Source organism: Panthera leo, chromosome D2 (genome assembly GCF_018350215.1).
Source record: "Panthera leo isolate Ple1 chromosome D2, P.leo_Ple1_pat1.1, whole genome shotgun sequence".
In the NCBI taxonomy this organism is placed as follows: Eukaryota; Metazoa; Chordata; class Mammalia; order Carnivora; family Felidae; genus Panthera; species Panthera leo.
The window spans coordinates 18625524-18697612 of NC_056689.1; the positions used below are offsets into that span (position 1 = coordinate 18625524).

At 44.6% G+C, this 72089-nt stretch overlaps 1 protein-coding gene and 1 long non-coding RNA gene across 2 annotated transcripts; one reads left to right on the plus strand and one right to left on the minus strand.

Moving 5' to 3' along the window:
- Positions 1–3654: 3654 nt before the first annotated feature.
- Positions 3655–49107, minus strand: RAB4A (RAB4A, member RAS oncogene family). Its single transcript, XM_042907752.1, has 8 exons — positions 48847–49107; positions 24403–24483; positions 22046–22160; positions 17156–17218; positions 15233–15387; positions 13907–14002; positions 9510–9646; positions 3655–5383 (listed from the first exon to the last, which is right to left on the minus strand). The coding sequence occupies exons 1-7, from the start codon at positions 48875–48877 to the stop codon at positions 9531–9533; spliced, it is 657 nt and encodes a 218-aa protein (XP_042763686.1). The 5' UTR covers positions 48878–49107; the 3' UTR covers positions 3655–5383; positions 9510–9530.
- LOC122201770 lies at positions 4555–11096 on the plus strand. The gene is made up of 4 exons (XR_006194329.1): positions 4555–4641; positions 6450–6530; positions 9406–9497; positions 11007–11096. It is a non-coding gene; the product is annotated as an uncharacterized LOC122201770 (long non-coding RNA).
- Positions 49108–72089: the final 22982 nt, after the last annotated feature.

Genomic DNA, 72089 nt, shown 5'->3' on the forward strand with positions numbered 1-72089 from the left:
GGGTCCATAAGCAAGCAGCTGGGGGTCCCTGGCTGTCGGTGTGCACTTCCATGGTGGTAGGATCGGCCAGTGATGAGAGGCTGGCAGTCTGCAAACGCACCGCTGGTGGGGCTAGCCACGAGGGTGCTCATGGCAGTGGGAGTCAGCTATGGCCGGTGGGGGGGGGGGGGTAGGGGATCCGGGCTGGCATCTTGCACTCTTAGGCCTGGGCAGGCTGCCAGTGCAGATCCGGGGCTCTGGTGGGGGCACTGGGAAGGAGCAGAGCGGGACTCAGGCATCTGGCCCCAGGGCAAAAAAGGACGAAATGTGTAGGGGCTCCGTGCAGGTGGGAGGGCTGTTTACTTCTTCAGTGGTGAAAGCCGCGGGGTCCTCCGTAAGAGCAGGTCACTGGCAACCGTGGTTACTCTTGCAGAGTGGCTGCTACTATAGCCCTTGTCCCCCTTCCTCGTTCTTAGCCATGGCCGTAGGTCTCAGTGTTGCTCGTGTCTGGGGGCGGGGGGACCCGAAGTGGGTCCTTTGTGTGGTGCCCCAAAAGGCTGGGGAGTTCTCTCGGTGCTGAGCCAGTGCTGGAGGCACTCATCCTTGGAGGATGAGGTGACAGAGGCCAAATGAAGTTCTTCCTTCCCTTTTTTTTGTAGTTATTCTCAGGTTGTTTGTCCCACTATGCTGGAGTTTTTCCGTGGACTCCTAAGATCGCTTGGAATGGATTTTGTGGACAGTTGTCTAATGTTGTCTAAGTCGGTCTTTGTTGGGGGACAGGGGCTGGGGACTTCTTCACTGTCTCAGTGCTCTCATCTGGAAAGGCGAGCTAGGAGTTATGAAACTCCCTCCCAGACAGAAAGGAATTCAAGCAGGATCGTATGACCACCTTTTGGAGAGTCTGAAAAAGGGGATCTTGCAGTGGACAGACTGGACATCCAAGTACTTTAGAAAGCCTTGGGGACAGAGCTGACTCATCATGTGTCCTTCCCACCAGCACTCCTATGTGCCAGGCAGCGGGCGCACAAATGCAGCGCTGTCCCGGGGAGGTCTTAGCCCAGGAGAGAAGACAAATAAGGATAATATATAGATAAATGAAAGGTTAGGACAGAAGAAAGGTTAGGACAGAGAATGACAGGAGCAGAGTGTGTTTGCAGGTGTCGGGGAGGTGGGAGGGGCTTAGAGAAAGCTCCCAGTGGAGAAGTTCTACGCTGCCCCCTATCGGGCAACAGGGCCACAACCTGACTTGGAGAGCCAGTGGGGTGCGTTCCCAGGGAGGGGAAACAGTCCATGCAAAGGCACCGCGGCAATGAGAAAGCAGGGGGCATTCAGAAAAACACGAGTGTCATATAAAAGCACCATTCTCCCCAGGAAATGGGCGTAACATGTACTATGGGGTATGTGATGTAGATTTATGGCCATGGAAACTACTACAATGACTTTTCTGGAAAAGAGAATAATGTGGGAGACTTACTCTGACTTACCAAAACAATTCAGTGTAAAATGATTTGAGGGCCCTCCACCCAACATAAATCAGCATTTCACTTTCATACATTGTTAGCTGGTCCTTAAATATTTAGTGAACGCAATTATTTCCATGTTTTGGATATTTTCCATATTTGGGGCTGCAAAATACTCAGAAACTTAGCAATGTGTGTGCTTCACACCAGCTTTCTTTAAAATGAAACTTACACATCACCCAGAAGTTACAGAAACGAGTAGTCAGAGCAGAGGCTTATCTACACAGAAGTTTAGGGATGATGTCCTCTAACACAAAGACGTTGACATTATTGCAAGTTTATGGTGTGGCTCAACCCACCTCATAGTTGGCTGGCGTAAGTCGAAGTCAAATGCATTCTTCATAATGGGATATAAGCACATTAGGATGATTTCAATGAAGTATTTCTCATGCTACTGCACCGGCAGAGGGGATACTGAAAATACTTAACCGATACGGCAAGGTCACCAACCACTCCGATGCTATGCTGGCCGTGGGGAGCAGGCCCGCTGCCCTGCTGTCCCTGCTGAGGGACAGAGCTTCTGGTACAATCAGCCACATGCTCTGATAATACTGTATGAAAGACGTGCATTTTGCTTTTTCCACACATGGCAGAAAACTTTACGTAAGTGCAAGGTAACAATAAACATAACCACTCTTGGCTTTGTTATCAATGTCTTTCGAGAAGTCCCCAGTGCTCTGGTGTTATATAAAATCACAAACTCTTTTCAGAGACGCACACTCAACTATTTTCGGGTGAAACGACAGATGCCTTGGGTGTTTCCAAATGCTACAGCATTAAAATGTGGGGCAAAGGTCGATAAAACAAAGGTGATCCCCTGATCACACTGTTCTTTTCCAACAAGAAGCAGTATTTTCTAACCTGAGAGGGCGATGGCCGTCATTTCCTCAGCCACGGGTCTTCCTGAGCCTGGTGAGTGTTCTCGGCTAAATCTAAAAGTCTACAAACAACTCCTTGAAGAATTTCATACAACTGGGAATTAACCAAGCAACGGCTAGCTGGGACAAATTGTGACTGTCCATGAACAGGCAGAATGATTAGTCTTTAAAGAGATTCACTCTACAAGTGGCACAGAAAAAAAATTATGAAAAAATTCACAGGTGTTTTAAAGTCCTTCTAATCCTCTCCTCAAAAAAACAAACAAAAAAACCCCCCAAAACCCCCCAAAAAACAAAAACGGATAAACTTCACAGAAAATTAAGAACCCCCTACTGGCTTGCAGTGTGAATTGCTAATCATTTAAGTTTTTTTTTTTTAATTTTATTTTAACATCAGATTCTTCACTCTGAGTAATACCACTGTTCCTTGAGACTTCAAAGACTCTTTTATAAGTCCCCAAAAATGTTTTTTATAAAAAAAAAACAAAACCATTACAGATTCCCACCCTGGGATGCTCTCATTTTCACTAAATGCTGGGCTTGTAAAATAAACAATTTCAAATCTAAATGGAGTTTAGAGTATTTTTCGAGGACGACTGAAAAAACGCTTCTCTAGAAACGTGAATTGAGAGCATCCTGAAAACGTAGTGAGTCGTGGAAAGCGTACACATAACATTTACCGGCGTATGATGTAACAACATGTATTTGGTCTTCGTCCTTGATTCCCAGCACAGAGCTCCTAAAACCCTTGGAATTTCCACGATGGGGGTGTCTGCTGTTAATCACCAAGTGTCACTTTTGAGCACATTGGAGTTTATGCTAATGAGGTGACTTAGGGTGGGGTCCCGTGCGCCTCAGGATGGGACTGGTCACCAGAAAGACCAAACGATTAGAGGGGCTGGAACTTCCAGGCCCACCACCTCAACTCGGGAAGGGTGGGGTGCAGGCTGGAGATTGAACTCTTGAACAACAAGATGTGATGAGGTTCCAGGTTGGGGAACAAGAACACATCCCTGTGCCAGTGGTATCTGAAGCGTGTGTGTGTGTGTGTGTGTGTGTGTGTATGCTGGGGTGGGGCAGACGAAGCCCGTAACCTGTGGGATCTGATGCTATCTCTAGGTATAGAATATTGGAACTGAATTGTAGGCCGCCCCCCTCACACCTCTGGAGAATCAGAGAACTGGTTGAGGGCGTTGGAAAACACTCCACTGACCAATATACTAAATTATCTCCCTTCTTCATTTTTCCTGAAAGGCCTTTATTAAGAACCACCATGGTTTGGTTCTCCAGCAACTTTTATTGGTCAAACGATGTGGAATTATATGCAGTACCTGTGGTTTAATTAATAGGCTCATTTGTAAACCAAGTTAACATCTTATTTTAAAAATTCTTGCTTTTGAATCAAGCGATGTGGCAGAACAGACATGCTCCTATCCCATGCAAAGAGCTGTTCAAAAATGAGCAGCCTGCAGAACTATCATAAATGAGATGCCGAATCGAACATTCTTCCAGCGAGGTCCATGTAGTAGTTCAGTCTGAAAACTTACTTCATTTTCTGACTTTTCAAAACAAAAATATTCCAGGCAATAATAAAAAAAAAAAAAAGCAAAATTAAGACGCCTAAAACAGATACATACTGATCTTTTTACCCAAGTCACCTCCCAGAGTTTCTAGTGCCACTGTGCTCTGTTGATTAAATAAAACAACAAAAGCAGTAGGCAGCTTCTAACTGAAAGGCAGTGAAACCCACCAATCAGTCTGCAGCGAAAAGTCACAGTGAAAGAACATATATAAGGTAAAGAATGCTTTTTAACCTTTTGGCCTTAAATAATACTGTATTTCAACTTTAAAGAAAAGTTCTATTATATGTTTTTTGCATCGACATTTTAAAATATTAGAACAAGTCTTTGTAATACAATATATTTTACACTTCGATATACCTTATGTGAATTAAAAACATGTCAACTTGATAACCGTAGTAAGGCATTTCAGTATTCAGCAAAAGCTATACAGAAATTTCTTGATGAGTGGTATTCCTTTAATATTAACTTGATTTAGTGGGTTTCCTTAAAACGAACACAAAACAATAAAAGACTTAAAAAAGAGGCAGTGACGTCATACACTGAATCCTAGGAAAAGCACAGTAACGAACAGTGTTTTCCAGCAGGGAGACCAGACAGAGCAGCAAACGGGGAACAGGTGAGCGGCCCCAGTTATACCGTCCGTCGCATTTACCAACAGCCGAAAGCAGAATCGATTTCCTGGTAAGCCTGGGTAAAGGTAACAGAATCCTTAGTGCTGATCACAGTGCCTAAAACACAGCAGGTACTCTGGCTACGCTTCCTGAATCGATCTGGACGAAGGTGCTGTAAAATCAACAGAGTGCTGGAAAGCGTCAAGTTCATGGAAAAACTCCCATTTCCCATTTTATTTCCGTGTCTGAGTAACTACTGGTCTAGTATTTCAAGTGTGGGTTACGTAAACACTTTGTGGACCGTGGCAAATGGGAAGTAAAGAAGCATCTCACTGGCCGTCAATGCCAGAGTCTTCGAATACCGGGTCATCAATATAACCAACTGTGCAATGTAGCTGACAGGATGATCAAAGTACACTCGCCATCGACAGGTTTTAGTTCAGACGATAAAGAAAAATAAAATTTTAGACTGCACTGGGAGCAACGTTCTAACAGATCCTACATCAGATACCATGCCGTGGAGACGTATTGAGTAAGAGTCTATATACAGCACACAGTGAGGATTTAAACCAAAGATGAAAGGGAAAATATGGACCAGAAAATTTTTACATACATGTATACCTCTAACGGTAACTGTCCATTTAATGAGATTTATTATATCATTTGCTGTGCCACATCTACTAGCTTGCATATCACCCCAAATGAATTCTTCTTCGCAGGAATATCTACTTCTGTATAAAGTAGAAAAAGACGGTGGTAAAAAACTTCTTCTTCAAGCTCCGACAACTGTGCCCCAAATAACACCTGAACACCTAAAAAATACGAAGAACAATTTAGAAATCCGCGTAACTATAAATGTGCAGGCAAATACAGCTTAAAGTCCCATAGGGACTTGGTGGACAGATCTTCCTACTCCACTTAAACGTCACGTACACCTGTTAGATGATGTTGCAGGTGCATAAAAAAGTCCACTGTGGCAAATGGGAAAAGGGAAGCTTTACGAAGCTACGATCTCTACTTGCAAATTTTATTAAAAAAAAAGCCTATTTTAGCAACAGACACATTTAGACTTCACTTAACCCAAAAAAGTCTCCGTATTGATACAAAGGCAGAAGAATTTCTATCTCAATTACTCCCATCAACGACCACCCTTCCTTTCTTTCTAAGAGCCTAAAGTTTACATTCTTTTAAGCAGAACATTTTTTTTTTTAATTTGTAGAGTTTAATCTACCATTTCCTATTTCTGTTTGTCTGATCTGTTCCTTACTCTCCCTTTCCTCTTTCTGCCTTCTTTTTGGTTATTTAGATTAATTATGTGTTTATTTCCTTCTCATTCCTATGTTGGTTAATGAGCCAAAACTCTTCGTCATGTTATTGTAGCGGTTGCTTTAGGACTTTCTTCTTACTAAGATTTTACTTTTTGGGAGCAGTTTGAGGTTCACGACAAAAGTGAGGGGAAAGTTCATAGATTTCCCAGTTTCCCAAATACCCGCTGCCCCTCATACATGCAGAGCCTCACCCGTGATCAGCATCCCAGACCAGAGTGGAACATTTGTTACCAGGGATGAAGCTGCACTGACACATCGTCATCCCCCCGAGTCCATTATTTACACTACGGTTAACTCGATGCTGTACATTGTATGGGTTTGGACAAATATATAATGAAACGTATCCATCGTTACAGTATCATAGAGAGTATTTTCACTGCCCCAAATATCCTCTAGGCCCTGCCTATTCATCCCTCCCAACCCCAACCCCTGATCTTTTAATTATCTTCATAGTTTTGCCTTTTCCAGAATGTCATCTTGTTGGAAGCATACAGTATATGTAGCCTTCTCATGGTTTGAGAGTTTTTGTTTTGTTTTGTTTTTTCTTTAGCGCTGAATTGTCCATTGCCTGGATGTACCATAGTTCAGTGATCCATTTGCTGAAGGACATCTCACTTGTTTCCAAGTTTTGGTAATTATGAATAAAGCTGCTTTAAGCGTTCACGTGCAGATTTTTGTGTTTTCAACTCCTCTGGGTAAATACCAAGAAGTGAGACTGCCGGATCACATCGTAGGAGAATGTTTAGTCTTCTAAGAGCTGCCGCGCTGTCTTCCAAAGCGGCTGGACCATTTTGCATCCCCAGTAGGGACGTATGACAGTTCTCCCGCTCCACGTCCTCGCTAGCATCTGGTGTTGTGCGCGTCTTTTATTTTGGCCATTCTAGTAAGTATGCTGTGGTGGTACCTCATCGTTGTTTTAATCTGCATTTCCCTGATGACATATGATGTGCACGATCTTGTCGTATACTGACATCTATGGTACGTCGTCTTTGGTGAGGTGTCTGCTAAGGTCTTTGGCCCATTTATAAACTGGGTTGTTTTCTGTTAAGTTTTAAGGGTTCTTTGTATTATTTGGATAACAATCCTTAACTAGATGTCTTTCAGAAATATTTTCTCCCAGTCTGTGGCTTGTCTTCTGACTCTCTTGGTGTCTTTCCTAGAGCACAAGTTTTGTAATGAAACCCAGCTTATTGACTGGTTCTTTCGTGGATGGTGCCTTTGGTGCTGTATCTACAAAGTCATCATTACACTGAAGATCACCTAGGTTTTTCCCCTACGTTATCCTGTAGGAGTTTTATAGTTTTATGTTTTACATTTAGGTTTGTAATCCATTTTGATTTAATCTTTGCGAAAAGGGGGGTAAGGGGTAGGAGTGTGTGTGTGTGTGTGTGTGTGTGTGTGTGTGTGTGTGGTGTCTAGAGTCTTTTTTTTTTTTTTTTTTGCACGTGGCTAGCCACTTGTTCTAGCACCGTCTGTTGAAAGGACCATCTTTGCTCCTTCATCAAAGATCAGCTGACTATATTGACGTGGGTGTATTTCTGAGCTCTCTGTTCTGGTCCACTGATCTCTTTGTTCATGCTTTCATCCATACCAAACTGTATGGACGACCATAGCTGAATAGTGTCTTGAAGTCCAGGATCTATGGTCGTCCAGCTTTGTTCTTCTCCTTCAATACAGTGCTGCTTGTTCTGGGTCTTCTGTCACTCCGTGTCAACTTTAGAATCACTTTGGTTTTTCCTAATATAGATCTTATACGTATTTTGTTAGAATTAGACCCGAATATTTCCTTTTCTTGAATGCTAATATACACAGTATTGTGTTTTTAATTTCAAACTGCACTTGTTCATTGCTGGTATATAGAGAAGTGATTGAGTTTTGTCTATTAACCTTGTATCTTGCCATATAGCCTTGCCGTATAACTGCTTGCGTAGGAGCTTGTGGATTCTTTTGGATTTTCCACATAGATAACCATGTTATCTGTGGACAAAGACATTAATTTCTTCCTTCCCTATCTGTGTACTTTTTATTTCCTTTTTTGTCTTACTGCATGAGCTAGAACTTCCAGGATGATGCTGAAAAGGAGCGGTGAGCGGAGACATCCTTCCTTGTGTCTTGTTATGAATTGGAAAACTTCAAGTTTAATGATGTTAGCAGTTTTCTGTAGATACTCTTCCCCACGTTGAGGAAATTCCCCTCTATTCATAGTTTACTGAGAATTTTCATCATGAATGGGTGTTGGATTTTGTCAAATGATTTTTCTCTTGATGTGATCGGGTGATTTTTCTTCTTTAGCCCATGGATATGAAGGATTACATTAACTGATTTTGGAATGTTGAACCAGCCTGGCATACCTGGGATAAATCCCACTTGGAAGTGGCATAGAATTCTTTTTGTACAGTGTTGGCTTTGATTTGCTAAAATTTTATTGAGGATTTTTGCATCTATATTCATGAGAGGTACTGGTCTGTAGCTTTCTTGTCATGTCTTTGTCTGGTTTTGGAATTAGGGTAACGCTGGTCTCGTAGAACGAGTAGCAAGTATTCCATCTGCTTCTGTCCTGTGGAAGAGATTGTAGAGAAATGGTGTAATTTCTTCCTTAAATGGTAGAACTCACCAGTGAACCCATCTGGGCCTGGTGTTTTCTATTTTCGAAGATTATTAATCATTGGTTCAGTTTCTTTAATAGATGTAGACTTAGTCAAATTGTCTATTTTTTTTCTTGGGTTTTGGCAAATAGGTCTTTCAAGGAATTGGTCTGTTTCATCTGTATTATCAAACTTGTGGGCATAGTGTTCTTTTACTATCCTTTTCATGTCCATAGGATCTGCAGTGATTCCCCTCTTTCATCTCTGATATTAGTAATTTATGTCTCTCTTTTTTCTTAATTAGCCTGGCTACAAGGTTATTGATTGTATTGATCTTTTTCAATAAATCAGCTTTGATTTTGTTCATTTTTCTCTATTGATTTCTTGGTTTGAATCTCATTGATTTCTGCTCTAGTTCTTATTATTTCTTCTGCCTACTTTGAATTTAATTTGCTCTTCTTTTTCCAGTTGCTGATGGTGGACACTTAGATGACGGATTTTTAGATCTTTCTTCTTTTCTAATTATCTATTCAATGCTATAAATTTCCCTCTAACAATGCTTACACCACATTCCACATTTTGATAAGCAGTTTTGATTTTCATTTAATTCCAAATGTGTTTAAGTTCCTCTTGAGATTTCTTCCTTGACCCACGAGTTATTTAAAACTATGCTGTTTAACCTCCACAGATTTTGGATTTTCCAGTTATCTCTCTGTTATTGATTTCTAGTTCAATTCCATTGTGGTCTAAGAGAAGACACTGTGTAATTTCTATTCTTTTAAATTTGTTAAGGTGTGTTTTATAGCTCCGAATGTTGTCTATCTTGGTGAATGTTCCATGTGAGCTTGAGAAGAATGTTTCAACGCTGTTGTTGAAAACACCTAATTTTAATGATACAATCACCTCTCCATTTCAACGTAGCTGCAAAAAGCGACAGCAACCTTTACAGCTAAGCATGTATAGAACGCCCAAGTAACGAAGAGTACAAGGTTGTGTCAGCCAAGATCCGTGATGTGAGTACCTACCTGTGCACTCCTGTGCTGCTTTTAACAACCACACTCCTGAGCACTTGGGGCCTGTGCGCGACGTGGTGACCTCAGCTGTCTCAAGGCAGCATCTCCGTACTGAATACCAGAGCCCATTCTTTCTGGGTCCAGCTCACCTAAGGACCAAGCAAGTCTTCTTTAAAAGAAGTTTTTATGTTTCTGTGGTGCCCCAAATATATTCAATGAAAAAAGCAAAGTGCAGAACACTGTGTGTAAACAGTGTTTTGAGGGGGGTCTGGGTGGCTCAGTCAGTTGACCATCTGACTCTTGATTTTGGCTCCAGTCATGATCTAACGGTTTATGAGTTTGAGCCCTGCACCGGGCTCTGCACTGACAGTGTGGAGCCTGCTTGGGATTCTCACTCCCTCTCTCCCTGTCCCTCCACCATTCACACGCTCTCAAAATAAATAAATAAACATTAAAAAAAAAACCCAATGTTCTGAATAAAGGAGTAAAACCATATACACGTTTTCTTGCATGGGCATAAAAATACCTTTGGAAGGATATATAAAGAAGTGATAATAACGGCTGGCTTTAAGGAGGAGTTTTAGGGGCGCTTGGGTGGCTCAGTCGGTTAAGTGGCCGACTTCGGCTCAGGTCATGATCTTGCGGTCCGTGAGTTCGAGCCCCGCCTCGGGCTCTGTGCTGATGGCTCAGAGCCTGGAGCCTGTTTCAGATTCTGTGTCTCCCTCTCTCTGACCCTCCCCATTCATGCTTTGTCTCTCTCTGTCTCAAAAATAAATAAACGTTAAAAAAAAAAAGAAGGAGTTTTAGATGGCTAGGGGCCACGAGAGGGGTGTGGAGGGAGACTTTCGCTGTATCCTCTTTTGTATTTTTTGAATTTGGAATTATGTGAACGCAGTATGTACACAAAACTAAATTAATTTCCAATTAAACTACAAGCAGACCACTGCCTACTTACCAGAATGGTACGAACCCAAGTGTGGTAATATCCCCCGTGGGCGTGGCTTTAGTGCAATAAGCACTTCTATTCATTAGAGTGGGGCTCCATTCCTCATATATAGCAGGAATGTGACAGCCTCAACCTAATATCCAAATGCTTAGGTTCTTTGACCTGGCAATTCCACTCCTGGGAACTTATCCTACACACACACTCCGCACATGCGAAACGAGAATATAAAAGGTTATTTACTGCAGTATTATCTGTGACAGCAAATGTCCAAAGTAGACTGGTTAAATACATTATGGCAACACAGACAACTGAATATTACATGTGCACACAAAATACGTACATGTGTACCTTAGCATATGTATGTATAGGGAAGTCTCTGTATGTTGATTTGTAATCATCCATAGATCTAGTTAAGTACAAAAAGCAAGATGCAGCAGAATTTATAGCAGGCTAACTTTTGTGTAAAAAAAGAAAAAAAAGAGGAGGAAATGATGGCTTTTGAACCATATTTTAAAAATACTGCTGAAAAATTTTAACTAATATCTTTATATTCTTTCACCTAGACATAATTATGATTTTGAGGATCTCAGAAGAAATAGACCTTGAAAGTTTTATATGAGTCAACTTATGTGTACTATATTCATGGATGCAGTATTAAGGCGGCAAGGTAATTAAATGAAACCTCAGGCTGAGCTTGGCAACACTCAACACCAAGTCAATTTTAATAACAATGTATGTTATAGAGTCTTTAAAAGTAACAGTTTTTGTGCCAAATTTCATAAAGAAAAAATATTCTGTTTTCAGATCAAGAAAACCCAGAAGGATGAAGTGTCCCTCTCTTGTATCTGGGCCCTCGACCCTCTCTCCCACTACCTCACCCAGTGCCCTACTTTCCCTGTCATGCCCTCTCCCTACCTCCTCTCCTTTACTTTCTACCTCATGTTCTCTCGGCACTTAGAAATGCTAAAATGTCTTCCATCACCGAAACCTCTTTACCCCTTTGTACCCTGCCATACCAGTACCTTCTTCCTCAAGAGAGGAATCAAAACTCACTCTGCTTTCTCACTTCCTCTTTGTTCCTCATTTGCTGTCTTCTATTTTCATAATTCTGCTGGAGCTGTTCTTGATGAAGATGATCAGTGACTTCCTATTACCCACCCCTGTGGCTATTTCTTAGCTTAGTTCTTAGCTTATCAGACTGGTCTCCATCTCACTCGATCGCGAACAAGTCTTTGACTCGCTTAGTGTTTGGGCTGAGATGATACCCGCTTTCCCCTGGTTCTTTCCAGACATCTCTGACCATTTCCTTCTCTTTTGTAGGTTCCTCCTCTTCTCTCTCGGTCTCCAAGGCTCTGCTTTTGATCACTGCTTTTCTCACTCTCAACTGCTCTCGGATGATCACGTTCCTTCCGTAGTTTCGACTACTCCTACGTACTGATGAATCCCAAATGGACACCGGCAGCCCAGACCTCTCCCCAGAGCTTGTAACTGCACGTGCTTGTTGTACCAGTGGCACTGCAAAGGGAACCCATCAGAAACGGACTCCCCTTCATTCCCTTGAGCCCGCTTATCCTCTGGCTTAATGACATCTCTTTACCGAGTTACCCAAGTGTGACATCTAGTTATCCTTGGCTCCTCATGCCTTCCCGACCCCACCGCCTCACCGCCCCCCTCACCCCAAAACCAACTGCCCTACTATTTAGCATTGGAGTCACATGACGCTGCTACCAAAATATTTCTTAGATTCATCTATATCTCCTTATCGTTACTTCCACATCCTCCTTAAAGCTTTAATCAGTCATATTTTACTTGGATTACTCAAAAATGCCTTAATTGCTCTCCCGGTCTCTAGTCCTGTTCTTTCACTCTGTCCTCGACGTGGCCGCCTACATGCATGATGTATCTCAGGTCCCGACCTGACCTTACCACTCGCTGCTCCCATCCCTGAATAGCTTCCCATCCCGTACAGCCGTGGTTCTCAATCCTGGAGGAGCGCTAGAGTCAATCACATACGAGGGCTTTTAGAATGCTGATGCCCAGACTATGCTTCAGCCCAATTAATCAGCATCTCAAGAGGTGGGGCCTGGGATCTAAATTTTCGTGTCCCAGGTGACTCTAGTGGACAGCCAGAGGTGAGACTCAGTAACCCACAGGACAAAGTTCCAGATCCTTGATGAGAATCACTGGCCTGGCGGGTGCCTGTCTCCAACCTTCTCCCCTGCCACCCTCCCACTGTAGTCTCTCTGTTCTAGTGATTTCAACTTTGCGGTCATTTTCTGCCAGTCTCAACTCCTGCTGTCCCTTCTGTTGGACTACCCTCCTCTCCACTCCCTAGGCTGGCTCATTCCTACATTTCGAAAAGACTGGGCTCGGTTATCACCTCCCCTTGGAGGGACACCACCTCCGTGACCTGGCTGGGCAGGTTCCCCTTCTCTGTGCGACCCCAGGATTCTATGCGCCTCCCAATTATTGTATCCTCCACACCATATTGTAATGATCTTTTGATGTGTCTCATGAAAGACAGTTTCTTGAGGGCAAGGGTTATGATTAATTCGTTTTTGTATCCTAGCACCTGACAAAGAACCAACCTTCAGATATTTGAGTGAATCAATTAAAAAGTGAACGTCTACATATAATTTCGGTACCTTAATAAAACTCAACTTTAATAATGACAACTACATACTATTTTGTCAGCTGCCTAAACTAGGGTTATTTTATTTTTTTATGTTTTTTTAAAAAACTTTATTTTAGAGAGAGAGAAAGAGAGTGTGTGCAAGCAGGCGAGGAGAGGGAGACAGAGGATCTGAAGCAGGCTCTGCACCGAGAGCAGAGAACGCAAGCGGGGCTCGAATTCACGAACCGTGAGACCATGACTTGAGCCAAAGTCGGACACTCAACTGGCAGAGCCACCCCGGAGCCCCAGGTTATTTTAAACTCATTTTTACTGAAGCGACAAATACAACAAAATAATGAGACGCGTTACTACCGAAGCACGCTCAGTTAGCTTCAGAAATAAACTATCCACGAGGTACAAGCTTCAAGTACCAACATCGTGCATGTACCCATAACTTCCTTAACCTCACGCAGGCGGTCCACCATCACGCCACATGACCGTGGCCCAGCAGGGCTAGTGAGCTGTGGTCAGAGAGCGAACAGAGCTCCAATCTTCCTCCTCGAAGCGATGGATCCCAAAAAGGCCGGGGTTCTGAAAGCCAACACCCACTGAGGCCCCGACTGCCCATCCTCTGTCACCAGTGGGCCATGGAAGCCACTACGAACAAGGGTGGGGTTTCACCTCAGCCATGTGCACAACGCCTTCAAAACCGTAAATGGCAATTTTAGGTTGGCGGATGTAGAGAGAACACTCCTGGACTAAATCACTCCTGGAAAACTAAAAGGTGATACTGCTGGGCTAGACAGTAAAATACGCTGAAGAAAAGTTTATTGATGGAAAACTTTTTACCTGATTCAATTTTGTTAAGTATTTTTCTTGCACATTGTACAAAGGCCTCTTCCACATTCTCCCCCGTTAGTGCACTTGTTTCCAAGAACATCAGCTCTAAAAGTGACATCAAACAAAACACGAAGCCATGTTTAGAGGACGATCACAATTCAATAACGGACAGCCTGTTCAGAATTCTCTTCGAACAGCAGGCAAAAAAGGAATTTATTACTTAGGAACCACATATTTCTGCAAATAAAATCAATAAATGTAAATACGGCTTTTTAAATGTTAGAAGACATCTATGCTTTCCTGAAAAGCGGGAGACACCTTGTGTTAGCACTCAAGTCTACTGGAGAGACTGTGCGAGCTCCAGCGTTTGGTAAGGAAGCAGGCTGCTAGAGAAGGCCCAGCTGTCGACACGAGATGGAGATCCTCCAAATATTCTTCATGTCACCATGGATACAACCGAAAGGTTTTTCATTTTGGAAGGGACTACACGGCAGCTTGTCATGCTGACGGCGAAGAGGCCTTCTATGAATTAATACTCTTCGTATCCACCGGGGCGCTTACTACCCCAGTGGGGAGGCCGGCTCGCCTTGCTTCTGTATTTCTAAATGGTTTCTTTCCAAACTCACGATGGCTTAGGTTCTTCTCCCATGCTTATTTTCTTAGCACAACACCAATCTGTAAGAGTGTAATTTGGTAGTCCTAGACTCCAAGGGACAATTGGCGCTAGGATATTTTAGTTCTTGACTGGTTCTAAAAATTATTTAAAATGTCTAAATTCTGATCGTTTTGTGATCTATAAGCAACCATTAATTTTATGTGTCGCTCTCTGGTGTTCTGTAGGGAAAATCATAGAGGTTTCAAGGGCATCTAGAACCAAATGACTTTAATTTAATGTAACTAAAATAAAGCCAATAAGCCTAGTATCTCTTCCACTGCTTCCTCTTCTATTTAGATCTAACATTTTACCAACTTAGCTCCAAATTACATTAGAGGGGAGGGAGAAAAAGGACAGGACATCACCTGATTAGGGCCTTTAAAAATTAATATTATAAATTTCACTTTAGACCAAAGCCTGGGCTGTTCAAAGACCTTGGACTGAAAGGTCATTACACAGTATTTGCACATTTGCTTTTATCCTCATCGTAACCTGGTGGGCAGAATACAGTGAAAATAGGTTAAGTAAGTCTAAATTTACTAAAAACCACAGGAGATCTCACATTTCTTAAGTACGGCTTAATCCTAAAATTTCAGTAGATACGGTAAACCCAAAGCAATGTTGTTACCCCCAGATCCGCCCATTTGAAAAGCGGTAGTATCAAGTAAAAGGTCACTTGCCATTTTCTTGAGCAAATCTGGAGGCTTCTAAGAAAGTAACTTCACGATCTGCGTCCAGGTCCTTCTTGTTCCCACAGAGGATGATCACAATGTTCTGACTCGCTAGCATTCTGGCATCTGTTAACCAATTAGTAAGCGCATTGTAGGTTTCTCGGCTGCATAATATAAGATTGTGAAAATAATACATGTTTTTTATAAAACTAGCAACTCTTTCCAATCATTCACACTACTCACACTGCTTTTAAACATGTCAGGGTAAGGTCAACAACCTTTAAGGTTACTCAGGTAACCTGAACGCTCAATTACACACCACGCCATAGGGTTTGTTTTTCTTCCAGAAAAATGGCGACAGCAAGTCAGATACTTTGCTATTTGTTTTTGCCCAATCGGTGCAAAAGGAAACAGAAGTTCCTTTATTCATTTTGCTAATATTTATTGAGCTCTTAGCTCTAGGCTCAGTTGTGTGCAACGTGGGGAAGCAAGTTCTAACAGGTAGCTGCTATCATGTAGCAGGTCCGTGCGGCATGCTCGTACTTTGTAGGAATTTATCACATTCTTTATAAAGACTCTGTGCATAAACTCTACCTCCCTTTTCCATGAGAAACCTAAGGCCCGGAGAGATTAATTAAGTTGCCCAAAGTCACACAAGCAGCCAGTGGCGGAGCCAGGACTTGACTGGGTCCGTCGGACTCCAGGACCAGCTCCGCCATCTGCCGTCTTCTGTCCGGATACATTCAGGGACACATCTGCCCTGCGGGCAGATTACTTAGCCTGATGACTTTGCAGTTGGCAAGCTGAGCCCTTCACTGCCTGAGCGAGTGCGGCAGGGCCGGGCCAGGAGCTGCCACCTCATTGCCAGCGTGCCTCCTTCCGAACATACAGACTGGGTGTCACAGCAGCAAGGTGACACTCTTTGGGCAAGTTCCTACCGGAAAGAGCTGCCAGATGATAGGGTATAGATGACATTTTTAAGGTGGTGCCGGGGGCGCCTGGGTGGCTCAGTCGGTTAAGCGGCCGACTTCGGCTCAGGTCATGATCTCGCGGTTCGTGAGTTCGAGCCCCGCATCGGGCTCTGTCCTGACAGCTCGGAGCCTGGAGCCTGTTTCAGATTCTGTGTCTCCCTCTCTCTGACCCTCCCCCATTCATGCTCTGTCTCTCTCTGTGTCAAAAATAAATAAACGTTAAGGTGGTGCCAGCACACACTGAGATCAGTGCTGTCTGATGGGACTTCTGCAAGGACAAGAATGTTCTATAATCCGTACCGTCCAATTCAGCAGCCACCAGTCCCATGAGGCTACTGAGCCCTCGAGATGGGGCAAGTGAGACCAAGGAACCAAATTTCTAATTTAATTCGTGATATGTGGGTGACAGTGCACTCAGATCCTTATGATGTGCCAAGAGCCTTACACCAACCGATTTAACCAGCTGCAAACCTCCCAAGTCTTACGCAATTATCAGCGCTCCCTGTAACGGACCAGGACATTGAAGTCCAGACGCTACGGCACCCTCCCCGAGGACCACCCAGCTAGCCGCCCAGAGCTGCATGCGAACCCAGGCGGTCAGAGCCCAGAGCCTGGGCCCTCACCCTTCGTCGACATCGATGACTTCTAATAATTTACCACACCTAAACATTCACTTTGGGAACCTTGAGGAATGTGTCAAAGCATCAAGCTAAGAAACATAATGAACCGCTGGGGATGCTTTATCTAAAACCTCACTGATGCATTTCCTTACATGGCAAAGGGGCAGCAGTGGCTGGCTCAGACACCTCTAAAGCCCCGGATGAAGGGGCCGAGGGGATTCCAGAAGCCCAGGCACAAAGCACACACTGCACGCAGGTGCGCTTTGGCAAGACCAGGCTCCGGGGAGCAGGGCTGCCTCTTCTACCGGGGGTGGGGACTGGGGCGGGAGGGGTCACGTTACCTGGTGATGTCGTAGACGAGGAGTGCTCCCGCGGCACCTCTGTAATAACTTCTCGTCACAGACCTGAAAGAGTTACACTACTCTTACTTCCGGCCAATCAAGATCCTCTCCCACTGAACACTGTCACCTATTTTTGCTTTGCAGACCACCACGCAGGGACAGGTGTTGCATTAAAACAGAAATGATGCAGACATCTGAGCGAGCGCACGACGGGCTCGCCTGTCTGAAATCACGTCACAGAAACGCTGGGGAGGTGGGGGGACGTGCGGCTGAGACAACGATGACATTTCCTAACAGGTAGATGAAGCTCTCCCCCAGCACCCAAGATCGGCTCTGAACTTACAAGGAGGGGCAAAGCGTCTTAGGAGCCATCCGAACCCCTAGGCGGGCGCTCAGCACCCAGCACTCCTGCCCTGCTTCCTCTGGGGAATTTCAGGCCTTCTCCATGGCCCTGCGTAGCTGCCCCCCTCTTTTCCCGGGAAAAGGGAAGTCCTCGGGTGGGAATCCACTACATCTTCCAACCGGGAAGCCACTGCCCCCACCGCCCCCGTACTCACCTTCTTTTCCCCTCCCCACTCCTAACAAGGAAAGGCCGCTTCGCCTATGCCAACTGAGTGCCTCTGACACATCTTATCCGTTCTCACGGTCCTCAGGATTATTTTCTCTCAGTAACACGCTTTCTCCCCAGTAGTATCAGCCTCTCCTTCTCTGTTCGATTCCACCCCCCATCAGCAACATAAAACGTGCTCCGCTACGTCCCATCTTGAACAGCAAGACGTGCGGCGCAGTCCTTTCGGCTACCGTCCCGCTGTTTGTTCCTCTCTGCACCCCAATTCCTCCAAAGCAGTTGTCCCCAGCAGCTGTTTCCTTCTCTTCACCACTGCTCTGGCGTCCGTGTCCGCTCCTCCGCATCTCCGAGTCCGGCGGCATTTCTGGGTCCTCATCCCTCCAACCCCGCCTCACCCCTCCCTGAACCAGCTGCCCCGCTCTCCTCCCTCACTGGCCGCTTCTCCTCCTCCAGCTGGGGGTCACACTCTCGCGAGCCAGCCTGCCCTGTTTGTACCAGAGTTCCTCGGAGCTGGGGCTCAGTCCCGGGTTCTCTCTTCTAGTCACACCTTGACCCGAGAGTAATCTGCGGCTCGGGCTACTTCTGGAAGATCCGGCTGCTGCCCCAACGCCCCCTCGTGACTGCCTAATGAACACGTCACACTTAACATTTACAAGACAGGACGTCTTGGCTCCTACCCGCCACGTCCATTCTGGTTTGGGGGGTGGGGAACGCCACCGCCCCTCTGTTTATCAGCCAGAAAACTCTGCTTTTATCCTCAACCTTCTCCACACTGGACCCACCAGTAGGTCTTGGCTCGCTAACTGACGTCTCCTGTGTCGTCCATGTTCTTCCAGCTTCAGCAGGGCCATCCTAACCCAAACCACCGGTCTCCGCCTGGATCCCTGCAGTCACCCACTACCACGCGTGTCCCCACTGCCACTTGTGTCCCTTGGTCCATTTTCCTGAGCAACCAAATTCCTCGTCAACACCTACAAGGCTTCCTGTGCTCAGACGCTGGAAATGGACCTCAACTGCCAACGGTCGATGATTGAATCAACCGTGTTCACCTACCGACACCTCCGTAAGAACCCCTAAATGATAGGGTTCAGAGCGCTTCTGAGTTCATGATCACTTGCAGGGGCAGAGAGGGCAGAGCACCCGGAGAGGGCCTGGGAGCTCAGCACCCAATTCCCACATACACTGCCCAATGCATCTCTTGGCTGTTCCTGGGTTGTATCCTTTATAATAAACTGGTGACAGTGAATGCAGTGCTTTCCTAAGTTCTGTGAGCTGTTCTAACAAATTACTGAACCTGGGGGATGCGTTGTGGGAACCTGTGAATTTGTATTTTGCTGGGCAGAAGGGAGGATGGCTTGGGCACCTAATTTAGGACTAGTGTATGAAGTGGGAGCGGGTCTGTGGGACCCCTTAGCCTGTGGGGTCGGATGCTGACTCCAGAGAGAGTCAGAATTGGAGTTGAATTGTTGGACACCGAGTTGGTATCGGAAAACTGGAGAACAGGTGTGGAAAACCCCCCGTTTGGTGTCCGAAAATACACATCACAGAACAGTGCCTATCTTTAGGGCAAAAAGGAAACTGGGGAACTTATCAAAAACAAACAAGATGACTCATGATTAGTTTGATACTTTGAAAAGGGCAGCTATTTTTGAATGTATTTTTCGGCTCTTAAACTCCAAAGGCACACAGATAGCTTGAGGCTTCTCCTTTCTACCCGTCGACCGCGCTCTGCAGGGCATATGCTTGGAGACCTGGCGGACAGGTGCAGCGTGGGAAGGGCCGCATTGTGAGTGCTTCCTGGGACCGCCTCTCGGACTGGAGGGAGGCCTCTTCTCCACATACGCGGAGGCAACTCTTTCCTATTTTAGTTTCCAGAAACTAGCAGACATCTAGTATCCAGAGAAAGGGGTAAGAGTTTTCCTAAAGGTAAACTGAATTATATCGGCCGCGTCATTCACTTTAAAACACGGTATTTTGACATGTGGTGTCTAACAAATTATTCAAGTATACAAATATAAGCATTTAAGAGTACTTTTTTTGAGGCAGTTAATGTTTCTCAAAAGTCATTTAAAGCAGAGTAATACAGGTACGTAGTTTGAAAAGGAAATAGTGCTGAAAGTCTCAACATGAAACTCCGCTGTCTCCCGCCTCACTCTTCCTGGGAGCCCCACTCCCAAGGCGAGTTCCTTCCCTTGCACTTGACTTTTTTCCTAAATGAAGTCACTAACAGAATACATGTTGAACACCTACGTGCTATCTTCTCCCCAGGGCTTTGGAGAAGCAACAAAGAAACGCACAAACGTCCCTACTTTCACGGATCTTCGTTTCCTTTCTCCGGCATTTGCTTTCATCTTTCTGTAAGATGCTTATGAAACTATTCGACTTGTGAGTTTCAGGGCTTACTGCTTTCCTGCTTTGATAAGAATCTAGCACACTCATAACCTCCCACCCCCTTCCCTCCGTCTCCTCTTCCTCCCGGGGAGCACCCTTGCCTGCCACCGACCGGCCTGCGGTGCTTCACCATCCTCTTTCAGGGTTTACTTCTTTGTATTGATGAAGCGTACCCTCCCGAAGTTTCTAAGAAAGAGTGTGTGAAAGATAACCTTTGTTTCCCCTACTCTTGAATATCTGAAGGTCTTCTGACTTTATTATCTATCACACTTGGTTGATAGTTTGGCTAAGTTTCGAAGGTCGGAATGGGATTTTTCATGCTGAGTTGGCAGGGTGAGGCTTCCCTATCTTCTGGCTTCTGCATGCTGCTGTTGAATGGTGAAATGCAATCCCCATTTCTGCTCCTTTAATGTGACTGTGTTTTTCTTCTGGGGATCTTTTTGTGTCTCCACTGCCTCTTTGTCCTCTGAAATTTCACACGACATGCACGCCAGTTGGGATTTTTTGCCCCATTCATTTGCATTTGGTCTAAGGCGGGCCCGATACATCTGGAATCTCGTTTCTTCAGTAGAAAAATCACAGACATTGGGCTATTTCATTGGAGACGCCAGCATGTTATTATATTTAGGCCTTTCCTTTGGGGCTACTCATTCTTCTGCAGAGAAAAATTGTTTCTCCTGAATACGCACCTGGCGGCCAGCAGCCAGGGAAGAGGTGGGAGAAGAGGGCGAGGGTTCGCAGACTTTCACCGATTTCCTTCTTTTCAGTCCTTCCCTCGTCCCTGTCCTCTGCTGCGCCTTATGACTTCGCGTCTAGACCCTGCTTTAACTCAGAGACTGAACTTCTCATCGTGTGTGTGTGTGTGTGTGTGTGTGTGTGCACACATACAGAAACACTTTAAACCTCCCTCCTGTAGAACCTGAAGCTTCCAAATCCTGACCTTTCTTGGGACTCAGCAGGAGGACGTGGCCTCCAGCTCCCTGGCCTCCCCCATTATGGGCACTCAGATGTAGCTTTTAGTCAGTCACCATCCACTAATCACGTACCCTCCCTTTCTGGGTGTTTGCGAGTTAATGCCATTTCTGTTATTTTATAGTCATTCCGGTGAGGGTTTGGGGCTGAGAAAACACAAGTCTGTGTGTTTGATCAGTGGTTCCAGAAGAATGATCGTGATTAAAAATGGTTTCGATATTTCTGAAGCAAACAATTATTGAACATTTAAAATATAATATACTCCTGACTTTAATGAAATGAAATGCTTATAGTGAGAGTGAGTTTTACTTAACTGAATTTTAAGACCGTGAATATCCGTTCTGTTTTGACTTTGTGTATCTGTTCAAAAAACACACCTAAAATATCAATCTACTTTCTTGCTTTAATAGTTACAGACTATTAAACATGTAACCTCCTATGCAGTGATCTGGGGTCATAATTTCAAACATCAGTTATGACTATAGTGTAATAAAAATGTGCAGGAGAGAATATTTGGTGGAACGTATACCAGCCGTCAGGACGTGCTAGTTAATGTAAAACAAAATAAAACCGCAAAAGAGGTTTTTAAAAATTCTCCTTTAAAAGTGGAAGATAGAGAAGAAATTGTTGTGCTATTACTTTGCCTTAATTTTAATCTCAAAGTATACTGCAGAATATACAATGTCACATCCTCCAAATGTACTCGCTAGTCCCAAAGAATAACTCAGCCTCTACATTAGGATGCGTTCGCTCAAAAGAGATTCTAACGCATTCTTTAGCAAGTCAATGCCACCTGGAGAAAACAGTCCTTTAAGACAAGAAGCTGCTCTTTAAGCTTCCAGAGGTGAAGGTTCTGAAATCTGTGTAGGGGAGAAGACAACTACACATATTAAAAGGCTATAATTGGTTATTTCAAATCCAATTTTCAAATATTTTTGTTAAGTTAGAGAGAAAGCTACCTGAATCGTTCTTGGCCTGCTGTATCCCATATCTGTAACTTTACATATTTACCACCAACATTTATTATCTTTGAACCAAACTCCACTCCTATTGTATGATTTGAGTCATCTTTGACTGAAAAAGAAAAAGAACAAGATATTTAATTTTAGAACATTAAGGAAACAGGCTTACAGATTTAAACAAGTGAAATCAAGGGTTAAGGTCAACGGAAATGTAATTTACTGTAGCCTTTCATTTTTCCAACAGTCAGTTGATACGAAGCACTCACTGTTTTAAACAGAACACACACACACTTCCTCTTCTGAAGGAGGCGATAAGGCTCTTTTGCAAGACCCCCAAAACAAACCATACATTTTAAAGTCTAGGCTTGGAAATGGCTACACCACATGAGAACCACATCTACCCGTCCACGGGGAGGGCACTCACAAATGGTGACTGCATAAAATACCCGGGTGCCCCCCGAAAGGGCTTACGGCCCACTGCACCTCAGTCAGTAATGAAGAGGTGAGAATTCCCACTATTTGAATGGACAAATATTCCAAAGAAATCAAAGGGGAGGAAAAACACCGTAGCCCCCAAAAGAAACTTGATGGACACCAGAGATGAAGGGAAAAAGAGGAAAAGATAAAACAAAAACAAAAACAAAAACAAACAAACCCCAAACCCAAAGCCTCTATGCGTATTATCGTGGATTTTAGTACTGTGTGGCAATAACTTGGAGTGAACTTGTTGGAGAAGTCAATACTCTCTGTGCCGGGAGGCGGGCAAAATAAGCAGCTTGCTAAGCCCACCCCGAGTAAGCGGTCTGTGAAGGAACACTGCTGTGGTGATGAACACCGAGGGTGGCTCCACGGCCCGTGACTGGCTTCCACTTTGTGGCTCCACGGCCTGTGACTGGCTTCCACTTTATAGCCGTAGGGCCAAAGTCAGGGATGCCACGTGACGGGGTGCTGAGCTTCCGGGTGTGTGTGTGTGTGTGTGTGTGTGTGTGCACGCGCGCGCGCGTGCGGGTGCACAAAACAGGTTCATACTGACCACACAAGCCTGTCCCAGACAGTGTGGAGCTAGTGTGGACGTTCTAGAATTCAAGCTACCGAGAAACCTCGGAGTAAAAGGCTCAAAGGGTGATGGCTAAGGTCGGAGGGCATTCTGATTACAACATGGCCACAAGAGGAATAAAGTGAAACCTTTCCCGTGATGCTCTAGACCACGCGGACTAACACCACACAGGTACCGGTCTCTGTGGCGAGGCCTTAAGGGAAGGACGATCAAGGGAGAGCTCGCCACAGAGAGAGGACACAAGGATTAATAAGCAGGTGGGCACTGGGCCCAATGTCCTGGGGGCCTTCTCTTCTGAGATGCTACAATGCAGTCTTGGCAACCTGTGAGGGGACCTGGGCCCCCAGGGGGGGAATATGTGTTCCACTCGGTAAGGACTGGCTCTGTGACTAATCCATGCTGGGGCCGTGTCACTCGACAGAGGTTCCAACAAGTCCTTGGAGATTGAAAATGGAAATAGCAGAATACACTTCTACAGTTTTACTCCTCAAAGCTCTTTGCCTGGATACCCTCTGCCGTCTCTTTGCCCATTTTGCCCACCCCGACTTCAGCAAGGGCAGTTAATTCTGCTTCCGTGCCTTTACCCACCTGCCGCGAAACAGGTCTTTCCCCACCATTCTTTCCATGGCTCTAAGAGCACTGTTTATTTTCAGGGTCTCTAGATCTAACCAAGTCTTTTACAATATCTTGGAGTAAAAAATCCAACCTCCCTTACCAAAAGAGCGCCAAGTCAATGGCAAAAAGATGGGTCTGTGGTCAAAAGGTCCGGGCTTGAGTCTAATCAACTACCCTCCCAAGGTGGTGGGATGACCGTCCCAAGAGCACACACCCACTTCTCTACACCTGCGCCTTTTACCTGCGAAACGGAACTGAGGACAACAGCTGCCTTCACTGTAGTACAAGGCTGCCGAGGACCCCACATGACTGGCTTATCTACAATGTGCCGCTAGGGCTTTTTGGGCGGCTGGCTCCCTGTCAGGGAATGACATTCCTCCTTTGCCTTCCGCTTCACCATGTTGTATCTCAGTATCTGGAATGTATCTGAGTATGTGGGAAAATGGATGGTATGATAATATACTGAATGATGAGCCATCATGAAACTGAAATAACTTGACGAAAACCACAGGCATTTGCTGAAAGCTTAATACGACATAAACTTTTAACGTTATTTTAACATATTTTAAACTATAACTCTTTGCTGAAATATATTCACAAGTTTTACTACAAACAAATCTGAGCAAGGGAGCACTCTCAGAAAAAGACATGCACGAAACACTGACCATTTGATGTCACTTACATTTTTTTTCTATAAACTGATGAAGCAAGCAAGACTTGCCAGTTCCTGCATTTCCAATAACCAAGAACTTAAACAAAAAATCTGAAAAACAAAAAGAGACTATGAAAAAAAACCTTTAAAACGTGCTATGTTTATTCTTAGACTATGATTTAAAAAAAAAAGTAAGACCTGACTTGTTAACAGAAAAGAGAGGTAACTACCCTGTGAAAACAACAATACATGTGTCAACTTACCTTTTCACATCTTGGATATTTGGCTTACATGCCAATTCAGTGGTTTCCCAAACTGTGCTCCTGGGACAACTTCCTTTCATGTTGGAAGTCTGGCGACTGTTCTTGTAATGTATAAAATTTGTCCCTTTGCGAGTCACTATTCTAAGAAATACGCATAAGCAGTGACAAGAAAAAATAGCCTAGAAATTTCAAGTGTTTCTGTACAAAAGGAAAACCCTGGGAAACTTTGAGAAGTTCACTCCTTTCCTTTTAAAAATAGGTATGCTTTCCAGAGGTGCCTGGGTGGCTCAGTCAGTTGGGCGTCCGACTTCGGCTCAGGTCGTGATCTCGCACTCTGTGGGTTCGAGCCCCGTGTCGGGCTTTGCGCTGACAGCTCGGAGCGTGGAGCCTGCTTCAGATTCTGTCTCCTCCTCTCTCTGTCCCTCCCCCACTCGCACTCTGTCCCTCTCTCAAAAATAAAATAAAAACATTAAAAAAATTTTTTAAAAAGATAAAAAAAAAATAGGTACGCTTCCCCCCACCCTTGCGGATTTTTGTGGTCTTGCTTCTATCCCCTTATCTGTAACTTGTGGGAAGGACAGCTTGAGCCAAGTTTGAGTCAGCATTCCAAATGTGAAATTTGTCTCATTCAGCGTAGAAAGAATTTCTCATTTCTTCTTTACACAGAGTAATATGTTTAATTTGGGACATTATTTTACATGAAATGGAAATGAAGACTCTCCAGTGCAATTTGTTATTTAATCAGTATGATGTAGCATCGGTAGCCCCACGATGCCTTAATAATCCATTTTGCTTTTGCTGTTAGCAAAGAACTTGAGTTATGCGGAGCCCAGGTGCTGCAGAGGACCGCTCCCACCCCGACCCCTCCCACTTTGATCAGAACCCATCGACCGCTAGCCCCCATGCTGCTGGACTCATTGCGTGGCCCTGATGAGTCTGTACTGCGGGTTCCCCGGTTTGCACCTCTGAAAGTGTTGCCTCCATACATCTTTTCCAAACCCAGACCAAGCGCTCCGAGCCCTGGCTCCCTCTTTCCCCCAAGGAAGCTCACACAGCCCATTTCTTTGCTGAAGCTTAGCCTAGCCCTGTTTCTTAAGACCTATATTCATCATCACTCCCAGATTAAGCCGATTCAACCTCTCACGATTTCCACAAGGTTACAGGCAATGAGCTTAGTGGATAGTGCTATCAGAATTGTCGGCGCTTAAAAATAACAAGCTTTATGCTTCTCGTTGTGTGTTTTGAAAGCATGCACATTCAGGTTCACGGCAGCATTATCCGGAGTAGTCCAAAAGAAGCATTATTTATAAATAAATGGATAAACAAAATATGGCGCATACAAACAGCGGGATATTACTCAGGCTTGAAAGTGAGGAAATTCTGACACATGTCACAACACGGATGGACCTCAAAGACATTATGCTAAGGGAAACAATCCAGTCACGACAGGAGAAATACTGTATGATTCTGTTTCTATAACGTACCTAGAGTAATCAGACTCCGAGACAGACAGTAGAACCGTGGCTGCCAGCGGCTGGGGAAGAGGGGAAACGAGGAGGTGCTGTTTAATGGAAACGAGCATCAGTTTGGAAAGATGAAAAAGTTCTGGAGACAGACTGTGGTAACGGTTGTACACCAATGTGAATGTGCTAAATGCAAATGAACTGCAGACTTAAAAATGGGGGAATGGCAAATCTTACGTAATTCTACCACACACACACACACACACACACACACACACACACACACTAAAACACGCCAAATCTAATCATTTTCATCAAACGGCTTCTATAACCTAAGACGTCGAAGGGAAGATGGTTAAGATTGCCAGGTTAAAATGAAAACACTGGAATCTTTCAATCTTGTTCAATATCTTCTTCTACTTAAGACATAAAGCCCGATCATCGTGCAGTTGACCTTTGAACAACTGAGTGTGTCCACTTACGTGTGGATCTTTTTAACAGTACGGTACTGTAAACGTATTTTCTCTTTCTTGTGATATTCTTAGTAGCATTTTCTTTTCTCTAGCTTGCCTCATCATAAGAACGTGATATATAACACATACAGTATAGAAAATACGTGTCAACTGGTATTTTATGTTATTAATAAGGCTCCCCGTCAATAGGAGGATATTAGCAGTTAAGTTTTTGAGTGGTCAAATTTATATGAAGGTTTTCAACTGTCCAGAGGGTTGGCACCCTTTGCCCCTGTGTCGTTCGAGAGTCAACCCTATAAGTTAGAAACAGAAAAGGGTGAGGGCTAAATAAAGATGCTGCCAATATGCAGGCAACAGTAAGTACTGAAAAAGAAAAGAATTTGTACACGCAAATTGAAACGTTTATGTTTTACGTCTACACAGAAAAATGAGGATCACAAATCTACGTGCTCCTGGAACAAAAACTCGTACAGCTAAACATAGACTTTGGCTTGACTCTTGTTCCACTGTTTTCTTCTCCTTTGGAAATTTTGCTAAATGTACTTTACTATGGTAACTGCTACCCGGATTGTCCCATAGCTCCAAAAGGCAAAAGGGTAACATATCCACTGAGCTGCACCTTGCTGGACAAAAGATATGTCGTCTCCAGACGTAAAAGCTCCTCCAAAAACTCTTTATACTCTGTCTTGTAGCTCAAACAGGTTAAGTATTCATACTTTAGTGGAAAACCCTTTTGCTGGAAAACCCTTTTGTGTCACCATCTAGAAATGCTGGATAAAATATATCACATTCCCGCTCCCCCCCCCCCAAAAAAAAATGCACAGCGGAGTCTTCAGGAAAGAAAGGAAAATTCTAGACGCTTGGAACAGAGAAGAAACAGAAAAAAAGCAGTAGGGGCCCAGATACGGGACTGTCAGGGAGAGTAAATCCACACTTAAACACCTCATTACCATAGTGAAACTACAGACAAACACTATAAAGGCGATCAGAAAGAATGGAAAAACTCCCTATAAAGAAACTAAGTTCCTTACCCCAAACAGGAGAAGGCAATGAGATAATACCTTCACAGTATTGAAGGAAGGAGCACAAAACCAAAAACTGTCTAATGCAGAATTCAATGCACGCAATATTATACTCAATGCCACGGTAGACTTTTGCTTCCAAGAAATAGGATAGGAGACTTTGAGACTTTTCCCTATTCCTCCTGCTCAGTAGAACTTAAAAGCCTGGAGCCTGCTTCACATTCTGTGTCTCCCTCTCTCTCTGCTCCTTCCCTGTTCACGCTCTGCCTCTCTCTCTCAAAAATAAACATTAAATAAAAAACATAAACAAAAGTCAGCTCTTTCTGGCCATAGGACTAGGCAAGGGCAACCTAGCAAGAGAGAAAACTTTTACACATTAACTGCTCTTTAAACAAATGAAAAACAGAAATCTTCAGCAAAGAGAAGGTCTTATCAAAGAAATAAAACATATAAGGAAGAACCATCAGGTAGAAATTTGAGAATTGAAAAATACAGTAACTGAAATACATAGTTCAGCAGATGGGCTCAACAGCAAAATGGAAAGGGGCAGGGAAACAATTGGTGAACTGGACAAAATGATAGAAAATATCCAATTCTGAACAACAAAGAGAAAATAGACTAAAAGTATATAAGTAGAGCCTCACAGACCTTTGAGACTATAAAAAAAAAGCTCTAATATTTGTGTCACTGGAGTCAGAAAAGGAGAGGAAAAAGACAACAAGGTTGCAGAGATACTCAACGAATCAATGGCTGAAAACTTTCTCAATCTGGCAAGGGACATAAACCCAGATTTGAAAAGCTGAGTAAATCACAGAGAAGATGAATCCAAGTAAATCCATGCCAATGTACATCATAACTAAACTTCTGCAAGCTAAAGACAAAGAAAAAAAATCTTGAAAGCAGCCAGAGAAAAATGACAGGCCAGAGAAAATCACAGCTTACCTAATAGGGAAAAAAGTAATCCAAATGACAGCAGAGTTTTCATCAAAAACCAGAGAGGCCAGAAAGAAGTGGCACAATATTTTTCAAGGGCTGGAACAGAAGAACTCTCTACCCAGAATCTTATATATGGTGAAAGTGACCTTCTGGAATGAAGGGGGGAATCGAGACATTCTTGGGGAGGGGGGCAGGAACACTACAGAATTTGTCAGCAACAGACCTATCCTCAAAGGAAGGAGGACCATGGGACACAAAACCATGTATAACTACAATAGGCTTTTTCTTCTTGTCCTGTTGAGTTTTCTAAATTATGTCTGGCTATTTAAGCAACAATGATTAGCACTGTCCAATGTGATTCTAAATATGAGTGCAGAAAACATTTCAGACAATTTTGTTAAAGGTGGGTTGCTGTAAAGGGATGTCAAAGAAGTTAAAGTTTTTATATTTCCCTCAAATGCATACACTGGTGACACCAGTAGACTGAGATGTATATACAATGTAATACTTAGAGCGACCGCTAAACAAGCTATACAAAGAGAGATGCTCAAAAATAGTATACATAAATAAAAAAGAATTCTTAAAAATGTTCACATAAACCACAGGAACGCTGGAAAGAGAAATGAAAAACAGAATAAAAAATGGCAAAAATAAGTCCTAATATATCAGTAATTACAATAATTGGGTAATGTATACATGTAGCAATTAAGAGACAAAAATTGGCAGATTAGATTAAAAATATGCCATAACTATTGGCTGTCTACAAGAAACTCACTTTGATTATAATGACCCAGGCAGGCTGAAGGTGAAAGGATAGAAAAAGCCGTATCATGCAAACATTAATCAAAGGAAAGCAATATTATTATCAGGTAAAACAGACTTCATAGCAAAGAAACTGCCTACGACCAAAAGGGTTATTATATAACGATAAAAGGATAAATCGACCAGTAAGATGCAGGAATCCACACCTTCAACTAATACAATGCTATGTCATTTATATCTCAAAAAAAAAAAAAAGACTAGGAATCCTAAATGTGTATATAACAGAGCTGAAAAGCTTATCAAGCAAAAACTGAGAGAACTTAAAGGAAAAACAGAGAAACCCACAATTATGGTTGGAGACTTCAACACCACTGAGAGTTCTTCACAACCAAGAGAACGAGACAGAAAATCAGCAAGCATAAAGAACAAAAACACAGTAAACCAACCAGACCCAGCTGACATTTATAGAATATGCCACCCAACAGGAGCACACACATTCTTTTCAGGGACCCATCAAGTTAGACTATATCCTGGGCCGTAAAACCTCAACACATTTAAACGAGCTGAAATCATATACAATGTGTTCTACAACCCCAATGTAATCAAACTAGAAATCAATAAGATGAAGACGGTAGGAATAGTTCCAAATACTTGGATACTTATAAATAATCCACTTCTTTTAAAAAATTTTTTAACATTTATTTAATTTTTATTTGAAAGAAGGAGAGAATTCGAGTGGGGAAGAGGGACAGAGAAAGAGAAAAGAAAGAGAGAAAGGGAGACAGAGAGAGAATCTTAAGCAGGCTCCATGCTGAGCACAGAGCCTGACGTGGAGCTCAATCCCCACAACTCCGGGATCGTGACCAGAGCCAAAATCAAGAGTCGGACGCTCAACCCACTGGGCTACCCAGGTGCTCCTAAATAATTCACTTCTAAATAATCTATGATTGAAAGCAGTCTCGCGGGAAATCGAAAAAGTATATTGGGCCGAATGGAAAAAAAACACATCCTATCAAACTTTGTGGGATACAGCAAAAGCAGGGCCGAGAGGTGAACCTGGAGCGCTAAATGCATACATCAGGAAAAAAAGAAAGTCACAAGCAATTATCTACGTTCCTAACTCAAGAACCTAGAAAAAGAAGAGCAAAATAAAGCAAGCGGGAGGAAGGAAATAATAAAGAGCAGAAATCAATGAAACTGAAAATAGGAGAACGAAAGAGAAAACCCATGAACAAAAGCTGGCTCCTTGAAAAGATCAATAAAATTGATAAGCTTCTGGCAAAACCATAATGAGTTCAAGGAATTGAGGTCTGAGCAAGGAAAAAGGCAAGACTGTGAGACGGCACAATAAACTTTTTTGGGCACACTTGGACAGGCTGCATCGGAGGGGATATCCCTCTCAGCAGGAGAACTTCCAGACAAGATGCCCAGAAGGGGAACAGGGCAAGGGGACTTTTGGGGGGGAAGGGATTTGAGAGGGGATTTATGTGTCTGGATGATGTCGCCAGCAGTCTGGTGGGGCAGCTAGCAGCTTGAGATCCTTCATAGCCCTTGAGTTTGTCAAAGGTTAGCAGATGGTGCCTGTAATTTCACAGGGTATGCAAAGCAGGAAGTCTCTAAATGGCTAAAAATATGCTTATTTGGGCTGAATTTTAAGCAACTGAGTGTGTAAGAATTTGAGGTTAGTGCTGGTAGACTCTGAACTGATGTCCCAGCTTGCCAGGAGAAAGAAAACAACAGAGGGACCAATATACAGGGCCATCTTTAATCCATTTCTATAACAAGGAAAAAAAGACGACACAAATAGTCAGTCTCAGGGATGATACAGGGCATGTCGCCAGAGACCCTGCAGACATCAAAAAGATAACAAAGGAATAACACGAACAACTCCATACACATTAATTCGACAGCTTAGATGAGATGGACCAATTCCTTGAGAACACAAAGTACCACAACTCACCCGACATAAAATAGACAATTTGAATGGCCCTCCAGTGACTAACGAAATTGAATCTGTAATTTTAAAACTCACAAAAAAGGAATATTCAGGCTGAGATGCTTTCACTAGAGAATTCTACCAAATATTTAAAAAAGAACACAATTCCATATAACCTCTTTGAGAAAATAGAAAAGGGAATCCTTCCCAAGTCATTTTATGAAGCTGATATTTATTATTACCTGATTTATTATACATTTTTATTTAAATATTTTAATGTTATATATTTAATGTTATATATTAAATATGTTATGTTTTATATACATATTTTAAGCTTAAAAATATATTAAGTATGTATTATTAAATACATAATTGCATATTATAAAAATATTAAAAATTTTTATTTACATATATTACAGTGACACCAAAACCGGAAGAAGGCAGTATTAAAACAAAACATACTATAGAACGATATCTCTCACAAATCCTTAACAAAATACTAGGAAACTGAATTCAGTAATGTTTACATTTACAAATTTAAATAAAATTATATACTATGACCAAGTAGGCTTTATTTCAGGGATAAAAGGATGGTTCAATATTTGAAAATCAATGTCACTACTCTATTTAGGCTAAAAAGAAAAGTCAGCCAGCCGATCATACCAATTGGTGCAGAAAAAGCATTTCACAAGAGTCAATGCTCACTTGTGATAAAACCCTCAAAAAAATAAATATAGAACTTCCTCAAATTGATCAAGAACATTTCAAAAATTGTACAGCTAACCTTATACTCAATGATGAAAGATTACTCCCCACCCCCCACCCCAAAGATGAGGAACACAGTAAGGATATCTGCTCCCGCCACTATTATTCAGTATCATACAGGAAGTTCCAGCCAGGGCAATAAGACATGAAAGGGAAATGAAGCCACACAGATCAAAAAGAAATAAAACTGTTCCTATTGGCAGACGATATGGCGGTATACATAGAAAATCCAAGGACTCTCAAACAAAACAACCTCCTACAATCAATAAGTGAATTCATCAAGGTGAAGATTAGACAATATAAAAATCAACTGTATTTCTAATACTAACAGCACACACGTGGGCATCAAAATTAAAAATATAATGCCACTCACAATCACTCAAAAAATATACTTAGGTCTCAATATAAGAAAACATGTAAAGGACTTCTATACTGACAAGTATACAATGATAATGGAAAAAAACCCAAAATAAATCTAAATAAAGGGAGAGATATACCATGTTCATGGATTAGAAGACTGGACACAGTAAAGATGTCGATTCTCCCTAAATTGATACATATGTTTAATAGTTTCTACTAGAAATCTAGCAAGACTTTTCGGTACATACAGACAAGCTTATTCTAGAATTTATATGGAAAGACAAAGGAACTAGAATAGATGAAACACCTTTGAAAAAGAAGAATGAAGTGGAAGGAACCACTGTACCCGATTTGAAAATTTATTATGTAGCTACAGTAATCATGACTGAATGGTACTGACATGAGGAGACACATATCAATGGAACAGAATCAAGAACCCAGAAATAGACGTACACGAAGTCATCCAACTGATGTTAAAACTGCAAAAGTAATTCAGTGCCAGAAAGTTAGCCTTTTCAACACATAGTGCTGTGGCAACTGGGCATCTATAAGGGGAAAAAATGACACTTGACTTAAGTCTCATGCCTTATGCAAAATTAACTCAAAGCAGATCACAGACCTAAAGGTAAAACATCATACTATAAAACTTTTAGGAAAAATTAGGAGAAAATTCTTCATGATCTATGGAAAAAGCAAAGAGTTTTTAGACTTGACTCAGAAAAACAACAACAACAACAAAAAACCCAAAACAAGCCAGAGAAGGAAAAACTGATCAAATGGTCTTCCTCAAGACTGAAAACTTTTGCTTTGTAGAAAATTTTGTTGGGAGAATGAAAAGATAAGCTACAGGATGGAAGAAAAGACTGCAAAACATATATCCAACAAAGGACTAGCATCTAGGTTATATGCGTTAAACAAACAAACAAACAACAACTCTCAAAACTCCACAATAAAAACTCAAATAATCCAATTAGAAAATGCACATAATATGAAGAGATATTTCACTGAAAAGATAGAGAAATGGCAAATAAGCATGTGAAAATATGTCTCTCATCATTAACCATTCATCAGGGAAATGCAAATTAAAACCATAGCGAGGTATCACTACACACCTATCAGAATGGCTAAAATAAAAAATAGTGATAGCACCAAATGCTGGCAAGAATGCTCGGAACCCAGATCACACACACTGCTGGTGGAAATACAAAATGGTGTAGCTGCTTTGGAAAATAGCAGTTTTTAAAAACTACACGTGCAACTACCGTATCACTCAGCAATTGCACTCCTAGGCATCTATCCCAGAAAAATTAAGATTTATGTTCACACAAAACCCTGCACATGAATGTTTGCAGCAGTTTTATTTGTCATAGCCCCAAGCTGGAAACACTCCGATGCTCTTTAACCGGTGAACAAACTCTAGTACATTCATACCAGGGAATCCTACTGGGCAGTAAAAAGGAATGAACCGTCGGCATATGCAGTCACCTGGAGGAATCGCCAGAGAAATACACTGAATGAAAAAGTCAATCCCCAGAGATTATGCAATGCATGATTCCATTTATACAGCATCGTTGAAGTGACAAGATTATAGAAATAAAGAACAGATTAGTAGTTGCCAGGGCCTCCAGAGGGGGTGGGGGCAGGAAGGAAGAGTGTGTGCCTATAAAGGGCAAAAGATCTTTGTGCTGATAGGAATGTTTTGTACCTGCAGCTGTGGCCACATCAATATCCTGGTTGTGGTGTCTTACAAGTTTTTCGAGACGTTACCACCAGGGAAAAACACAAAGGGGACATGAGATCTCTGTAATTCTGCTTAAAACTGCACGTGAATCTATAATTATCTCAAGATAAAAAGCTTTACAAAAAATTAAACAATAGGGACGCCTGAGTGGCTCAGTTGGTTAAGCATCTGACTCTTGATTTTGGCTTGGGTCACGATCTTGTGTTTGGGGGGATCGAGCCCCATGTCAGGCTGTGTGCTGACTGCATGGGGCCTGCTTGGGATTCTCTCTCTCCCTCTCTCTCTGCCCCTTCCCTGTGCTTGCATGTGCTCTCTCTCTGTCTCCTTCTCTCAAAATAAATAGAAATTAAAATTAAAAAAAAAAAAAAGGATAACATATCAAATAATGATTCTATAAGTTTACTATGCACAGTCCTAAACTGGAAGAGTTACCAACGGATGTGCTTCAAGAAGGAAATGGTACCCAGAAGGAAGCAGGGCAGCTACAAAGCCAAGCAGTGCAGTCAGTATGTTATTTTCTGCCTGGAGATATAGGTGTTTGGCTAACACAGATAAAACCAAGCACCACAATGGGTAATGAGTTATTCTTTGTAGGTGAGAAGAATCCAACTCTGTGAGGAGTTTCAGTTAATGCCCCTCCTGTTTACAAGGGGATCTGGATTTCACACACCTCCTTGTAACTGAGCGCCAGGAGACGGGAGCCCCGTGTGCTCATGTTCAACCCCGGGGTCAGGAGTACAGCCTGATGTTCTCTCTTCAGAGAGGTAGTATTTGAGGTCTGATGGCCTCATGCCCCCATGTGCGTGGGTAGGGTAGAATGTGAATTGATTTTACTAACTTATTTTGTTTTCATCACCGTGGGGTTTTACTTTCTTTTTCTCTTGTCTTTGAAACTGAAGGACATACACATCAAATATAAAGTACATATACGTTTTATATGTCAAGCGGACGGTGCTTAACGGCTACAAAAGGCTTTAATTAGGAGCAGGTAACTAACCATATTACAGAGTAATTAAGGAAGGAAAAATGCCCAGGTGGGTTGTATAAGATAACCTAAAGAGAACTTGTTAAATAATTAGGTTTACTTCAAGCAGACCTGATGTAGTTTTATCATAATGGTTGCTAACTTGGGGGCTCAAAATCACAAAGAAGTTTTCTGCATCGAATCTATGATAATTACATTCACCTGATGAGGGTTTCCTTGGCATGAATTTAGCCTAGAAGTGGGGGAAAGACCATATCCCAAAGTAGAAAATTTTAAATGAATATATGCTACCAATATACTTTTAATTTTTCACAAGAAATTTAAATGTGATAATAGGAAAGGTATCACATAAATAAAAATCAGTTCCTATTTAAAAGTCAGCAATTCAGGAACATGGACAAAGTACAGATCAGGAACAAATGGCCTCCATGCCAAGTGAAATAGCTAACAGAGAGCCAAAGGATTAACTCTATGGGAGAAACCTCACTCATTGGGGACTCGCTGACTTGTCTTTACATTCCTCTCAAGAACCTCTAACTTCTCAGACCAGAGCAGGTTAGAAGCATATATACTAAGTAGGACTGTGAACTTCAGGTACAAGGACAATCAAGTGCTCACAGCAAAGGCAACCACGGACCAGGAAATGAGCCAGGAAGTGACTCTAAGAGCACAGCACACTTATTCAGCAATTGATTGCCAACGATGACCTTGAATCTTCCAGAAAATTAAGTCATAGTGAGCAGACAAGCTGGCCTTTGCCTTCCTAGTTTCTCCCATGAGCAATGGTTTGGCATTTAAGATTTCCAAAGGTCAGAAAGGAGGCAAGGGCTGGTGGCCCGGGCCACAGGACTGGTTCCACGTTTCACTTCCCGGCAGAAGAAATGTGGCGTGCTGGGACAGTGGGGCCATCTGAGAGGATTCCTTGGTTTCCGGCTTCGGCAACCCGCTGGTGTGGGAAGAGGTTTGGAAGAGGAATCCATTTCGTGGCAAAATAATGAGTGCAAATACAGAGAGGTGAAACTTAAAATACCGGTGAGCCGACACGGTGGAGATGTGGGGGGAGCGGTGCTCCCAAGGGAGGAGGCCCCAGCACCCCAGGTGAATTCATCCTCGCCTGAGACGGGGCAAAGTCAGTCGGCTGAAGATTTAGAGGTGGGACGCGGTGGATGAAAAGTACTGACAGCCTCACAAGGAGCCTGGGCGTCCGGGGGATTGCAGAATGTAGGGCGAACAAAGTGGAACTTCCAGGGTGATCGGTGGCGCGAGTCTGAAGACTCGAGGGGTGAGTCCAAGGTGGGAGGGAGGGCTTGGTCGCAGACAGGAAGAGAGACCTCCCTTCTTCCACGACTGCAAGAGAAGGGTAGAGGACGAGCGAGTGTGGAGGTAAGTCACTTCACGGGTTGGAGAAGGGCAGGGGAGGAGAGGTGGTTTCCTGGGCATGGCACGTTCTCCCCTGTCTTCTACTGGACAGGAGACAAGGGGTCTAGCGAAGGTGGGGACAAAGGGCAAGATGGCCAGGATGAGAGGGCATCGCCAAGTACTACCGAGAGCCCCTTCGAAGCAGACCACAAATCCGCAGTGAGCTTAATCTAAAGAGCGCTCTGTCTGCACGGTGGCAGGTCACGAGGGTTGGGAAGCCAGGGCCGGGGATCTGCACGGTTGAAGGACCAAGAAGGGACGGGTGGAAGGAAAGGCGACGGCATCACAGCATCACGTGTGGAGAGCGAGCAGCTCATCACGTGACAGAAGGGGAGCAGGTGCCATGCGACTGTGTCCAATGAGCAGCCGGGGAAGTGAGTACCTGGGGGGGGGGGGGGGGGCGGGGAAGAGAAGGTGCCTAGAGACGAAGTGATGAAATGGACACTAAGCTGCGGACTGACCCCTCTGCACGGACGCTGCAGTCACCCAGGAGCGGTGAGGTGCAGGGGCGGGGCATGAGACCCTACACCAGGGGACCTCGTAGAATGAGGCATAGCCCCGAGGTCATCACGTCACAGCGATGAGCAGGATCGAGTAGGGCACAGAACGCAAGATGGCACGAGCTTCAAAGAGAAAAACGTTCTGGTAACGCTGGTCAGGCAGGAATTAAGCTGCAAAAGCTTGAAGTGTTGGCTTGGGAGAGAGAGATGGTTCGGGTGGTGGAAGAACACGTGACCTGTGAAGGACAGGTAAAAATAAGGCAAGGGAGGTGGGAAAGAAGGCAAAGCCTAAAGCCCGACTCTGGTACTCTGAGTTAGATGCCAGCAGAGAGGAACCATGATGTCTGTGGATTTAACATTTGCACCACAGACTCTGATGGTTGCTCAAGGTCCGGTGACGGGCTCTGTGATTTTGCCGAAGACCTCATTTGGATCAAATCCGCTGTGGGGCCCGGGGGTGTGGATGCAAGGTAGTTAGCAGGTGAATGAGCCTGGTCAGCCACCAGCACTGAAGCTGTGAGTTCCTAGTTGCTTTCTACGTGATGTAATAACATAAAAACAGAAAGAATTCTCCCAACATGCAAAACTGTCCCGAAAAGGAAATCAGTGACCAGTGTGGTACACAGAGACAAAGAGACCTAATAAAAACAATCATCTTTAAGCAGGGAACAAGTTTTGGATACTTCAAGCATTTTTTTTTTCATTTTATTTGTTTTACAGAGACCATGCACGAGTGGGGGAGGGGTGGCGGAGTGACTGAGGGAGAGAGAGAGAGGGGGAAGAGGGGGAAGGGGGGGAGAGGGGGGGAGAGGGGGGGAGAGAGGGAGAGAGAGAGAGAGAGAGAGAGAGAGAGAGAGAGAAAATGAATCTTAAGTAGGTTCCACACTCAGCACGGAGCTGACAAGGGGCTCAGTCCCATGACCCTGGGATCATGACCTGAGCTGAAATCAAGAGTCGGAAGCTCAACCAACTGAGCCACCCAGGTGCCCAGTTTTGGATACTTCCAAGAGTAGGATGTTCCATTTGATTCTGATACACGAGAAGATAAAATCATATTAAGAAGTAAGGGCAAGTCGTTTGTCAAATATCTCAGAGAACACTCCAACTGGTGTAATTAAACAAGAGAACGTGAACAGTTAATTTTTTATTGGAGGATACATACACAAAATGTTGTCTTTCTGACTTGCGACTTTGGAGCAAACCTGAATACCGTTAACAATATTTGCACATTTACAAAGATCTGTGAAAGCATCCCTTGTGAATGTTAAAGGTCTTCCGCGTTGGTCTGGAAGGTATAAGCTTTGGTCCCCGTTACCCTCCACCCCCCAGTTTTACCCTGAGTTCAGAGATAGATTTTGACTCATGTTAAATGTCCATGTTTGTTTAGAATATGCAGGGGAGCAATGACATCCAGTGGCAATGTTTAATCTGGGTCACCACTGAGCGGAGATTTTATGGAAGAGATTTCTGTATAAGATATGCAGAATAAAAACCTAACTACCCTTGAGAATGTGACACAAGGCAAATTTGAGCCCAGATTCTGGCTCTACAACTCCCAGCTCTGAGACTCAGGCAGAGCACCGAACCTCTCAGTTTCCTCACCTGTAAGTGGGACATAGTGTTTACCTTACACTGTTGTTGTAAGGGTCAGAGACACTGGACACAAAGCCCAGTAGATTATTCTGCGTAGATTATTAGAACTTCATCTTTTTTGTTTTTTTAAAGCAATGTCTACACCCAATGTGGAGCTTCAACTTACAACCTTGAGATCAAGAGGTGCATCCTCGGGGCGCCTAGGTGGCTCAGTCGGTTGGGCGTCCGACTTCGGCTCAGGTCATGATCTCGCAGTCCGTGAGTTCGAGCCCCGCGTCGGGCTCTGGGCTGAAGGCTCGGAGCCTGGAGCCTGCTTCAGATTCTGTGTCTCCCTCTCTCTCTGTCCCTCCCCTGCTCATGCTGTCTCTCTCTGTCTCAAAAATAAATAAAACGTTAAAAAAAAAAAAAAAAAGAGGTGCATCCTCTATTACTGAACCAACCACGTGCCCTAACTTCATCTTTATCCAGAGGTAAGAGTTATAATTTAGGCTTGGCACACCATCGGTTTTTCAGTAAGGAAAAATTTCCTGTACAACCATGGAAACAGAGCAACACGTTAATACCAGAAGAATCTTCAATCGGTACATATTCAAAGATACTGACCTAAAAGCTTCTTTGGTCATGCAATAGCTAGAAATAACACTGTTCTTGGCAAAATGTAATAAGGAAAATTATTACTGTATACTAGGTCCCAGAGGAAATACAGAGATGGGTCACTTCTAACTCACAATGTTTTTATATTTGTAAACGTTTAAAGGAACTTGTTTACATGGTAACAGAAGACACTTCAACATCAATTTTACCAATAAAGTTTTACCAGTCAATGTCCAGACTTATGGAGGTCTCCATGAAATTGAAAAAAAGATAATCCAAAATATAGACTTACTTCTCCTTTTTTTTAATGGTTATTTATTTTTGAGAGAGAGACAGAGTGTGAGCGAGGTGGAGTGGGGGGGGGGGCAGAGGGAGAGGGAGACACAGAATCTGAAGCAGGCTCCAGGCTCCGAGCCATCAGCACAGAGCCCGATGCGGGGCTTGAGCTCACGAACTGTGAGATCATGACCTGAGCCGAAGTCACTCAACCGACTGAGCCACCCAGGAGCCCCTGGACTTCATTCTTATATAGTATCCTAGGTTATATACATATTTATGACAAAATTATTCAAGGTGCTAATGTACGACAAGTGGGAAAATAGCGATGGCCACCAAATAGCAACTTCCATTTCCCCCCCAAATATTACCATGGTCAAAGTGACTCTGAAGAGGAACGTTAGTCTTCAAAACACCAAATATTTTTAGCGCATTCACAAAGACCGTAAGAACTAAGAACGAGTGCGAGTGTATCCCGTTTGCAAAACGACAGGAGAAATTTCTTGTTTTCTAAGAAGACAAGGGATTCTAACGTGTGTGCATACGGCCAATGTGGAAGCCCACGCTGTTTCCACTACTGTGCTTTCTCGGACTGCTTCCTCACCGGAGGAGGGGAGGCGTGAAGGAACGTTTAAGCCCATCATCTTCTTCGGGAAGATCCTTACTTGGAACAAACAGTTGAAAGGGAACTGCAGCTTACATGTTTTGGAGGCTGCGGTAGATGCTGTCGTCGCAGATAACTGTCTGCCTAACAGCTACTCCCCAAGGAGCCAAAGGAACAGGTAAATGTGACCCCAAAGCTGGAGACAGGCATTGGTTATTTTAAGCCAATTATGGCCATTCCCAGCCCCCTCCTCCCTGCCAGACTGGATTAGAAAAACATACAGCCTTGGGGTGCCTGGGTGGCCCAGTTGGTTAACGTCAGACTCTTGGTTTCGGCTCAGGTCATCATCTTGAGGTTCATGAGTTTGAGCCCCACACTGGGCTCTGTGCTGACAGTGCAGAGCCTGCTTGGGATTCTCTCTCTCCCTCTCTCTCTGCCCCTCACCTGCTCGCTCTCTCTCTCTCTCTCTCTCAAAATAAACTTAAAAAAAATTTTAAAAAGAAAAATATACAGCCTTAAGCTAATCAGTGCAAAGTGTTATTACCCTGGCCACATAATGGGTCCAGGGACAGGGACTTGACCCAATGTGGCTCAACCGGGTGGAGAGGAAGAACTTTTACTCCATCAATGCAGGGAAGAGCTCCTCTTTCCTACAGACGTAAGAAGAAAGTGACCGAAGGGTGCCTGGGTGGTTCAGTCAGTTAAGCATCTGACGCTTGACTTCGGCTAAGGTCATGATCTCAGTTTCGCGAGTTTGAGCCCCGGGAGTGGGGCTTTGCGCTCACAGTGCAGAGCCTGCTTGAGATTCTCTCTCTTTCTCTCTCTCTCTCTCTCTCTCTCTGCCCCTCCCCCGCTTGCACTCTCTGTCTCTCTCTAAATAAATAGAAAGAAAGAAAGAAAGAAAGAAAGAAAGAAGAAAGAAAGAAAGAAAGAAAGAAAGAAAGAAAGAAAGAAAGAAAGAAACTCGGATTACAGAGTAGTCATTTTATGGCTCGGCAGGGGTGAGGATGACGGTGCTACAGGTCCTTGCCCTCACAGCTGAGCTCCTGACTCAGCCAACCCTGAACACCCTCCCCACTGACAGTTATTTGAAAAAAATACTTTTCCATATTACCTCCAGCATTTTGAGTGGGGTTTTCTGCCCCCTGCAGTTGGAAGCACTCCGCCTGATGAAACGACCCAAAGGGCTCATCACCTATCATCGACTAAACAGAAACTGTGTTACGCACAATTTCAAAAATTCTTTTAGTTTTGGTCATATAGAATCGGTTTAAAATCAAAAGGCGGTCAAGTAAGCCGGGATTTAGGACTAGGGGAGTTCACCCAACCACTGGCTACTTGGCAACTACCAAGTGCCAGGCATCTGAATGCTTAGGAACCACACATTCAGATCATCTGAGACATCTGCCATCACAACAGGGTTATGTCTGCCCCCAAGTGCTCCCGGGCTGCTGAGCGGGGTGCCAGTCTCCCGCTGAAGTGCCTGATGGATACACCAAAGCCTGCCCTCACGGCTCGTTCACCTCCACGGTTGACCAACTTCCTTCCACTTGGTCGACCTGTTCTCTCCCTAGGTACATTCACCACTGGGCAGCCGTGAGGCCCTGAAGCTCCAGGAAGCCGTGAAAGTACCTCCACAACTCTCTGCCCCCCCGTGGACTGTGAACTGATTTCAGATCCGAGTTCTCAGAGGGGAAATCTATTTTTTAAAGGATGCCCTGTGTGACCTCTTTAAGTCAAGCAAACGTGGTCTGTGGAAGACGTTTTAATTAGTGTTGCGTTTATATTACACACGATGTAAAGACTGCTTGGTTTCTACCATAAAGAAAAAAAACTATGTCTTAAAGTCGGTTTTCCTATTAACCTGGCCTTTTGTTTCATACTCTGTAACTCAGAAGAAAAACGCCACCTCTCAAACGGAATCAAATCAAAGGTGCTTTTAGCAGTCCCAGAAGGCTGTGTCCAGGAGCACCAGGGACACAGAGACGTCTCAGCAGACCCCGGCTTTCAAAGAGCTCATGGTCTCATCTTGAAAGAAACATTCTCTTTGGGGCAATTGAGATTTGAGCAAATTATAAAAGAGATATGCAAAGTCCTGGGGCACCTGGCAGGCTCAGTCAGTAGAGCATGCAACTCTTGACCTTGGGCTTGTGGATTCGAGTCCCACGCTGGGTGTAGAGACTAGTTAACAAATAAAATCTTAAAAAAAAAAAAAAGATATGCAGGGTGCCTGGGTGGCTCAGTCAGATAAGCCTCCGACTTCGGCTCAGGTCATGATCTTGCAGTTCCTGAGTTCAAGCCCCGCGTCGGGCTCTGTGCTGACAGCTCAGAGCCTGGAGCCTGCTTCGGATTCTGTGTCTCCCTCTCTCTCTGCCCCTCCCCTGCTCATGCTCTGCTCTGTCTCTCTCTCTCTCTCAAAAATAAATAAACATAGAAAAAAAAAAAAAAGACATGCAAAGTCCAGTGCAAAGATAGTATATATTTTATGAGGACTTCTGCAATAACAGGGTATAAGCAAATGAACAAGAGAAACAGTCTTATAACTAAGGGAGCACACCACATACAGTAACATTTTAAATGATACCAAAAGAGAGAGATACTTTGTTTTTAAGTTCCAAATTTTTTCTGCATGCTTAAAAATTCATATTTGAAAAATTACAAGCCTCCCTCTAACATACGTCCACTCGCCCATAATTTATTAGCCCTTGATGAACGGTGTACCCTACCCTGCACACCTCAATATCATTAGCTGCTTTTTTAAGGACTTAGGTGCCAAACACACAGCACAGAAGAGAGACAGAAAGAAACAAAGACCAAGATAACTACGCGTTGTCATACAGGAGCCTGCCATTCTGAGTAGCGCAGGAATGCACTTGGCTGTGGCAGAGTACAAAGCATCTTTGTCCAGGTGTCACAGCCATCATTATCAGGGACTTCTTGGTATTGGCCAAACCTCTCCACATTAATTTACCCTGGTTTGGGGAGCTCAGAGGGGGATTACAAAGGGAGAGAACTTGTAGTTACACGGCGTTTATTTGACTCATATGTTACAGTGGTGTTTATTCTTCACATTTACCCAGCTTTATTCACCCTTTAAACCACAGTACCCTGCATGTCATTTTAGCTTTTAAATTACATTCACGGCTACAGAGAAGCACAAAAGGATTCTTCAAACATACAGAGCATGGTCCATTACTAAGATCAGACTGGTAGAGAAAGCAGCGATATTCAGAGAACACAGAGCACAGAGGATTCAAAGGTTTTTCTCTCAAACTATTTTCACTGGCATGTATCCTAACGGAGTTTTCAGGAACTGGGAAAAAGGAAAATCTATTCCATCAGCCTAACCAATCTCTAGAGGGTGGATTATGAGAAGACGTTCAAGAAACAACATCAGCTTTCTCCTCATTCCAAAGAAATATTCAGAGCAAAACGCTTGCCTGATTAGATATGCTAAAAGTGGAAAGAATCGTGTTATGGCTAATTCCATGCCTCGGGGCCCAAAGCGTGAGATACTTTTCAAAACACATTGGTGACGTGGTTCTTAACAGAAGAGGTATTACTATTATTACTAAGTTAAGAAGGAAAGTTCACATTTTAGGCTTACGTGGAATTATTTTTCAAGGAGCACAAGAAGCTTGGGAAACACCATTTACTTAAATCATGATGATATTCCCGTGAAGCTGTGGCCTAAGTTGCCAGCAGTCCGGGTTCCCGAATAGATTTTACCAGGACCCCTTCTAACTCACCCCTACCCGAACCCACCTCACCCTTGCCCAGGCGGTCGGTTTCCCTTCCTGCATGCGGGAGCTACAGAGGTTGCTTTACCGCCAGTTACAAGGACGCCATACCACCAGCAGCAAACAACTGGTCCAACTACTCGGGTTGCTGTGCCTGGAGACAGGCATTGTTTTATAATCCACTAATCTGCCCCCACCCCCAACCTTCCCTTGCCTCTCCTAGGGTTAACAGTAACTTGAACTACGTTAAGGGGTCTATTTAAAAGACAGAAACCAACTGGACTCAGGAGATGGGATGATGAGAATTAAAGATTCCAACTTTCTCTCAGGCGGATGGGTACCAGGGACAAATAGAAGGCTGGGGAGTAGGAATGGGTTGGTTGGGTTTGGAATGCAGTGTGTGAGGATACCCCAGGCCATCCAAATGGAATAGTTAGGTATGGAGTTCAAAACAGGCTCTTAAGCCTGAGGGACTGATATGACTGGAAACAGAGATTCAGGAGTGGCAGAAGTCACAGGCAAGGACTGGGACGGAATGCTTTATAGTTCAAGTGACTGTGAAAATTATCGTCCACTTTTGCTTTTCTAAAGGACAAGGTTTCCTCCTGAAATCACTGTTGCATCAGATACTAACCAACTTGGATATACATTGGAAAATAAATTAATTAATTAAAAAAAAAATAAAGGGCAGCCTTGATCTCAAGAGTGCCCCCAAACAAACAAACAAACACACCACCAAAAAGCGAACAAACAAGTTTTCAAAGGTCTGGGCACGGGAGCCATTATGTAGCATAGGATCTCGACCTTCTATCAGGTTCCCGGACCAACAGCACCTGCGTGGGCTGCGAGCTGATCAGCCGTGGAGCCGCCATCACCCCCCATCTACTGAATCAGAACTGCCACTTTACGCACCAGGGGACTCGGGGGCCCAGCAGTTTGAGGACCTCTGGTGTAGTGTTCCCCACACTCTAGTTCTTTAAATGGTCACCCGTTTCCAGCACATGAGGAAAGGAAAACACAAACATTAGAAATGATAAATAGATTCGATTTGGAGAAAGGTCCTTTATGCCGCTGTTAGACGCTTCCTTGACTGACGTTTATGTCTTTTATGAAATTCAGGTGAGGGTTAGTTTGGTGATTTCTCTAACAGTAAGTTATTTTATACTTTACTGGCACCACATACCTTTGAAGATGTTACTTCCTTTACCCCAAATATCCTTACTCTACTTCCCCTATTAAGCCCAAATTTCTCCATGAGTCATATTCTGACTACCAAGGCCTATGTTTTAGTGTCACAGAGATGCCATACCAAAATGCCACGAGCCGGATGGCTTAAAACTAGAGAAATTTATTGTCCACCAGTTCTAGAGGCTAGAAGTCTGAAATCAGATGTCAGGAGGGCCATGCCTTCACTGAAGGCTCTAGGGAAGGACCCATCCCTGCCTCTTGCTAGCTTCTGGTGGGTGCCCACCCCCTTTGTGGTCCTTGGCCGCTGCCGTCTCAGTCTGCCTTTCGTATCACATTCTCCCTGTACGTGTCTATACCCAAATCTCTCCCCTCTTATTCGGGTAGCAGTCATTGGATTAGGGCCTCCCCGAATCCAACAGGACTTCATCTTAACTGGATTACATCATTCCTATTTCCAAATAAAGTCACGATTCGCAGGTACCTGGGGTTAGGACCTGAACGTATCTTTCGGGGGATCCAATTCAACCCGCAACGGCCTACAATGAAATATTTCTAAAAGAAAACATCTTGATAATTCTCCAAGTGATGTGGTAAATACTGTAATACTGTGCTTTCCAAATAAGGCACAAAATAAAAATATGAAGACTATATTGTAATAAACTCAGCACACGACTAACAATTCACGTTCTTGTTTCATTAAACCGTGTTCGTTGTAGAAAGCATAAAGTCCAAAGTGTGGAGACTGAGCTTAGATTTTTTTCCTCAGTCTTAGCCTGCTTTAGTCCTTACTTTTTTTCCCCTAGCATTTTCTGCACCACTTATATATTTTTTAGCCCCTTCTTGGCCATCATTGCTTGGGACTACCTAATCCACTTGTTAATTTTGTCTCGCAAATCTTGGTGTCAGGAATTACTTAAGGCCAATTTGTGTCACCTCCCAAGTCTCAGATGGCTGGAGTTCTTCAGCCATACTAACTGGCTTTAAGAATGCTCTGAAATCTACACTGGGGAAACACTGTTTCAGTTTAGATATACTTAGACAAGGGTTTCAAACGGAAACAGATCTGTTTTAGATTTTAACTTTGTGTTACAATCTTACATACAGTATTCATGTGGTTATTAGTTTCAGGGCGGGCAAAATGTTTACTACTCAGTCTATGGAAGAAGACATATTGCCTTAATTTGCTAAAAAGCATTAAAGGCAGATATAGCTCATCACTAGTACTTTATAAGCACTGGCTCTTTATTTTTCACCCTATTGCTGTTAAGCTACACAGAGCCTCCTTTTCTGGAAGAGAAAATAAGTATAGAGCACAAAGGAGTTTAAAGGTTAGGCAAACATTCCTTTACCAGCTAGCCAAGAGGCACACGTCTGGAAGGTGGAACCTGATTGTTTTACTTTTGGGGAACAATGCTGTGCAAATATGGTCAATGATAAATGAAGGTGACAGCTTACGACTTTTGGCTGGCTGTTTCAACTGCCACATTTGCTGTTTCTGAAACCAACTTTCTTTTTCTTTTCTTTTCTTTTTTAACGTTTATTTATTATTGAGAGACAGAGGCAGAGCATGAGCATGGGAGGGACAGAGAGAGAGGAGAAGACACAGAATCCAAAGCAGGCTCCAGGCTCCAAGCTGTTAGCACAGAGCCCGACACGGGGCTTGAACTCACAAACCGCGAGATCCTGACCTGAGCTGAAGTCCGATGCCGAACCAACTGAAGCCACACAGGTGCCCCTAAAAACCAATTTTCTATTCCATTAGTTTCTTCTAACTTTCTCTATTAGAGAAAAAGATTAAATTGTGAGTAAAAACACATTTGGATGGAATCATGACAAAAGAATACTGTTGCTTAAAGCCTTATGATATTTATTTATTTATTACATTCTTTTAACATTTATTCATTTTTGAGAGAGCGAGCATGAGCAGGGGAGTACAGAGAGAGAGGGGACACAGAATCCGAAGCAGGCTCCAGGCTCTGAGCTGTCAGCACAGAGCCCGATGTGGGGCTCGAACCCACGAACTGTAAGAGCATAACCTCAGCTGAAGTCGGACGCCCAAACAACTGAGCCACCCAGGTGCCCCCTTATGATCATAATTTAATCAGTTAATCTGGGATGCTCAAAAGTTCAATTAACTGCATCCAAAGTGTAGTAGAGATATGCGATATTTTATGAAGGTTAGTTCATATAACACAAACGAAATGTAAAAGCTCCGTCTCCCGAACTCTTCCAGTCCTTTCCTCCTCATTCAAAATCCCCACCTGGTTTTCTTATTCAGACTTTCCACCCCTCCCTAACGCTCCTATCCAGGTAAGAGAAAAAAAGTGTGGGTAAGGAGCACTCGAAAATAAAGAAAAGCACAAGGACAACCAAAAATCGCTAGACAAGCGTATTTTCTTTGCAAAATCTCCCGACTGTGGTTCTGTACAGGGAGGACCCGACCACATGGACGAACGCGACCATTTGTGGCTCTGACAACACTTCAAAAGCCATCGGGTTCCTGGAGGATGTCCTAAGCCTTCTAGGAATGGGTGTAATGCCCCAAGGGGCACCAAGAACAGGGCAATCACAAGTCACAGGAGAGGCTGAAGGTGAAGCAAATGCACTGTGACCTCACCCCTCTTAGGAGAAAGATGGAACCTTCCATAGGCTCTCTCCACCTCGCCCTCACCTCTGTACCACTGTTTAGGCTCCCCTTATTGGAACTCCATTTCTCTCCAGCCCTGGGCATCTGCCATTCTGCCGCCCTGACCAGTTACTACCGCCTAGGCTCCTCACTCTGGGCCAGGGTTCCTCCTAACATACTTTCCGAAGGCACAATCCTCCAGAACTCCTGCCCGCTGTTTTAACTACTCATTCGTTAGTGTCCTGATGGCATTAACCCTGTATCCGCCACTAGACTGCATGCTCCGTGAGACCAGAACCACGCCTGTCGCGTGGCCTGCGGTATTTGCAGCATCCTGCTGCCTCCACCCTGCCATTCCACGCGTGTCTGTTGAAGGAGCAGCGGGCCACCACACGTGATCTGAGTCCGGGTACATACTTTTGAACTTGAACCTCTCCCTGGGATTGTAAAACTCCCAATCAAAGTCTTAATCTGAGAACGCACAATTCCGAACAAGGAATCAGAGACTGGTAAACATCTCGAGCCTGATGCAAAGGAGACGTGTACGATATTAGTGATTTTTACCACGCAGGACTAAAACAAAGCACAACAACACAGTATATGAATTGGGAAGGCTTTCGATTACTCAAAAGAAAAAATGATTCCCTTATAGCATCCAGGTGTGGGTGCTACAGGGGCAGCAAAGATTAAGCAGATAGGGCTCTGCTTCCAGGGTGTTCATGATTTTAAAAAGGCACATTTATAAACAGCCATAATGCAACCCAGAAAGGACTAAACACCCGAGAGACGGAGAAAGAGAGAAATAAATGAGGCAAGAGGTCTCCGCACGAAGACACGGGTTAGTCTATCGATTACTTCTCACTGTAATCCCAGGGCAAAGAAAGGAATTCCAACCCAGGAAAGGTCATGCTGGAATACTCGAAGAACACACTGAAATACAGGCGTCGCCCTAAGTCCTTCACGGCCCCTCGCCGGGGACAACATCGCAGAGGAAAGTCTTCAACTGGCTTTCCAGACCCGGAGCTACTGAAAATTGGGAAACCCTCCGCGTGTGAGCGCGTAGAAAAGGCCGGAGGAAACTTGAGAAAGCAGATCACGTAAACGGGCTGCGCACGGCCGGGCCCGCGCCCCCCGCGTCCCCGCCGCCCCCGACCTCCCGCGGCCCGGACGCGCCCCCGAGACCCGCGGCCCCGCGCGCACCCGCCCGCCTCGCCCGGCCGCCTCGTACCGTAGGTTTCGGACATGGCCGTCTGCGACATCTTGGGAGCGGCACCGCCTCTCGCCGGGTCACCGGCTGCAGCTCCGGCCGGGCCGGCGGTCGTGGGGGGCCGGGGTCGTCCTCCGCGCCTCGGTGGGAACGGCGAGCGGCAGGGGAGCGGAGGAGGGAGGGGCCCGCGGTCCCCACGGCAACGGCCGGCCACCCCGCGGCTGCGGCCCTGCCGGACTGCGGGCTCCGCGCAGGCGCACGGCCTCCGCCCCCCGCCGGGCCCGGACGGGGACTGGGAGGAGGACGAGGAGGAGGAGGAGGAGGACGAGGAGGAGGAGGAGGAGGAAAGGGGGCGCGAGGCCCGGCCCTTCCGTGGTCGCGCGTGCGCACGCAGACCGCGGCGGGGGCGGGGGGGCAGCTGGCCCGGGCCAGGGGCGGGGCCGGGGAGCGCCGGGAGGCGGGGGCGGGGGGGCGCCCGGCGCGGGGAGGCGGGGGCTGGAGTGGGAGCACCGGGGTGGGGCAGGGCGCGGACGGAGGGTTGCGGCTGGCCGAGGTCGGGTTGCAGGGGTGGGGAGGGGCCTGCAATCCGCAGGCTTGTGGGGTGACCGAGTGTTGGGGACAGTGGGGTCTAGCTCTTGGGCAGGGACGGCAAAATGCCTGCAGTGGGAAGACAGTCCTGCCGGATTGGCCCTCCGCGGTAAAGACTTTGTCGTCGTCGTCGTTAGTGGCTCGCAGGCAGGAAAAGACTTCTTTAAACTATTATGGTCAACCGGGGAACGTGGTTAATGGGTAACTAGGAGGCGGTAGCCCCAGCTGTCCAGCTAGAAGACCAGCCCCTGTGGCCGAGGAGGCTGGCTTAGCCGGGAAACAGCTTTACGCAGACCTGCCAGGCCCTCTCCTGTAGGGCTAAGCTGGTGTCTGGAGAAAACGGTCAGAACTTAAGGTGCCCTGGTGCTGGAGAGAGTCCCCAGAAGACTAGCCATTGGCCCTTCTGCGTCCCATGTTAAGGGAATCTGGCTTACGGGCAGGAAGCATCTCCCGGACCTCAGGTTAGGATTCGGTGGCTGGGTATTCTGATTTAAGGCGCAAGGCTGAATTCAGAATCCCCTTCTGCTGGAAGTGCAGAGGTAAATGTTTATTAGGAAGAGAATTTTGGCTGGGAGTTTGCTTGGTCTGAGCATGACCAGAGTCACGTCATATGTCCTAAGGCCCAACCTTATTCAAAAGGTATAGATACTAAAATATGCCTTGGCTAAGCTCGCAAGTAACATGCACTGTGGGGAAAAGGCTAGTAAATACGTTTTTTTCGAGTCCTTTTGGCTCCATCCTCCTCATAAATTGGCATCAGACTTTGACTGAGAACTTTCCCCTCTTCCCCAATGGCCATTTGGCTCTACATTTTACTCTTCTCCCTGATCTTAATAGCAAATAGATATCCTTGCTTCTAAATCACAGAGAAGCCCCATGCTGCAATGTTGTGAGGACTATAATCTAGAATTATTTTGCATATATTTCTTGTTCGGTGGCTGAGATACTTTGTTGCTTTCTTAATTTGGTTTTCTGCATGTTAATTCTGATTTACACTCCTGAGTATAGCAGGCTAATCTGATGGAAACGATTTCCAACGAAAGACAGGGATCCCATTCTTTAAATCTAAGATTTCTGCCTGCCAGATGCTTTTGTGGCTAAGAAAGAAATCACCGAGTTACAGTGATTGCTTGGGTTATTGATTAAAACTGGACCTCAAGATCTCTGAAACCTGGACAGAGTGGTAGAAATAAAAAAATTAAGCTGCTGTTTCAAAGCTGCGAGACGTTTTCTATTCTGTGGACCATGAACTTAGATCTTTGGGGAAAACTCTTTGTTTTGGAAAAACTACCCAAAGAAATCTAGTTTGCAAATACAGAGGCACATATCACAATTAGAAAAGGAAATACGCAAGAGCTGAGGCTTGAAGGAGCCACATTTTTGGAATAGCAGTGTGGAAGATTCTTTGCATCTCAGTAACTGTGGATCTTTGAGAGAAACCAAATTTCTCCTAAAATCTCTTCGAGACCACCTTTGATTTTGAGGTGCTGTTGATTGTGGAAGGAAAACTTATTGCAAAATTAGTGTTTTCTCCAGTTATTTTCTCCTTTCTTTTCGGGGGGGGGGGGGGTTGTGGTGGAGTAAAAGTAAGTTTCCAAAAGCCTCAGCACACTGGGGATGTGTCCACAGGAAATGAAGGGAGAAGGATTTCTTCCAGAAGATCCACTCCTCCAATGCCTCCTTTACTTTCCTTCTTGCTCCCTGGCAATGCTTCACATGAAATGAGCAATTAGGAATCTCAGGGGGCTGCCGGCCTCACAAGGATTCATGTTCTCCAGGACCAGCAGAGGACCACAGGGGTAGGGACAGCGGTCTCTGTAGGGAACAGTGAGCACAGATGGACAATGACTGAAGGGGCCTTTTAGACTCCTAGGCAAGGGTTGGACCGAGACCAGTGGTCCAGTCCGATGGAGTGGAGCCCTAAAAAGGCTTAGGAATGAGAATCCAGCATAGCCTTGTTGGCCCAGAAAGTAATGACATTGGGAATGAAAGGAAATGGCATCCTTGGTGGAGCTAGGCTTGGTGGAGAGCATTGGTTACAGCCTATGTGGTTTGGTGACTTTACTTGATGGCTGGAGTTGAAGAACACGAGCCAACTTATGTCTGGGTCCTTGCAGACTCAGAAATATCTTGGTGTTACTTTAAGAAGGGCACCTGGGTGGCTTAGTCGGTTAAGCGTCTGACTCTTGATTTTGGCTCAAGTCATGGTCTCATGGTCGTGAGATCGAGCCCCTTGTCAGGCTCCGTGGTGAGCGTGGAGCCTGCTTAAGATTCTCTCTCTCTTTCCCTCTGCCCCTCTCCCCTGCCTCCCCTGCTTGCATGCTCTCTCAAATAAAATTAAAAAAAAAAAAAAACGACAACAAAAAGAAGGACCCAGGTTCTGCCCAGGTAGGTAGAGGCTTGAAAAGGTGACCTCAGTTAAACACCCAGGCTGGTGACACCTGTGACCTGTAACTCTTCAGGTTGAACGAGACCTCAGAGGCCACTAGACCAGTTTGCTCTCCAGGGCCGAACAAGACTACCACATCTCTCATTGGACACGCCTGTTGTTCGGGAATATGCAGTCAGGATGGGCTAAATTATGTGCAGTGACAAAGATCTCCCAACATGCCTATGACTGACACAATGGCGTTCATCTCTCAGACCACCTGCCCCACTCATGGTGCAGACTCAGCTCTGCGTGAGCACCCATAGACCCAGGCTGACCCAAGTCTCGGATAAACACACGCTCCCACCATTACCCAGGCAGGAGAAGGAACCGGCACCGATTGTGCATCCGCTCCTGAAGATTCCATCGGGAATGGATAGAATCGTTTCCATTTATGTTTCATGGGCCAAAGCAAGTGACGTGCCCACACCTGATTTCGAAGAGGGTGGGGAGTACCACATTGTATGTCCCAGAAGGAAAGGAGAAGAGGGTGTATTTGGAAAGATGTGATGACCACCACAGGGCTTTGTACCTGTCGAGGCAGCTCGGTCTGCTCTGGTTTGAAACAACTTTGTTGAAGTGTATTTGAAGTACACAAGTGATGACTTTTGGTATAGGTGTCTACCCATGCTTGTGCCACTGGGATGTCACTACTGTGGGCCTTTTCAGTGGAGACATTTTCTACGATTCCATTTTATCTTCTTTGTTGCTGATTAGGAATACCTTCTTGGAAGGTTATCTTAGTGGCTGTTTTAGGGTTCATGGTACAGGTTTTTCACTTGTCACAGTCCACCTTCAAGTGCCATGCCATTTTATGCAGAGTATGAGAACCTGGTACCGCGTATGAATGGAGTCAAACAGTATCTGTCCTTTTGTGACTGGTTTCTTTCACTTAACATAATGTCCTTAGGGTTCATCCATGTTGTACATGTGTCAGAATTTCCTTCCTTTTCGAGAATGAATAATGTTCCTGTGTGTGTGTGTGTACATTCTATGTGTGTGTATGAGATCTATAAAACACGCATACACATATGCGTTTCCAGAAAATTCTGGAATAGTTTCCAGAAAATTCTGTCCTCAATCGATTTAAATAAATACTTCCATGTATCCACCTAGTTACTATGTGTAGCACCCTTCCATCCCTTGTGTGGATTCAGATTCCATGGGGTATCATTTCCTTTCTGCTGGAAGTAATTCTCTTTGCAGATCCTGAAGGGCAGGTCTGCTGGGAATGAATTGTTTCTGCTTTCATATATCTAAAAATATCTTTATTTCACTTCTATTTTGAGTGATGTTTTTCTTAAGTTTAGATTTCTCAGAAGTTTTTTTTTTCTTTTTTTCCTTCTAACACAGTGTTTTCTGGCTTATATTGTTTCTGATAAGTCTGTGGCCATTCTTGATCCCTTTGTATGCATTGGGTTCTTTTTTTTTTTTAAATCTCTGCCTTTTTGAAAGATGCTTTTTTTTTTTTTAATTTTTAACATTTATTTCTTATTGAGAGACAGAAAGAGACAGACCGTGAGCAGGGGAGGCGCAGAGGGAGAGGGAGACACTGAATCGGAAGCAGGCTCCAGGCTCTGAGCTGTCAGCACAGAGCCTGACGCGGGGCTCCATCTCATGGACTGTGAGATCGCGACCTGAGCCGATAGTCGGACGCTTAACCGACGGAGCCACCCAGGCGCCCCTAAAGATGCTGTCTTTATTACCAGTGTTTGCATTTTTTTATGGGGTGCTCCAATGTGATTTCATGTGGTTTTCTTCCTAGTTCTTGTCCTCACGTTCCATTAAGCTCCTTTGGTCTGTGAATTTATAGTTTTTATCGGAGTTGGTTTGTTTTTTTTCAGCCATTATTTCTTCAAATGTCTCTTCTGCCCCTCCCTCTCTTCTCTTTTGGTGACTCCATTGTACATATATCGGGCCATGTGAATTTATCCCACAGGTAACTGATGCTCTGTTCATTTTTTGCCAACCTTTTCTCTTTCTCTGTGTCATTTTAGATCACTTCCACTGCCATGTCTTTAAGTTCGCTAATCTTTTCTGCGATATTTACTCTGTTAATCCTATCCAGTGTGTTTTCCCTTTCAGACGTTGTAATTTCATTTTTAGAAGTTCCATTTGCATATATGCCTATCATGTTCAGTACTTATTCTCATTTTCTCCTTTAGCTTCTTGAGCGTATAGAATGTGTTATAATAATGCTCTTAACGTCATTTTCTACTAATGTTATCATCTGAGGAATTTCTGACACAGTTCCCCTTGATTGTTGTAGGTGGTGTTTTCCTGCTTTACGTGCCAGGTAATTTTTGATTAGATGCCAGACATTGAGGAGTTTACTTTGTTTCATTGTATGTATAATATATAAGGTTTAGGAATTCTTCTGGGCTTTGTGTGTGTGCTGGGGATTGATGTAAAAATTAGAGGGGATCCTTTTTTTTTTTTTAATCTTTATTTATTTTGAGAGAGACAGAGGGAAAGAAAGAAAGAAAGAAAGAAAGAGCAAGTGCAGGAGGGGCAGAGAGAGAGGGAGAGAGAATCTCAAGCAGACCCTGTACTGTCAGCCCAGCGCCCCACCTCACAGACCATTAGATCATGACCTGAGCTGAAATCAAGAGTCAGACACTTAACCAACTGAGCCACCCAGGCGCCCTTAGACGTGATTCTACCTGGCCCTGGGTACTTCCCCGAGGTGCCTGCACCCATCAGTAGGTGAGGGCTGGAAGGGAACCCTTTCAAATCTCTGGTGCTATGTCTTTGCACAGCTCCCTCCTTCCCTTACTGAGCCCTGAGGACCCTAGCTACCTCTCAGCCTCCATGGCCTCCCAGCACCGTCTCCCGAGCTCAGGGAGTGCTACCTTCTCCTCCCGTGTCCAATTCACTTACTCATTAGTGGATCTCATCCAGCTGCAAAGGCCTTAAATACCATCTAAAGTTGATGCTTCCTGAAGTTCTCTCTTGCCTGGGCTCCTACATACAGTTGTTCATTTGCTACCTTCACTTGAACGTTTGTTAGGCTTCTTCATACTAAAAGAATAAAAAGCAAACATCCAAATTCCTCAACCGAACTTGTGCAATCTTTCCTATCTCAGTTAAGTGGCAGTTTGTGCCGGACAAAATCTTGATTTCCTCCTTGACTCCTCACTGTCACTAATGCCTACGTTTGGTCCATTAGCAAGTTTTCTGCCTTCAAGACATCCAGAACATGGCCACTTTACCCCTGTGTCGTTCCCTCTTGGTCCAAGCCTGCGTCACCTCTCTCTGCATTATGCTCCTAACTGGCCTTCCTGCTTCTGTCCTTGTCTCCTGGCAGTCGGTTCTCTACGCAGCTGCCAGAGCGATCCCAGTGAATGTAAGTAAACAAAAACAAAAGCAAGAAGAACAATACCGCTTTAAAGGCAGCCAGGGTTGGGGGCAGGTGGGTGGGTGGAGAAGGAGGGAAGGGAAATGTAAGTTCCATCCTGCCACTCTGCTCAAAACCCTTCATCTTACCTACCCTGGCTTGAAAGATCGTCTATGGTCTCCCAACTTCTCTCCTTCCACTCTCACACTTACTCTCTTATCTCTGCTCACATAGGCCTTTCTTGTGTTTTGAACCCATCAAGAAGATTTTGGCCTCAGGGCCTTTGCATGTGCCCTTTCCTTTGCCTGGAATGCTCTTGTCCCAGATCTCTACATGGCTTGTGCCCTCGTGGCCTTTATGTTTTCTGTTTATATGGCACTTCATCTGTGAGGCCTTCCCTTTCAGATATAAAACAGTGATCCCTCTTCCCCTGCCCCCCCCCCCCCTGCACAGCATTTCATACACTTCGGGTGCCCCCTCATAGCATTTACCACCACCTAACACGTATATCATTTATCATTTATTAGTATGTTGTCTACTCTACCTCTAGATGGCACGGTCTATAAGAGAAGGGGTTGTATCTCTCTTATTCTCAGGTCTGTCCTCGTGCCTAAAATAGCATTTGGTGGGGCACCTGGATATCTCAGCCGGTTAAGCACCCAACTCTTGATTTCAGCTCCGGTCACCATCTCAGTTTCGTGAGTTCAAGCCCCACGTTGGATTCTGTGCTGACAGCACGGAGCCTGCTTGAGATTCTCCTGCTTCACACGTATTATTGCAAAACCTGCTTCTTACTACAGACTCATGAGATGTTATCCTATTTTGTAGATGAGGAAACAAAGATGCGGGTGCATTATATAGTCTGCCCCAATTCTCAGGGCTAATGTGTGTCAATGTTTGGAGTTTTCTCTAAACCCACACTGAACTAGACACCTCTCCTGTTCATCGATAGTGTGTAACAGGGAAGAAAATGCAGTATAAAAACATCCCAAACAAGCGTGACTTCACAAGGCATCAAACTGTTCAATGGAAGGGAACCTATGGAAAATAGTGCCCTTGGGGTCTTGCCCTGTACTGGATGCTTTATGTAACTTCCCTGACCGTCTCCTGACAAGGTGGTTTTCCTCACCCTCCTTGTATAGTTGAGGATGGCTCCAGGCCAGGGTTTTTTTTTTTTTTTTTTTTTTTTTTTTTTACTGCACTATGATGCTAAATAAAGACGGAGACAGGAGTGGGAAAGTGTTTCCTGGAGAAAAAAATTCCCTGAGCACCTCTATAAATTAAGCATAAGCTCAAGCTAGCTCTAAGCTAGAACATGAACCCTGAAGGTCACATCCAATTCTCCAGTACTCCACTCAAGTCTCTGAACCTGTTTCTAAAGGCAAACAGACTTGTGTTTACCCAACAAGAATATACTGCAAATGTTCCGTGTAACAGTATGAAAGGTAGAGGCTAGAGCTGTGGGCACAGTGCTTAGTTCGGTGACGTAATAGTCCCTCACCTTCACCTTTTAATTTGAAAGTTACCAGCAAATCTTCTTAGTTCTAATGGGAATGCTTCTCTGCTTATTTCTGCATTTAACAACATTGATACTCAGAGATTTTTTTTTCTGAGTCATTTTGATTTTTGTTCTGCATTCAGTAAAGAGGGTTTTCTGGTTCTTCTTTTCTTTTAATCATGTTTTAAAACTTTTTTAAATGTTTATTTGTTTTTAACAGAGAGAGAGAGAGAGAGAGAGAGCGAGCACATGAGCAGGGGAGGGGCAGAGAGAGGGAGACACAGAATAGGAAGCAGGCTCCAGGCTCTGAGCTGCCAGCACAGAGCCCAAAGCAGGACTCGAACTCACGGAATGTGAGATCATGACCTGAGCTCAACCGACTTGAGCCACCCAGGCACCCCTCTTTTTTTTTTTTTTTTTAATTTTTTTAAATTTATTTTTGAGACAGAGAGAGAGACAGAGCATGAATGGGGGAGGGTCAGAGAGAGGGAGACACAGAATCTGAAACAGGCTCCGGGCTCTGAGCTGTCAGCACAGGGGCCCGATGCGGGGCTCGAACTCACGGACCGCGAGATCGTGACCTGAGCCGAAGTCGGACACTCAACCGACTGAGCCACCCAGGCGCCCCTCAGGCACCCCTCTTTTAATCATGTTTTAGAGCTCAGATTAACTATCCGACTGAGGATACTAGAATACATGTGTTTTCTTCCCATTTTCTGTTAAAACTACAATTATCTTTGTTTTATTTTTCCATTTCTTTTCTAAATCTTTAGATCTAAACTTTTCTACACATTTTGAATCAACTGGCCTATTTCCAGTCTGGTTTCTTGTTAAAAAGATTGTAGGGGCGTCTGAGTGGCCCAGTCAGTTAAGCATCCGACTTCGGCTCAGGTCATGATCTCGTGGACCGTGAGTTCAAGCCCCACGTTGGGCTCTATGCTGACAGCTCAGAGCCTGGAGCCTGCTTCAGATTCTGTGTCCCCCCCCCCCCCGCCCCCACCCCCCACCCATGCTCTGTTTCACTCTGTCTCTCAAAAAGAAATAAATGTTAAAATTTTTTTTTCAAAAAAAGATTGCAAAATGCGTGGTTTTTGTTTTTGTTTTTGGATTTTCCTCCTGATTACCAAATACGTTTAGCCAGAACTTTATGTTATGAGCTGATTTGTTTACTTTAATCAGCTTTATTGAGGTATAATTTATATACAGTAAAATTCAACAATTTTAGCTATGCGATTCCGTAAGTTTTGACAAATTATATGTAGTTGTGTGACAAAAGACAACACAATCTTGATAGAGAACCTTTATTTATTTATTTTTTTAATGTTTTTTATTTATTTTTGAGACAGAAAGAGACAGAGCATGAACGGGGGAGGAGCAGAGAGAGAGGGAGACACAGAATCGGAAGCAGGCTCCAGGCTCTGAGCCGTCAGCCCAGAGCCCGACGCGGGGCTCGAACTCACGGACCGCGAGATCGTGACCTGAGCCGAAGTCGGATGCTTAACCGACTGAGCCACCCAGGCACCCCTTGATATAGAACCTTTATATCCCCCGCAAACTTCTTCCACGTCCCTTTGCAATGCCTTCTGGGCTGACGTAGGAAGCTTTGATAGAGGATTACTGGCTGTCACATGAGAAAATATGTCGTATGAGATTGGGTAGGGATTTCCCATTGCAGAGACTAACCACGGTTTCCTCTGACTGCAGACATCTTGACAGACTGTCCTTCTCCCTCTTTTAATCTCCTTTGTGTTTGCTGCTCTCTGAGCCCAAACAGCAGTCAATACCGTTTCCATCCAACAGCTGGGTGAAGTGTGCTTCTTCTTTTAAAAAAAAAAAAAAAAAAAAAATGTTTATTCCTTCCTGAGAGAGAGAGAGACAGAGACAGAGACAGAGCATGAGTGGGGGGAAGGGCAGAGAGAGAGAGGGAGACACAGAATCTGAAGCAGGCTCCAGGCTCTGAGCTGGCAGCATAGAGCCCGACGCAGGGCTCGAACTCACGGACCGTGAGATCGTGACCTGAGCCAAGATCAAGAGTTGGACACTTGACCTTGACTCAAAGACTTACCCTCGATCCTCTGTTGAGGTGGTGAATCTCCTTAAAAGCACAGTCTGGTTTCTTTCTTTCTTTTCCTCTGCTTGCCCCCATAATTTAGCAAGAGTCCCGGATTCACCAGGCAAGGAGTTTGCCTCTACACTAGAATGTAAACTCTCTGAGTGCAGAGACTTGACCTTCATTGTTCTCACTCTTTTCCCCCCTCTAGCACCTGCCCTAGTGCCAGGCACATTTTAGGTGCCTCAAAGTATTTGTGGAATTGAATGAGTGAATGAATGAATGAATGAATGAACAAATGAATGCTGTTACCACCCGTAAACAGCAGAGCTGACTGTGGAGAATATATGGAGCCTTTAAACCATTTCAGACGAGCCCATGTTAAGGCTGTGTGGAGGCTAAGTGCCAGAGTACCAAGGAACAGGTGAATCACTTAGGGGTAGGAATCAGAGATTGTTTTTACTGAGGCTCTTTCTATGGGTTTTCCTTCCAGCCTCCTTTGTTTGCTCAGCCTAGAAGGCTTCACACCGTGTTTGAGTCAAGAGGCGTCTTTCCTCACTACTGAGCTTAAAGGAATGGAAATTTTGTTTGCGGGAGAAGTGGTTTCGGAACTTGAGGGGCTCCGTGGGAACAAATATGCAATGGGGGTGTGGGAACAAGGTGGCTGGAGCATGTGTCTGAATGGAAGAAGGGGTGGAGTGATGGGGTCCACAAGGAAGTGGTGGCCTAATGCAGACTCTTCTTGGCCAGATTTGCTTAGCATTGAAAATTAGCTCAGAGATGCAAGGTTGGTCCATCCCTGGAAGGGTGGCCATCTTACTCTTCAACTTATTTTTTCACGAGTGGTTTCACTTGAATCTTGGATTCAGTGGGAGCTTCTGGCCCCTCTAATTGAGCTTTTCTGGAATCCCCAGAGGGTGCCCCGTGGTAAGGACACTGAGGAGCTACTTCTCTCTTCCTGAAAAATCTACCAGCACAGGGCAGAGCCACTGCTACACGACGGGAACAGTGAGTTTTGAAGCTGCTTGGAAATCATCGTTGGGAAATCAGGAAATCTTTGAATCTCTCTGGGCTGTCCTATTTGAAGATCCTGATCTAAGGAACAGAATGAAGATGGGGCGCCTGGGTGGCTCAGTCGGTTGAGCGTCCAACTCTTGATTTCGGCTCGCGTCATGATCTGGTGGCGGGCTCCGTGTTGATGGCAGGTCCTGCTTGGGATTTCCTCCCCGCCTCCACCTCTCTGCCCTTTCCCCGCTCATGCACACACTCTCAAAATAAATAAACTTAGGAAAAAAAAAAAAAAGTTGAGGAACAAATTCAGCGAGGGATTTAATAAGAGCGCAGGTATTTTTGTTATTTTCTTGGTCAAGTGGTGCCCCCTTGTGGTACTTCGATGTACTCTCCAGGAACCTTGGCTCTGGCAACGCAAGACCGCAGCAGCAAGGATTACTTCTGGTTTAGGCCTAGTCTGATGGTTCTCTGTGGATTGTCTATTAGGCAAGAATGTAATTTATGACAGTGGTGTGGGCTAATTTGTGACCTCCCCAGAAAAGATATGTTGAAGTCCTAACCCCTGATACCTGTGGACGTGAGCTTATTTGAAAACAGGGTCTTTGCGCATATAATTAAGAAGTAAGTTAAGATCAGGCCAGTAGAGTGGGCTCTTAAATCCAATATGGCTGCTGTCCTTCTATAAGAGGAGAGGGACACAGGGGAGGAGAAGGCTACGTGAGAAGGGAGGCAGAGACTGAAGTGACGCAGCTCTGAGCCAAGGAACACGCAAGATTATCAGCCTCACCAGAAGCTTGGGCAGGGACAAGGAACAGATCTCCCTCAGAGCTTCTGGAAGGAACCAATTGGGTGGACACTTTGATTTTGCCTCTAGAGCTGTGAGAGAGTAAGTGTCTGCCCGTTTGACGTTTATTTGTGCTTCGTTGTTATGACGGCCTCAGCGAGCTAATGCAGAGAGAGTCTGGGATTCTGAGTCAGGACCCCAGCTACCACTTAACAACTTGTGTGACCGTGGACAAATCACTTCAGTGTCTCTGAGCCTCAATTTTATCAATCGCCAATGGAAATATGCAAAAGTAAGAGTTCCCCTACCCCAAGGTTCCTGTGAGGGTGAAGGGTGATCATGTATGTAAGCACATTTTGTTCACGGTAGAGCACTGTGAAAATGTGATGTTATTATGTAGCAAGAGGTAGTATAGTGCAGTGGCTGAGATCTAGGCCCTGCAGTTCGTTTTCCTGGGTCCACATGTAGAATGTCAAGGATGACTCTTAAATACAGAGAACAAACTGAGGGTGGGTGGGGAGAGAGGGGAAAATGGGCGATGGGCATTGAGAAGGGCACTTGTTGGAATGAGCACCCTGTGTTGAATGCAAGCCAATCTGACAATAAATTATATATATATATATATATATATATATATATATATATATATATATATATATATATATTTTTTTTTTTTTTTTTTTTTTAAAGAGAATATCAAGAAGGAGAATATCATGAAAACTTGATTCTCAAATGAGCCAAAGGCAGTGATGCCCAGGAATGGAGCTGGAATGCATTAGAGGGATCAGAAAATGGTTAGTCTGTAACAAATTACCCCAAAGTGTACTGTCTCCAAACAATGAACGTTTATTATTTCACACAGGGCCTGTGGGTCAAGAATCTGGAGCAATTTAACTGGGTGCTTCTGGTTTGGGGTTTTTTATGAGGATGCACTCAAGAAGCTGGCTGGGACCGGGGTGGAGGGGACCCATTTCCAAGATGGCGCTCTCATCTGGCTGTTGGCAGGAGACCTCAGTCCTAACTTACCATGTGGTCCTCTCCATGGGTCACCTCGAGTATTTTCATGATATTCCATCTCCTCATTCCTCCAACCCCCGCCCCCGCCTGCTCCCCTCACCACGTTCTTCCCTTCAGCAGTGGTTCTTGACCGTTTTTTGTGCCTCAGACCCCCTGAGCTCTAAAGAGGACTAGGGGACCCTCCTCCAGTAAAGCACACATACAATTACACAGACTACTATCCTAGATCGAATTTCAAGAGGTTCTAAGGTCATGGTCCACAGAGATCTTTGTAAAACACAAATATAATTATGTAACTCCCTGTTTAAAATCTTTCCGTGACCCCTATTGCCTGCCGGATCAAACATTGGTTACAGTGTGGCAATCTGACTCCAGCTGACTTTTAGTAACAGTGACCACAACATTAGCATATTGAGTGTCTCCTGGGTGGTAGGCACTTTACGTACTCTTTCTAATCCTTAGAAGAACCCTGCAAGGAGTGAGTTTTATCCTTCACACTTTGGAGATAAGAAATGTCTCAGAGATGAGATGTAGAGGGTCTAAGACCCCACTGAGTTTCTTGTGATTCTAAAGCAGGTGTCCCTCTGTCAGCCTCACTGCCCCACTCCGTGTCCCGTCTGTGGCTGGACACACTTCACACTCCTTACTCTGGTGCTTCCGAATGACTGGTAATTTCCAGACATGCTGTGGGTTTCTGCACGGGGTAGTTTTCCCTTCCTCAGAGTTCTTTCCTCTCCTGTCACCGTCTGTCTTCTCCAAACCTCCTCCATCATCATTGTGCTCTGGTACCCTGTTCTTTCTTTAAGACTCAGGGTGTCGCTTCTTTCATGAAGTTTTCTGTGGACGTCCCAGTCAACGCCGGCAGTCCAGCCATCCCTTCCTAGTGGCCCTTGACACATTCCACAATGATCACTGGGCCGGGCTGTGATTTCTAATCTCTTTGCCTCTCTGCTATCACTAGACCAATTCCTTGGTGGGTATCAGGCATCTCTCTAACCTTTTTCTCTCTCCCCAGCACTTGGCACAGAATGGCTGCCTGATGTGCATTCGTTGAGGGAGAGAAGGAATGAATGAGTGAGTGGATGAATGAATGGCATTTTCCGCAAGGAAACGTACATCAGCATGTAAATCACCTGGCTTTTGAATACACGTGGCAGGAGCTTCAGCAGTTCCTGGGGCATCAGCAGTTTCTGGAATGTCTCCAGTAAGCCAGGGGTGGCAGGGAGATGCTGCTTCTTTTGTAACATTTTAGTGCCTAAAGGGAGAAGCCACCAAGCTTCTTTTGCCTGCTGGTGGTAGCCATTTGTCCCCTTTTAACAAAAAGGGAGACTGAGGTTCCGAAAATTACAGTGTCTTTACCAGATGTCCGATCATCTAAGACTCTGCCGACTGGCGACCAGGATCCAGATGCCCTGAGCCCATGTACTGGCTTGTTTTCCCGAAACATACTATGCTTCATATGGGAAAAGTGAAAACCCCCTTTGAGAACTTGTGAAGGCCCCACTCATCTGGGGAACCTGTCTGCATGTTAAGGAAACAAGCAGTTGTTTCGATATGGTTCCATTTTAATAAGAAAAATGTAAATATGTGTGTACAAATATGTATATGGTAAAAGCAGGTGCATCAACATGGTAATAATTGTGATTTCTGGGGGGAGCGGGATTTTGAACTGTTTTTCTTTTCTCTTTTTATTTATGTTTTCCAATTTTTGTGTAAGGTGTATGAATCGCTTATGTGATTTAAACATTTTTCTAGGGGCGCCTGGGTGGCTGGGTCGGTTGAGCATCTGACTTCGGCTCAGGTCACGATCTCGCGGTCCGTGAGTTCGAGCCCCGCATCAGGCTCTGGGCTGACGGCTCAGAGCCTGGAGCCTGTTTCAGATTCTGTGTCTCCCTCTCTCTCTGCCCCTCCCCCGTTCATGCTCTGTCTCTCTCTGTCTCAAAAATAAATAAACGTTAAAAAAAAAATTAAAAATTTTTCTAGGTGTCCAAATGATAATGACTGCAATAAGGTAAGGTCTCATTGTAATTTGTGACTTCTCTTTCTTAATACAGATAAAATCACACATAGTCTGCACCTAACATAGGAAATGGTTTCTAGAGCAGCAGAAGGTCCAGGCGACTCTGGTATGCACCGTTTTACCTTGAAGGCATCTTCTATCAAGGTTTATATTTATAAATGTTCAGTTCAGTGAAATAGTTGACTTGGGTGCTTATTATTATTATTATTATTATTATTATTATTATTATTTAGCTCTAATGTCTTCAAAGAATGTCAGGAAGCCCAGAGGTGGATGATGCAGGGTACTTTCTAAATGTTTTACTCAATAGCTGAGTATGTCCAGCAGTGAAGACAACCCGTTGGTATTTTCCCTGTCAGCTTGTTGGTGGATTTTCTTTTAAAGAAGTCAGATTCTGTTGTGCTGTTTTTTTTTTTTTTTTTTTTTTTTTTAAATCTAAGCCAGGGGAGCAAATTAGCAGACACAAAGGTAGGCTCTTCTAATTCACTCACTTCTGTGTCAACGGTGCCCGTTGGGGCTAGTTTCAAAATCATTCATTCACTCATTCATTCATTCATTCCTCCATCAGTAAATATTCATAGCATGATTAGTAAATATTCATAGCATTCCGATTAGTAAATATTAGTAAATTAGTAAATCTCAGTAGTAAATTTTCACAGCATGCCGATTAATGCCAGGTTCTGTTGTGGTTCCTGGGAATGCGGCAGGAAACGAAGCAAAGTTCCTGGCCTCGTGAAGCAGACTTGCTCGTGGGAGGAGACGGAACGTGAGCAAATTAATATGTGCTATGTCAGGAGTGATGGATGCCGTGGAAGAACAGGTGGTGGCCCAGAGTCCAGAGTGCTGGGGAGGGGCCAGGGAGGTGGCGGTCCCCATTTTGGGGGAGAGTGATCATGGCTGGTTTTGATAAGGAGACATTCTGAGCAGAGATCTGAAGGGAGAGGAAAGGAGCAAGCCTTTGGATATGTGGCAGGAGCCCTCCGTAAGGAGATACGAGCAAAGGCAAAGACCTTGCTGTGGGAGTGTGCTGGATATTGGGGGACAGCAGCAGGAGGCTGGGGCGGTGACGACCACGCATTACTGAGTCAGCAAAGGGTGAGGGCAGCGTATGGGCTCTTGTAGGCCACTGAGGAGAGACTGGCTCTCTTCTGAGTGAATTAGCCCCAAGAGGCTCTGAGACCGCTAATGGCTATGGGGAGACTAGGCCACAGCGGGGCAAGGCCTGGAGGCAGGGGGAGGGGTTGGGGAGCCGTTGCAACAACCCTGAGAGATGATGGAGGGTTGGATGGAAGACAATGGAAGTGGATGGCTTCTGGATATCTTTTGAAGGCAGAATCGACTGGATTTACTGATAGACGAGATGTGGGATGTGAGAGAGAAATGAATCTGGGTTTTTTTTGACCTGAGCAGTGGGGTAGACAGTGGCTGTACTATCTGAGAGAGGGAAGACGGCGGGAGGAGTAGGCCCAGTTAACAGTGCCTATTGCCGAGTGACAAACCATCCCAAGCTTCGTGGCTTCAAACATCGGTCATCATTAGTTCTCACAAATCTGCAGTTTGGACAGAGCTCAGTGGGGACTTAGTAGGTGCAGGTGGCGTGAGTGGGGGCACCCAGATGCTGGCTGGAACGCTCTGGGGTTCGTCAATCCCGTGTGGCCGGGCTGGGCTCTCGGCTGGGACCGTCAGCCAGAACTCCCACACCTCACTTCTCCGTGTGGCTGGTGGTGTCCTCACAGCCTGGTGGCTGAGATCCAAGGGTGAGCCTTCCAAAAACAAGTGCATGAACGTTTTTTATGCCCTAGCCTGGGGAGTCTCAGAGCCCATTTCTCCTGTTCTCTATTGCTTGAGGGAGTCACAAAGACCAGTCTAGTTTCAAGGGGAGGCGTCCACATCACATGGTAGAAGAGCGTATGGGCTGGGAGATATTGTGGTTCTCTCTTCAGAAAATACAATCTGCCACCTGAGGGAGGAAGGTTTGTAAAGTGTGCGTGGGGCTGTTGAGCAGGCAGGTGGATGTACGCGTCAAGGCAGCTAGGGTCGGGGAGATGACATTTGGAGGCTTTAGGATATTGCTCGTATTTGAAGCCACCTGGAACAAGTAGGAAGAGGGGGAAGGAGATCCTGAAGCATTGCATTATTTATTGTGGGAGATAGTTCATGGACACCGTGCCCTAGAACTCACTCCTCCTGTGCACATAGAATTCCGTTCAGTTTCTGCCTCTGCATTTTTTCTCTTGCGCCCAGTGCTCTTGGTGGGGAGCCCATGATTAGATCTAACAAGCCCCCTTTGTCTTCCGGAAGCTGACCTCTCCGCTGTGCTTGGAGTGCCCTCAGGCTTTCCCTGAATCACAATAGCCGAAAGTATTCAGATTTTTAAAAAACCTAAAAACCTTCCAAAGGTCAATATTGAGAAATAAAGAAATGAATTGTTCTATTGTTAGGCAGCTGCATGTCAGGGTAAGAGAGAACAAGAAATCATGGTGGGTAAAGTATTCACTAAAGGTTAAAAATAAGAGAAAGGAAGGGAAAGAAATAAGAAAGCCACTTTTCATCCTTAAGAGATCTGATAAAGCTTAGAACCAAGGCTTTAGTTAAGATCTTTATTTTATGAGCAGACTAAATGCCAGGCTGTCAAAAAGGGTAAAACATAAACTTAGTATGATACATAAAAGCTTTCAAACTCTGACCCTTTCCTTTCCAACCTCGTCATATCTCACTATATTCTGGTCACTCTGCTCCAAAATCCCCTAAACATGCTACACCTGTTGGCCTCTCCATGGTTTTGTTCCCCTTTTGATTCCGGGAAAACTCCTACTCATCCTTCAAAGCCCTTTTTTGACTCCTGGCAAACTCCTACTCATCCTTCAAAGCCCTTTTTTGACTCCTGGCAAACTCCTACTCATCCTTCAAAGCCCTTTTTTGACTCCTGGCAAACTCCTACTCATCCTTCAAACGCGTCTGCTCTACAAAGCGGGTGGTTGCAGTCACTCTTTTCAGTGCTTTTTGTATTCCTGTATGGTTTATCATGAGCTGACAGCCAGTTCCTTAAGGGCAGAAACCCCAGGTGCTTTTTCGGCAGCCCCAACACCCAGCAATGCCGGGCACGGTATAGGTAATCACTACATTTTTTTCCTGTCTTTGGAATGGATATACTAAAACTTTAACAATGCTCTTTGGTGTAGATTTAGTTTCCGCTCCCATTTCCTGGATCTTGCTTCTAGACTTGCCTGAGTGGTTGATCAGGCAGGACTGATTTCCACCGTGGAGAAGGAAGGAAGCCCCACAGCCTGGACAGGAGGACAGCGTTGTCCCCAAACCCCCGGGGTTTGGTTTCTGCCCTCTTCACAAACGGAGGTTAGGGAGCCCCATGTACTCACCAATTTCCAGGCTCTTACCCTGAACTCCTAGAGCATAATGTCTCTGGACTTTCTGTTCGTAAAATCTGAACTGTCAGAAATCAATGGGCTTGCCAGATCATTTTGATTACCTAAATGCACTAGCTATTGAAGCCGGGTCCTAATTTAGTTTCTGAAGCTTGAAGGAAAAGAGCAGAGGGATGCAGACTGTAGTCGTTTGTGAAAGCGACAGGGCTGTTAGAACAAGGGAGCTGGTCTTTAGGGAAGCTTTGTTGTAGCATAAGGGGTAATAGCACAGGTCCTTGCATGTCTGTTGCAGATGATTACGTCTAGGACTTACAGACACTCGATCTGGGACTGACAGGCAGAAGGACCAGTCTAGATGTACTGTGCTGGGGTGGGCAGTCATGTGCTGGCTGGATTCCCTGCTGGCGTTCAACGTTCATCTTCCTCGTTACTCCTCGGTAGCATCTTGAACTGAAATACACACGATGGGGTATGTAGGCCTGAGCAGGGCTGGGTCGGGAGAGTGTCTGAGATCCAGGAGATGAATGGGTGGGGCTGTGGGTGCCTCAACTGTGCTGTGGTAGGAAGAGTGGTCACCAGCAGGCTGGATGCTGGGTTCTTCTGTGAGTTTTCTCTCCCCAGTGTCCTGGGAGTGTCTCTGTCTCCAAAGAGACACCACATTTGACTTCTGACCTAGAAAATAAAACATGCTTGCCTTTCGACTGCTATGAAGACCTTTTTGAAGCAAGGAGTGCATTCCTCACGCCTCCCTGTGCCTCCCTGTGACAGCTCACTGTTTTTTATTTTTGAGACAGAGAGAGACAGACCATGAGCAGGGGAGGGGCAGAGAGAGAGGGAGACACAGAATCCGAAGCAGGCTCCAGGCTCCGAGCCGTCAGCACAGAGCCTGACGCGGGGCTTGAACTCACAGACTGAGAGATCATGATCTGAGCCAAAGTCGGACGCCCAAATGACTGAGCCACCCAGGCGCCCCACACTGTATTTTTAAAAAAAATGTTTATTTATTTTTGATAGAAAGAAAGAGAGCGAGCACAAGTGAGGGAGAAAGAGGATCCAAAGCAGGCTCTATGCTGACAGCTGAGAGCCCAATATCAGGCTCGAACCCACGACCCGTGAGATCATGACCTGAGCCGAAGAAGTCAGACGCTTAACTGACTGAGCCACCCAGGTGCCCCAGTTCACGGTCTTTCTTTTCCTCAAACACAGGCAAAAGATGTTGGGGGGGTGGGGGGAGGAAGTGAACCTGAAATCAAGCTAAAAGCATACAGTCCAGTGCCTACCCAGTCTTTGTGTTTTCTCCCTTCTTTCTCTTGTATTCGTTATCTAGCTGTGCAAAAATACATACCGGGCGGTAGCTGTTTGAAACAACAAATAAGCGACCACAGAGTTTCCAAGGCTTGGGAACCTAGGCATGGCCTGTGGTGTGATCCTGGCTCAGGTTCTTTCACAGGGTCCGTTTGTCGACCGGGGCTACAGTCATCCGAAGGCTTGACCGGGGTGGGAGACTGCTTCCAAAAAGTCTCACTGACATGTGGTTGGCTTGCCATGTGGGCCTCTCTGAGGACTGCTCGAGTGTCCTTATGACATGATAGCTGGCTGTCGTCAGAGCAAGTGACCAGAGACAAGAGAGTGAGTGGGGCAGGGCACAGAGGAAGAGGGAGAGAGAGAGCAAGAGGGGAGGGGAGGAAGGACGCCACTGTGCCTTTTGCAACCTGCTCCCTGAAACCCCCTGCCACTTTTGCCTGATCCTATTCCTCGGAAGCAAGTAACTGCATCCTGCCCCCACCCAAGAGGCAGGCAGTCAACCCTCCGTCTTGTGAAGGGAGGAGTCTCAAAGATTTCGCGGAAATATTTTCACTACCACAGCCCTCTGTCCGAGTCCCTCCACTCCCCCACCCCCCCCCCCCCCCGCCATGTTTCTGCATCTTTCCACTTTGGTCCTTGTCTCGTAAGTCAGCGAATCCCCCTGCCTCCAAGTCGGCTGTCTCATAAGTTAGCTCATTCTAGGGGAAGTGTAAGCTTCCTGTAGATTCTCTCAGGCCCAGGAATCCCGATACCGTTTTGTTTTTTGGTTTTTTCTTATAACTCCATGTCTCTTCTACAGCACACCGAAATATATTGATGCGACTAATTCACATGAAAGTGTAGAGGGCTTATCAGCTCACTGGTCCAAGTGGCTTCCCATTTTTAAAAGGGGCAAGGCAAATTCTCGCTTTAGGAAGTGCCTCTTGAACCTAACGGAGAGACTCTGCTGGTAGCGGTAAGTGTGGTGTGTGTCTGGGCAGAGCTAGGCTAGTCCCACGATGTCGCAAGGCAATTCTGCTGGAGGGAGGCATGAACACGTAGGAGGAAGGCCTTCCTCAGACCTGCTGGCCAAAGTGCTCTCTCTCTTTGTTCTTTCTGTTTCTCTGTCTGTCTCCTGTCTCCCCCTCCCCCGTGTGTGTGTGTGTGTGTGTGTGTGTGTGTGTGTGTGTATCTTTGTGGCTTAAACTGGCATTTTAACCCCCCCCCTTTGCACTGTTTGCACCTCTCCCGATTCTTAGTAGCTCTTTTCTCTTTTTCTCTCTCTAACTTCCTACCCACGCCTACCCCAGATGTTATTATTAGCAGGCTTTGTTCCATAACAGACTTGTATTATTAGCAGACTTGTTTCATTCAAATAAAAAGGAAACGAAACTTCTGCGCCTCTGCCTAATGTAGCAGCAGACTTGAGTTTAAATACGTTGCATTTCTAACCGGGTATAACAGAAAAGTGTTTCTTAAATAAAACTTATTTTCCCGATTCTGAAAGCAATACGTATTAATTCCAAAGAATTTGGATTTTATATAGAGAGGCACAAAGGAGACGTTTATAGTTGTCGGTTACTCTGTGATCAGAGATAATTGAGGTTAACATTATGATGTATGTCCTTTAGCCTTTTACATACATGAACCCACACACACACTTTGGGGATATGCTGTATATACTGTTTCATAATATATTTACCTTTTCACATTAATATGTTAGGGGGAACATTTTCCCATGCTAGTATTTTTCTATAAAATATTTTATTAATTTATTTATTTTAAAACGTTTATTTAGGGGCGCCTGGGTGGTTCAGTCGGTTAAGCGTCCGACTTCGGCTCAGGTCATGATCTTGTGTTTCGTGGGTTCGAGCCCCGCGTCGGGCTCTGTGCTGACAGCTTGGAGTCTGGAGCCTGGAGCCTGCTTGGGATTCTCTCTTTCCCTCTCTCTCTGCCCCTCCCCTGCTCACACTCTGTCTCTCTCTCAAAAATAAATAAACATTAAAAAAAAATGTTTAATGTTTATTTATTTTGGGAGAGAGAGAGAGAGAGAGAGAGAGAACAAGAATGGGGAATAGAGAGAAGGAAAGAGAGAATCCCAAGCAGGCTGACAGCACAGAGCCCGATGCAGGACTTGATCCCACAAACTGTGAGACCATGACCTGAGCCACAATCAAGAGTCTGACCTTTAACCAATGGAGCCACCCAGGTGCCCCACTATAAAAATATTTTTAAGTACTGCATAGTACTCTACTATATGACTACATAAAACTTTATTTAATCTATTATTTTTGGACATTTAAGATACCTTGCCCCTCCCCTATACACACTTTTTTTTTTTTTTTTTTTTTGCCTATTAACAATAATACTGTGTTGAACCTTCTGGCATTTAAGTTTTATCCACATCCATGGTTATTTCCTTAGCATAATTCCTAAAATTCCTCGTAATTCCTAAACAGTTGGATTAAAGGGATGCACATTGTAAGTTCCTGGTAACAAAATAACTTCTAATGGAGCCAAATTAACTTCTAGAAGGGTTATGCTAATTTCCACTCTTGTCAACAATGTATGAGAATGCTGTTTTTCTACACTGTAGGCAATGTCGACTATAGTCCATTTTTTTGTCTGTCAATTTTTAGTTTGATTCTATTGTGATCAGAAAAATATACTTTGTATGAATTCAATTCTTTAAAATTTATTGAGATTTGTTTTACGGCTTAGAATGCTATCTTGGTGAATGTTCCACGTATGCTTGAAAAGAATGTGTATTCTTCTCTTTTTAGATGGCGTGTTCTATATCAATCGGGTCAAGTTGGTTGGTAGTGTTGTTGAAATCTTCTACATCTTTGCTGATTTTCCTGTCTACTTGTTCTAGCAATTACTAAGAGAAAAATGTTGGAATCTCCTATAAATCTGCATTTGTCAATTTTTTCTTTCTTTTTTTTTTTTTACAATTAAAAAAAAGTTTATTATTTATTTTTGAGAGAATGAACATGAGCAGGGGAGGGGCAGAGAGAGAGAGGGAGATACAGAATCTGAAGCAGGCTCCAGGCTCGGAGCTGTCAGCACAGAGCCAAATGCGGGGCTCACACCCGTGAGCTGTGAGATCATGACCTGAACTGAAGTCAGACGCTTAACTGACTGAGCCACCCGGCTGCCCCTATTTATTCTTTTTATCAGCTTTTGCTTTCTGTGTTTCGAAAGCTCTATTATTATGGGCAACTGTATCGGCTTTCTTATAGCTTCTTGAAGCATTGATCCATTTGTCATAATAGAACATCTTTTTTTTCCAGTTTTACGGACAAATATTTGACATATATCACTGTATGTGTTTAAGGTGGATAGCATGATTGTTTAATGTACATATACTGTGAAATGATTACCATGACAGGTTTAGTTAGCATCCGTTACCTCATGTGGATACGCTAGCAAGGAAATAACAAAAATGTCTCCTTGTGATGAGAACTCTCAGGATCTACTCTCTTAACAGCTTTCCTTTACATCAATCAGTAATGTTACCTATAGTTACCATGTTGTACATTATATCCCTAGGGCTTACTTATCTTGTAACTGGAAGTTTGTACCTTTTGACCACCCTTTTCTCAATTCTTCGTCCCCCGTACACCTTAACATTCATATTTATCCCTGATAATATTCTTTGTCCTGAAGTCTGTTCTGTCTGCTATAAATAGAAACTCTTGAGCTTTTAAAATTAGTGTTGTCTATACACCATAGATTTTCCCAGGCTTTTACTTTTATTTTAATCCATCTAGGCCTATTTATGACCTGAGCCAAAGTTGGACGCTTAACTGACTGAGCCGCTCAGGCGCCTCTATTTTTTAAAAATTTTTAAAAAGTTTATTT

Coding starts and splice junctions, on each gene's coding strand:
- RAB4A (XM_042907752.1), bottom strand. CDS start 48,877: ATGTCGCAGACGGCCATGTCCGAAACCTACG. Junction 22,161..24,402: donor TCAGTTTATAGAAAAAAAAT/GTAAGTGACATC, acceptor TTTCTTTTTCAG/TCAAAGATGACTCAAATCAT. Junction 15,388..17,155: donor CTCGTCTACGACATCACCAG/GTAACGTGACCC, acceptor TATATTATGCAG/CCGAGAAACCTACAATGCGC.